This window comes from Sarcophilus harrisii, chromosome 4 (genome assembly GCF_902635505.1).
Source record: "Sarcophilus harrisii chromosome 4, mSarHar1.11, whole genome shotgun sequence".
Lineage (NCBI taxonomy): Eukaryota > Metazoa > Chordata > Mammalia > Dasyuromorphia > Dasyuridae > Sarcophilus > Sarcophilus harrisii.
In genome coordinates, this window is record NC_045429.1 from 329,033,019 (window position 1) to 329,102,659 (window position 69,641).

The following is a 69,641-nucleotide window of genomic DNA, read 5'->3' on the forward strand; positions in this document are numbered from 1 at the left end:
TGGTGGGAGCTGGTAATAATGATAGTGGATGATGATGGTAGCTCACATTTATGTAATGCTTTAAGGTTTTCAAAGTGCTTTTCAATTTTTCCAATTATCCCATCTATTCCTTCACACAACTCTGGGAAGTAGGCACTATTTATTATCCCTATTTTATAGTTAAGGAAACAGGAAACTGAGGCAGAGTCACATAGTTAACGATGTCTGAAGCTGCATAGTAGTCTAGGTATACCCAGCTCCTATTGATTCAAATCAAAATAAAACATTTTTTAAGATACATCTTCCTGAGTTCAAATCCAGCCTCAGACATTTAGTAAGCTGTGTGACCTTGGTCAAGTTACTTAACTCTTTGTATGTCTCAGTTTCTTTATCTGTAAAATGAGTTGGAGAAGGAAATGGCAAAGCACTCCAGGATCTTTGCAAGAAAACCCCAAATTAAGATCTGAAAGAGTCAGAGGCAATTGAACCACCACAACAATATAAAGTAAAAAATGAAACAATCCATAAAGAGCTTATAGTTTACAATATCTATGCAAATAAATAGAGATGCAAAGTAATCTTAAAAGAGAAAGTGTTTATAAGTGGGAGGAATCAAAAGTTTGCTGTAGGGAATCATTCTTTAGTGTTCTTTGAAAGATTCCTTAAACCAGAGGAGAGGGTAAGAGGAAAAAGGGAGGGGAGAAGAGGAGGGTATTCCCAAAATAGGACATCATTTGTGCAAAGACATGGTAGCTGGAGGTAGAATATTACCAGGAATAGCTAGTAGGCTTGTTTGAGGCAGAAAAAAATAAGAAATTTGCATAGGATAAAACTGAAAAAGCAAGGAGGCTAGACTAGAGAACACTTTTAAATGTCAGGTGGAGGTTTTGGTGTTTTGTTTTGTTTTGTTTTGTTTTGATCCTAGAGGCAATTGGGAGCCACTGAAGATTTTAGAGAAGGGAAGGGATAAATGGTTAGATCTATGTGTAACATCTGTCGTCATGGTCACTAAGTGATACCACAGGTACTACAGAAGTGTAAGTAGCCTAATTCAGCTTATTTGCTGTATGTTGGTAAAGCAATTTACATTTGTTATCTCACTTGATCCTCCTCACAAACTTGGCAAATGTATTATTATACCCATTTTACAAATGAGGAAGTTGAAATAAACAAAGCTTAAGTGACTTACCCAGGATCACATACTAAGTAAATTTCTGAATCAAGCTTTGAACTCCAGTCTTTCTGAATCTAAACCCAACATTCTATCCACAGGCTCTACCCATCTATCTCTGGCCTTAGTACCATTACCTGCAGTGATCCTCAAACTTTTTAAATAGGGGGCCAGTTCACTGTCCCTTAGACTGTTGGAGGGCCAGAGTATAGTAAAAACAAAAACTTTGTTTTGTGGGCCTTTAAATAAAGAAATTTTATAGCCCTGGGTGAGGGCAATAATCGTCCTCAGCTGCCACATCTGGCCTGTGGGCCGTAGTTTGAGGACCCCTGCCTTAAAGTCTATAGGAAGTCAGTGTGGCATTATAGACTTTATATTTCAGTGATAGAGTATAATATCCAAGTTGCCTATCACAACACTCTCATTTAAGTCATTAAACAAGGGCTTCATTTCTCCCCAAAATCTTAGTTCTAATATCAATCAATAAACATTTAAAGATCTGCTTGATTCCAGGCAAGGTATAAAGGGCTAGGGATACAAAAAAGAGGCAAAAGATATCACCTGCCTTCAAGGAGCTTACAATCTAATGGAGAAGACAACAAGCAAAGCAAGCATGAAGGGTGGTCCCCATGTGGCTTCCTATCCAGGGTCCAAACCTCAAGTTCTCCTTTCTCTTATGACTCCTTGTTTTCTATGTCAGCATTTTGATTGAGAATATACTCTTATGGAAAAAGAAGAAATGAGAACTCTAAGATCTGAACACACATTCACAGATCTAATCACTAATCTAATCAAATCTATTTCCCTTATGAGAATTTTTCTGAGAACAGAGGTAGAGACAGTCACAAAGATAGAGACAGAGAAAAGGTCAGAACAGAGAGAGTCATAAAGAAACAGAGACAGAAATGAAATGCTGTTGTAGTGATATCTACCACATTTGTTTTAGGAATATCAAATTGGCAACTATGTGGGGGATAGATAAGGGAGAAAAATTATTATAAGGAAGCTATTGCAATAAGGTGATAAATGATTGGTAGCCGTGTATTTGGGGGGGGGGGGGAAGAGAAGACAATTGCAAGAGATAGTGTGGAATAGAATCAAGGAGATTTGGCAACTGGTTAGATAGGGTTGAATTGAAGAAGACACAAAAATTACAGACCTGGGTGACTAGAATATTGACAAGAATGGGCAAATTTGAAGGAAGGATGGGTTTTGGGGAAAATATAATGACTTGTGTTTTAAATATGTTACATTTAGTAATTTTACAAGGACATCTAGGGGACAGTATCTACCAGACAGTTGGTAATATGGTACTGAATTAAGGCTGTATAAGAATCTGTGACTCATCTGTGGAGAGAGATGGAGAGAGCAGGATAGACAGATAGATGCTGAAAGAGCAGGACAGAGACTTGGGAGAATGATAATCATTTAATAAAAGAAATCACAGAAGGCAATCCAGGAGAAAAGGTTGGTTAAAGTCATTGCATTCAACAGTGAAGAGGTCCCTGTCCACTTTGGAGGAAGCAGTTACAGTCAAGCTGCTTGGGGTTGTTCAGAAGCCAGATTACAAGAAGGTAAGGAGCGAGTGGAAGGTGAGGTATAGGCAACAATGTAAACAACCTTTACTGGAATTATAGGATCATAGATCTAGAACTGAGAAGGACCTCAGAATCCAGGAGTCTCATCCCCTTGTTTTACAGATGAGGAAAAAGAGGCCCAAAGAGGCTTATTAGCATTCCTAAGGTCACATAGGTACAAGGGGAGGGGCTGGCCTTGGCATGGAAGAAGGCCCTCACTTCCTTGTCAGAGAATGGAACAAAAGAAGAGACAATGAGAGAATAATGAAGACGGGATTTGAAGAATGGAATGATGGAGAAGACAGTGTGGATCAGAAGAAAGAGTACAACATTTGGAGTCAAAGAACCCTCTGAAGCTCTGAAATGTACTGTTTCTGAAACCCTGGATATGTCACTTCCTCAAGAAGCCTCAGTTTGCTCCTCTATTAAATGAAATCAATTGGATTAAATGACTACTGTGGTTCCTTTTAGGGCTGCTAGGTGGTGCAGGGGGTAGAGCATCCATCCTGGCGTCAGGAATATCCAGATTCAAATGTGGTCTCATACATACACTTATCAGCTGTGTAACTCTGGGCAAGTCACTTAATTCTTTGTGCCTCAATTTCCTCATCTGGAAAATGGGCTGGAAAAGGAAATGGCAAACCACTCCAATAGCCCTGCCAAGAAAACCCCAAATGGGATCATGAAGAATCAGATACAACCAAACAACCATATAATCCCTTCTGGCTCCAAACCTATGATACTATAAAGGATGATGTCCACCTCCCTCCATTTTCCCCCCTCAGAAGGAGATGAGGTCCTCTATTAAGAGGGAAAGGGAAAGAAATGATAGAAGTGTGGGGGAGGGAGGGTTGTAATCAGACACAATCAAGAAAAAATGAGAGGACAGTTGTGCTGTAAGGGTCTAGATGAGATTAAATAACATATACTCTATACACTGTCCCACATAATTGCTCAGAATCATAGCTGGCCCTTGTATTGATTAAAGTTGTAAAGTCTTTAAGTTGTTTTCCTTTACATAATTGTGGTCATTATTTAAATTGTTCTTCTGATACTGATTATTTTGCCTTGAATCAGTACATCTAAGTTTTCCTAAGTTTCTCTGAATTCTTCATTATCAGAGGTAATTTCATAAGACACAATTTTATCTCAATTCACATGCCAACATTGTTCAGTCATTCTCCCAGTCAATGGCCATTTTCTTTTCTTTATTACAAGTATTGTTATCACTATTTTTGTATGCATAGATCATAGATCTAGAATTGAAAAGCTCCACTTTTCGCTCTCATTTTACTAAGAAGGCTCAGGGAGGTTAAATAATATGTTCAATATCATATAGGACTGTTAGAGTAAGGATTTCAGTTCACATTCTTGGACTCCAGAGACAAACAAAAAAGGGAAAATAGCATGAGTCAATCTCTGGGATGTGGATGATATCTTCCAACCCAAGTCTACTGGAATTTATCTTGGATCACCATATTGCTGAGAAGAGCTAAGTCTATCGTAGATGATCATCATACAATCTTTTTACTATACCGTTCTATACTATTCTTCTCTTTGGAGCAGGTAGATAGGGCAGTGAATAGGGTGCTGGGACTGAGTAATTTTAACCTCAGATACTTAGTAACTGACTAAAGATTTATCTTCCTGAGTTCAAATCTGTGCTCAAACACTAGTCCTGGGCTTGTGGCCCTGGACAGATCACTTAATTTTGTTTGCCTCATCTATCAAATGAACTGGAAAAGGAAATGGAAAAACACTCCCGTGTCTTTGCTAAAAAAACAAAAAACAAAAAACCCTAAGAATTCACAAAGACTGAACAACAATAGGGACATCAAAATAGTAAACCATGCCCCATTGGCTCCCTGGCAACTAGATGAAAGATAATTCCAAGGCCTCTCCTTCACCTTGAGTGCTTTCTCTCTGTTAATTATTTCCTATTTATAATGGATACAGCTTGTTGTTTGCATGTTGTTTTCCCATTAGATAGTGAGTTCTTAAAGAGTAGATACCTTGTATCTCCAACACTTTATTGAGTGACTGACTCTACCCTGGAAAAGAGAGGTCACTTTGGCTACTTAGTGCCTTTTGCATTCATAGTGTATTTTTCTTTACCACACAGTAATCAGAAAGGAAACAGTTATAGATAATCTAATGGAGAGCATAAACACACTATTATGCAAGTAGATTATGCCAGGAAAAGAAGACTGTATATGGTCCTAAACAGGGTTCTCAATGGCTAGTCCCTAATCCTGTAAAGGAGGGCTTTTTATAGGAAGAAGGAGAGCACAACATTGCGAAGTGAAAGTGATATAAAAACAAAAGATACTCTTTTTTCTTTATTTGATCAAAAGAAAGAAAATTTTCTATCCTAGTTCTATTTGGGAATGTTTTTTGTTTTTATATATTTAAATCTTGTATATCAGATCCAGTCATATATTTAAATCTTAGATTTTTTATTTGAGATCTCTGTTGCAGTTATTTTTTCCAAATAGCTGCTATTTTTCCCCCCCTAATTCTAGCTACATTGATTTTATTCATGTGGTCTGGCCTTTTTCAAAGGACTTCTATGGTACATGAACAGGAAGGTAGAAAGCAATTGGTGGCAGTAATCCAGGAGTTTGGCAAGGAATAGCTGATGAGAAGGGTTCTAGGGCAGCTAATGGTATGTGGATTGAACTAGTCAAGGCCATGATGTCAAGGAAAGGACGAAGAGAACAAAAGAGGGAGGGATAGAAGGCCACCATGAGAATAAAGAATAACTTTAGGAGGGAAGATACAGTGAAGATAAAAATTAAGAGAATTTATAGGTGATTTCCTAGGCAGCTGAGGGGAATAAAAGATGAAGGTCATGGGAATTGAAGCTGTTGAACTATAAACTCTACATGTTCCAGGAGATGCCCTTTTTCTTGAAGTCCCCAAGAATGAAGATTGGGTTTGGGGTTAGAGAAGATGGACCTGTCTTGAATTCTTTGAGAAAAGACTAAGAGATGGGCAAAGTTGACATAAAAAGAAAATAGAAAATGTTCAAAAGATTGTGGGGGTAAAAACACATTAATGCAATTAGTGGAGCTGTGAATTGATTCAATTATTCTTGCAAGCAATTTTGGAACTTTGCCTCCAAAGTTACTAACATGCATTGTTCTAGAAATACCACAAGTAAGCCTCCTAGACCTAGAAATACTTAGGCTATATCACAAAAAGATCAAAGAAAAAGGACCCATATGCAAATACATTTATAGCAGTGAATTTGGGGTTTTGTTTGTTTTTGTTTATTTTGGTAGCTGAAAAGAACTAAAAACTATGGGAGTGACCTTCAGTTGAAAAAAATGGCTGAACAAATTATGGTGTATGAATATAATGGAATTTTATTGCTCTGATTTATCAGAGAAACTCATAGAAAAACTTATGGGAACTGATGGCAGAGTGAAATGAGCAAAACCAGAAGAACAATTTATATAATTAACAACATCATGAGACTTTGGAAGATTTAAGAATTCTGATCAATGAAATCACCAGTCATATTTCCAAAGGAACGAACGTGAAATATGCTACCCATTTCCTGAGAAAGTTGTGATATTTGAGATGCAGATTGAAACTTATTTTTTAACACAGCCAGTATGAGAATGTTTTGTTACATATATGTTGAAAGGGTTTGTTTTTCTTTTTTCTTTTTAGTAGGAAAGAAAAAATAGATCTTTCTTTTCCTCCCCATTTCCAAACCACATGTGAAATTATGTAAAATATTTCTGTAAAAGTAAAGTTGTGAAAGAAAACACAGATCACCCACCTTATGAAAATAAAAACCTTTTTAAAAATTTAAGTTAAAAGGAGAGACAGAGAGAGACACATACAGAGAGAGAGAGAGAGAATTTTTCAATCTGTATTCAGACATCACGAGTTTCTTTTCTGGGTATGGATAGGATTTTTCATCATAAGTCCTTCCAGTAGTTGTGGATGATTCAACATGCATTTTTATATCATTTTGAATTTCAAATTTTTTTCCTCCTTCTTCCTCCCTCCTCACCCTAGCAATCATTCTCATATAGGTTATATATGTAAGTTTATTTTTTTACATATTTCCATATGAGTCATGTTGTGAAAGAAAAAGCAGAACAAAAGGGGAAAATTCACAAGAAAGAAAAATACAAACAAAAAAAAAGTTTCCATAGATCTTTCTCTGGATGTGAATGGTATTTTCTTTTCTTTTCTTTCTTTCTTTTCTTTTCTTTTCTTTTTTTTTTTTTGCTGAGGCAATTGGAGTTAAGTCATTTACCTAGAGTCATACAGCTAGGAAGTATTAAGTGTCTGAGGCCAGATTTGGTATTTTCTATCCCAAGTCTATTGGAATTGTCTTGAATCACTGTATTGCTAAGAGGTAAGGTGATCATCATACAATCTTGCTATAACTGTTCTCCTGGCTCTGCTTACTTCACTCAGCCTCAGATCACACAAGTCTTTGCAGGCTTTTCTGAAATCAGCCTGCTCATCATTTCTTATAGAACAATAATATTCAATTACATTCACATACCATAACTTATTCATCCATTCTCTAATTGATGGGCTCATTTCCCATTCAATTTTAATTCCTTACCACTATAAAAACATTTTTGCATATGTGAGTCCTTTCCCCTCCTTTATGTTTTTTTTGGGGGAATACAGACCCAGTAGTGAGACTGTTGGATCAAAAAGTATGCAGTTTTACAGCCCTTTGGGCATAGCTCCAAATCTCCAAAATGGCTGCATCCTATTCACTACTCCACCAACAATGGATTAAGTGTTCCAGTTTTCCCACATCCCTCCAGCATTTATCATTTTTTCCTGGTTTAGCCAATGTGAGAGGTGTGAGGTGGTACCTCCCAGTAGTTTTAATTTTCATTTCTCTAATCAATTGCCATTCACAACATTTTTTCATATGATTATAGATGGCTTTAATTTCTTAATCTGAAAATTGTTTATTTATATTCTTTAGCCATTTATCAATGGGGAATGATTTACATTCTTATGAATTTGACTCATTTTTCTCTATATCAGAAACATTGGTTATTTAAAAAAAAAATTGTTTCCCATCTTTCTGCTTCCTTTCTAATCGTGGCTTCGTTGGTTTTGTTTGTGCAAAGTCTTTTAAAGATCTGACCCATAAACTGCTCCCTTTTTCTAATTTCCTCATCCTTTATGTCTAAATCATGAACCTATTTCTACCTTATCTTGGTATATAGGATGTGAGATGTTGATCTTAGCCTAGTTTCTGCCATACCAGGAAAAAAAAAAAGGTCTTTCATTGAAATAAATAAATAAATTTAAAGACAAAGAACTTCCAAATACTTGATAGCTATGAACAATGCAATGACCGGTCGGGATTCCAGTAGCACCTATGATGAAACGTGCTACCCACTTCTTGGGAGTGGTATTTGAATCAGGAGGCAGAGTACATTTTTAGAAACGACCAATAAGAGAATATTCGTTTGCATGTGGAAATTGAATTATGGTTAAAATAATAACCATTGAATATTTTTTAAAATAAGAACACTAAAAATGGTTTGACCTTTAGAGAACTAGCACAGGAGTTCGGTTAGGCGACACAAATAGAAGAAATTCATTAGGAAGAGATGGTATTCCTGGCACAGAGGGCGGGGCTGGCTGGAAGGCACGTTGTGGGTGGAGGAAGGGGGTACTTCAGGGGGTAGCGCCCAAGCTTACAGCAGGGAGTCTTGGGACTCTCCTAGGCGCCCGCGGACAGTTGCAACCAGCGACGCCAGCAGCAGTCATTAGGCCACATTCCCCAGAACGTACCGCCAGCAACGTAGAAGGCGGAGCTTCCCCGGGAAAAGGGCGGGGAGTGCGGCTCCGGAGGCGTCCCCAGGGCGGGGTGGAGAGGGGTAGCGAAGGTGGGGAGCGGGCGCCCGAGTTCAACGCCACCAGCTCCCAGCCCACTCAGCCAGCAGGGATTGCAACAAAGTATCCACCTCTCCGCGCGCCACGCACCGCCGCTTTAAATGCTGCTTCCGCCCAATGCGGGTCCCCCCGCGGGGCCCCCCATTGGCCGAGGGGTTAGGAGGGGTGCTTTTCATTGGCGGGGAGAGGACAATCGAGGCCCCACCCCTCCTCCCCACGCTCTCCGGGGAAGTGCGGCCGTCGGGACGTTCGGCCGCGGCGTGGCGCCCCTCCTCTCCGCGGCGCTCCCTCCGCCTCTCCCGCCCCATTCCCGCCCCCAATAGCCAATGCTGCTGAGCGGCGGCCCGCGGGGCAGATGCACGCGCTGGGACCCCGCTAGCTCGAGCAGCCGCTGCGCGCGCGGAAGGGAGAGCGGCGGACAGGAAGTGAGGGAGGGGACAGCGGGAGAAGGGGAGGGGCCCAAGGGTCGAGGCCGCTGCGGGGAGGCCGAGCGCGGGGCGGGGTGGCGCGCGCGCCCGGCTTGCCTCGCGCGCGCGCTCTGGGCTCCTCGCGCCGTGCCCCCCGCCCGGGAGAGGCGGGCTGGATCGTCCCGGGGCGGGGGGGAGGTTGGAGGGGGAGGGGCGGGGTGAGGTGAGCAGGAGGCGGTGACGAGGCAGCGAGGCCAGGAGGGAGGGGAAGGAAGGGGCCATGGCCGCCCGCTGAGGCGGCGGCGGCGGGGGGAGGGGCGGCTCGACCCCCGGCTCCGGGAGGCGAGGCGAGGGCGGACGGACGGATGGACATGGGTGCCCGGAGGAGTAGCAGCAGCAGCAGCAGCAGCCGCCGCCGTCGCCGCCGCCGGAGGACGCGGCCCTGAGAGGCCCCGGGGCCCCGGCACAGCCCCCCGGGCGGGGTGAGTGAGGGGGAGGGGAGGGGCCTGGGGTCCCGTGCCTCCGCCCCCTGACCCTTGACCCTCGCGCCCTATGACCCGCCGCCGGGCCCGCGTTCTCTTCCCCGCCCCTCCCCCAAGTCCCGGAAGCAGTGGGTGTTTCTCGGTGCCGGGTGTGGCGTGCCCTCACCCCCCCCCCCCCCCCCCCCCGCGCTTGCCCTGGGGTGGGGTTGGCCCCCGGGGGCGAGCAAGGGGCTGCTCTTTGTTTGAGAGGAAATACCAGGTTCCCTTGAGGGGCAAAGACAATAGTCACCCCGCAGCACCCCTTCCTGCGGGGCTGCCCTGGCCTGGGAAGTGGGGGGCGGGCTGGGGCTAGTTTCTTCCCAGAACTGGGTAGTGATGGGGCCGGTGTGTCCTGGGCTCCTCCCTCCCCCCATCCCCCAGGCTGTGTGATGCAGTATCAATGCAGCATCGGGGAGGCTTCGAGAAACTAGTCCCCCAAGTTCCCTGTTCTGCCTTTTAAAAAAAATCCCCGCCACAAGGCCGGGGGGCTCCCTGACACTCGGGAGGAGGGAAAGGGGAACCGGTGAGCGAGATTGTTTTCGGCCGTGCGATTGCTCGGATCGGGGACGAGGGCCGGGGACTCCCAAGCCTGAATGCTGAGTGTTAGACCTAGAGCTGGAAAGAATTTAAGAACAGCATTCCACCCTGCTCGCTTTACAGATCAGGAAAGGGAGACCCGAAGGTCAGTAGGTTAAGTCATTTGCCCAAGGTCACGAGTATGAAGCGGTGGAGCCCCAAGATTGGAACCCTGGTTCCCTGATTCAAAATCCATTGCTCTGGACTGTGCTGCAGAAATCCGGACTGTTGGGGCTCCTCTAATTTAGCCTTTTTATAAGGTTAGCTCCCTTCCTTTGGTTTTGGTTTTCTTTCATGAGGAGAGACCCAGGGTCCTGCCAGTTACTGTGACTTTGGGTGAGTTGTTTAACCATTCTGGGCTTCGATTTCTTAATTTGTAAAGTGAAATGGTTGGAGGAAGCAATCCCTAAAATACTTTCTTCTCTAAATTTCTGTGAGGATTCAGTGAAAGTCTAGGACTGGGGAGTTATCTGAAGGAGTGAGGCTCCAGGTTTCTGTGGCCACCATGCTAAAGCCGAGGTCACTGGGGATGAGATGGGTGGGAAGCGTTACATTTAGAAATCTATCATTTTCTGCCCCCCAACCCCCACTCATCTCTCCCCAACAGATTTAGGTAGAGTTGAAATTGCTTAAGGCCTCTGGAAGAACATTTTTAAACAAGGTGGAAGACCCAAAGATCAATAAATTTTGGGGAGAGAGGGCTCTTGGAAGTGGGAGGCAAGACCTAGTGGAGGTGCTCTGGACTTAAGCTGCCCTTCCTCCCCCACTCCTCAATGTGTACAGCTGTGTTGCCGCCTGCTGTGCTATGAGCAGTCAGAACGTCTTCTCCAAGAGAGTTTGCAAATGAAAATGGAGGAAATGTCTTTGTCTGGCCTGGATAACAGCAAGCTAGAGGTGAGGACTCTCCCACCTGTTTCTCTGTCATCTTTGTTCTCTGGGCATTTATATTTGATAGCAACAGCAAAGAGAAACAGTTCGGCATGGTGGTGCTGGGGAAAAGTCACCAAAGGATTTGGAGTCCAAAAAGGCTTGAGTTCAAATCCTTAGTTTGCCATTTTCCATCTGGGTGACCTTGGGCAGGTCACATCAATTTTCTATAAACTAAGCTGCTGCTGCTGTTGTTGTTGTTGTTGTTGTTGTTTTGGGGGGGGGGGAAAGGAAGTTGAATTAAATGATCTGGGGGGATAGACTAGAATCTCTGAAATCCCTTTCAACTCTCTACCTTAGGCTCCAGGAATTTGGGATGGGATAACAACTTCTTTGGGGAAAGCCTTAACTAAAAGCCTTGAGAACTAAGAAAAGAATGGGAATTCAAGATGGGGAATGGGCCTCTTATGCTTAGATATGAAGCAGTTGTGGGAGACATTAAGGAAGAAGGCTCAAGTGACAAGGGCCTCTGTAATCACTCTTTCTTTTGTGGGACTCAGGCCATCGCTCATGAGATTTATACAGACTTGGTGGAAGATGCTTGTTTGGGACTCTGCTTTGAGGTGCACCGAGCTGTCAAGTGTGGCTACTTCTTTTTGGATGACACAGACCCTGACAGCATGAAGGACTTTGGTGAGACTTGGATGGTGGAACATTATGAAATTCTATCTTAGAAGTATATTTTCTGATTCCATACCTTTGGGGAAAGTCATTTTCCCTGCTTTGTGGCTTTGCTGACTTGAGGATTTAGGGTGGAGGAAGGAGGCAGGTAAACAGTGTGGGGATGTGTTTATTCTTTGTCATGGTTCAGCCACAGTTTTCTGTCTGTGCTATCAACACTATGAGTTGCCTACCTTCCTTAATAGGAAGAGCAGATCCTTCCTTTCTCTCCCACTTCCATGTATCTATCCCTTCCTGTGATGTATGTCATAGCTTATGGGGGGTTGTATGTGAACTTGTGACTGATTACTGAAAGTGTCTAAAGGATCCTCCTTACTCTGATCTCTGTAACACTCACCTCCCCAGAGATTGTAGACCAGCCTGGAGTGGATATTTTTGGGCAAGTGTACAATCAGTGGAAGAACAAGGAATGTGTTTGCCCCAACTGCAGCCGCAGCATTGCTGCTTCCCGCTTTGCTCCCCACCTGGAGAAGTGTCTGGGCATGGGCCGGAATAGCAGTCGCATTGCCAACCGTAGGTCAGTGGGCCAGAGAAGGGGCGGGCCTTAGGGCAGCTCTTGGGTGGAAGGGAGGGGCATAAAGGTATCCCCATAACCACCTCTCATCTCCTCTGGGCAGGATCGCCAGTAGCAACAACATGAACAAGTCTGAGAGTGACCAGGAAGACAATGATGATATCAATGACAACGATTGGTTCTATGGCTCAGAGAAGAAAGGTAGTGTCAATATGCCTGTGGAAATCTTGGGATGGGAGGTAGTTCATACTTTTTGTAGTGGGGATAATGTAGACTTTTCCTTGTGGGGCTTTAGATTTGGAAACTTGAAGTAATCGCAGTCATCATCTTTTTCTCCTCACAGCAAAGAAGAGAAAATCAGACAAGGTGAGAAATGCACAGACAGAAGAATTGGAATGGGGTGTACCCAGAGTAGATATGCTTCCCTCTGCATCCTCAAGGAACCTTTGGTGTTTAAGCTACCAGTATTGTAGTTGACCTGGCAGTGGTAGCAAAGTAGGGCCTAGAGAGGAAGGGAATTGGGGGGTTTGCCTTTCCTGCTGTTTTGTTCCACTATACATTAACCCTTTTCTGTCTTTCCAGAACCCCAACTCCCCTCGAAGGTCCAAGTCATTAAAACACAAAAATGGTAAGTGGCTGTAGGGAACTGGGAGAGCTTCAGGCTGTAACTCTGGGGAGAAGTAGTCAGTGACCTGTCACCCGCACATCCTCTCTGGTTATTTACAGGCCTATCCACCTGTACCTCTACATCAACTCCCTCCTCTTTTTTTTTTTTTTCCTTCAGGGGAACTTAGCAGCAATTCAGATCCTTTTAAGGTAAGTAGGTTCATCCACTTTCTGATAGTTGCTCTGCATTTTTTCATCCTTGGGTGGAGTGAATTTTTCTCCATGTGGATTCACTTGAGCCAAGTTGGGAATGTGTTATTTATTGTTTTAAGGCAGATTGTCTGATGGTCTAATAGCCAGAAGCAGTGAGTGGTTTGGGGTCATCCTATCTGGTTTCCTCTCAAGTGCAGCTGAAAGGATTCACTTGAAAAACTGTGATTATAAAGCCTTGTAACTTGAGAGATGTCTATGCTCACTAGTGCCTCAGCAGTTCTCCCCGTCTTCCTTATGACTAACTTTCTCTAATCTTTTCACAGTACAGTAATTCTACTGGGATCAACTATGAAACCCTAGGTCCTGAGGAGCTTCGAACCCTGCTTACCACAGTGAGACCCTAGGAAGGGGAGGTATCTGGGTCTGGGAAGGTGTGAAGTGAGAGAAAAATTGTGGAAGAGGTCAACATAGTGGCGGGATGGCCCTCCCAGTGGTTCTTTCTGTCTAGCAGCCTCATCTGTTCTGATTTGAAAGTTGGAGTTGGAGTTGGGGTTGTGTCATTTTAAGATTTGGATTTAGAATTTAGGGAGGAGGAAATATTTAAAATGGTGTGTATTTGTCTTTTTGTCCTCACCTTAGCTTTGTGTTCCTCTTACAGCAATGTGGGGTGATCTCCGAACACACAAAGAAGATGTGCACAAGGTAAGCAAGGGGGAAGGGGTAATTTATGGGAAGTGTGGATCATTTCCTCATCTGTTCTCCAAAGAAGGCCAGGCTAAGTTATGGTATCTGTCTCCTAACCTATGAGATGGGTGGTAGGTTTCAAATATCCACAGGAATAAGTCCTTCTCCTTTGCTGTGGGATACCAGAGATACAATAGATAGCTCTGCCATTGTAGGTAAAACCTTACTATTCATACTTTATGGCACAATATAAGGACCAGAAATTTCTAAACAAATTCTCCTCCTTTATTGAGGGAGAAGAGGACATATTCAGGGGACCCAAAGAATATAAGTATGTGGGTTTGCTGGTCATGATTGAGCTGTCATGGACTTTTCTCTCACAGGTCCCTTCGCTGCCCTCAGCACACAGATGAGCAGAGACGGACTGTGCGTGTCTATTTCCTGGGCCCCTCAGCGTAAGCATTAACTCTACAGGGACATTGGAGTTAGGGTGGATGGTGAGCATTGGGGTTAGGGTGGATGGTGAGTGACCTTGGATGATGACCAGTGTCCCTAATATCTCTCACCTCCAGCCCTTTGCCCGAAGCAGAGGGCTCTGTAGAGAACGACAGCTTTGATGTGGCTGAGAGCCAGGCCCTGATGAGCCGGCTACAGTGGGATGGCTCCTCTGATCTCTCACCCTCTGACTCTGCTTCTTCCAAGACGAGTGAGAACCGGGTTGGGGAGTGGGAGAAACTGGTGGGGAGGCAGTAAAGAATTCTTCATTTCATGTGCCCAGCGCACTGTCAAAAAATAAAACTAAAGGGTCAAGTGTTGGTGTCCCAACCAGGGAGAAGGATAGAACTGTTTGCCATATGGATAAAATAACGGGGCAGTTTCAAGTAGCCTTCCCCAGATTCATTCTCTGTGCTTTCCTCCTCAGGCACTAATAACTCTGAATCAAGGAAGACCAAGAAAAAGAAACCCCACCTGAGTCTGGTGGGGGCAGCTCCAGGCCTCAGCTCCAACAAGAAGAAGAAGCCAAAGCCCCCTGCACCCCCAACGCCAAGTATCTATGATGACATCAACTGACCATAGAGGCTCAAGGGTGTTGCCTTGTCTGGGCCAATCCTCCCTTGTCCCCAATTCTGGTTGACGGGTGGCAGCCTTCAGCAAAAGCCAGGGATTTGGGGGTTGTGAAGTATGGGGGGAGAGGTCACACCAGCCTTGACCCTGGTTTGAACCACAGCATAATGGCAGAACCCTATTGACTGTGCACGACCCTCAGGCGTGCAGGACTCAGACCTGGACATGCTCTGCCTTGAACAAGTTTTTCAGGGGAGTGTTTTTCTATTTATTCTGTGATTTCCTGGATGTCCAGCTGGGATTGAAAGGAGAGGGGGCCAGACTTGGATACCATGTTAGGATGCATACACTGCCTGCCTTTCACTCCAGGGATTGAAATCCCTCGGAAGACGCATTGTGGATATCCAGGGGGTTGTGCATTGGGAACTGAGCCCCAGAGAGGCCCCAGTCTGCCTTCTGCAATGTGAATGGGTCTGGTGCTTGTGGCCGAGCGCTACTCTGCTGCCCGTTTTCAGAGTCCTGTCCAGTGACCCCTCTTCCTGGATTGGGTGGGTGGGCACAGAGTATTCCTGTCTTGGGGCAGTTCAGGCTGATCCTCCCTATCCACCTTTCTTCTCAGTATCTTAGGGCTGAGTGTCTTCTCAGTATCCCCAGCTGGGAGGTGCCCTTTTTGGAGAGCCAGGAGGAGCTGCCAGAAACCTTTGGCTTCAGGGAATGGGAAAGGAGAGGGGATGAAGGGAGAGCTGCTTATTATCAGAACTTTCCTTTTCCTCTTTCCTCAAATCCCAGAACCCTTAGGGGACAGGGCCCCAAAGTAAGTGGGAACGGTGCTGCTTTATTTGAAATGTTTTCTTACCTCATCCCCTGCCCTGGGAAAGGGCCCAGCTTCACCCTCAGGGTGGCCCCAAGTTCCTCCTGCTTATCCTTTTGTCCTGATAGGACTCCCCAGGTCCTTATTTGCTGCTTGCTGCCCTCTTTCACTCCTATGTGCTTTAGTTCATCTCTTGCCCTTTCTCCTTAGCTTTTCCCCCCTCAAGTTATTTATTCTGGATTTGTAGTCTGACATTCTAAGAAGAATCCTGATCTTATAGTGGGTGGGAAGAGGTTTTACCAGGAAAGCCCATAGGTTTTTACCAGAGGAAAAAGAGATGTGGTGTTAGACCAGATGTTGCCCATTACATCCTACAAAGTTGGGATGAAAGTACTCCCCTCTTTCTACCTTACCAACCAGACTAAACAGTCGGGGATGGGGGGGTGGGGAGGTTTGGGATTCATATCAATTTTGAAAGCTGGTGGGAAGAATACTAGTCTTGAAATGGACAATATGGGCACAGTTTTCTTTTCTTCCCAGCATGTGGGAATCCATCACTGATTTGGCCTACTAGAAACCACCATTGGATTAATAAATGTGGGTGTGTCCTGGATAGCTAGCATAAATAGCAGGTTGAGGACCATCCCCTGCCCCATTCTTAGCCACCATTTCCAACTTCTTGGCTGGGCCTGCTTACTGATTGGTTTTTAAGCCAAGAATTTTGTTTTGTTTTTTAAAGGAAGAAATAAAGCCAAACCAGAGTGTGAGCTAGAGTAGAGGCTGGGCCCAGGGCAATCCCTGCTTTTATTTTCCATATCCCTTTCTATAGGAGGGAACCCAGTACCCCTTAACCCTTCCAAATCATGTCTTGGAAGCAGGTTGGTATTGGAGGGGAAAGGACAAACTTGTGTTTGCTGGGGGTGGGGGTGAAGACATGGAACCTTCATTCTCCCTAGAGATGGCTGTAGTATCCAGGGTCCAGTAATGCTCCCTTTGCTATGCGGAGGCCCAGGTGGTTCCTATGTTTCCCTTCTCGTTTGAGGAGGACTGCTAAGAAACAATTTGGGAGATTTCCCAATGTTGACTTTGCCCAACTTTCTTCAGTTCACCTCAGGGCACAGCCCCACTCTCTACTGGGCTATATGAGATGAGCCTGACCCAGCTGGGATCTTTAGGGAACAATTTTTTCCCTTTGGGGAAAGAGGGCTTATTGCCCTTTAATTGTTGGGTTAGGAGTTTTCCAGGCTTCTCTCTCCCCTTTCTCTAGTAAACAGGCTATGTGGATTTTGCTTCCCATCCATCCCCCAGTTCCCAGGTAGATGTATTGTCCACCCTGTAGCCTATCATGTGTCTTAAGTATGTGTGTGGGGGTTCTGTCTTTTTTTTTTTTTTGTTTGTGGCCGGTGGCTTTTCTCCTTCCATGCATCACTCCTCTTCCTGCATGCCCAGGGGCCACCTGCCTGGCATTAATGCATGCTGGGGCCATTGGGAGGGAAGGGGGTGTTGCTGTCCTGTGGTTTTGAAATTTTATTTTTGCATATGTAATCCATCTTGTACAGGTAGCTAACTTTGTAAACGCTGTGTACTCCCCGTCCCCCATGGCTGCTGGTGTAAATAAATTGCATTTTCCTGTTGTTAATTATGCTTGTTCATCTTCCACAGTCACTTTGGGGGAAGAGATGGAGATTGACCTGCTTGTTAACCAAATGAAAGCTTAGAGGCAACTTCGAGTGACCAGGACTGGCCACAAAAGTAAAACTTTATTCAATCACAGGCAGTGGCCATCAAGTCAGGAGCCACAGGGGCATAAGTCTCCATGCCACAAGGGCAAAGTTTTTTTTAATCATAGAGGGCATGATAGTGCAGACATTTCTTCATGGTGTCCTGGCCTTGGATTTGAGGCAGTAGCAGTCCTATCCCTATCCCTATTCCTGTACTTCTTGATCCTAGGGTCTCACTTCTGACTCCCAGAGTTCTGTCTCAACTGTAAAGGGTTTTGTTTAAAAAAAAAAAAAAAAAAAAGGCAAGCAAAGTGCTCTAGAAAAGGGGAGAACCTTGGAAATTCCAGAACATGAGAACCATCCTACTATCACTACTCAGGGGCCAAGGGATTGAGAAGACGACCTGGTTCAGGGAGATACCTTGGCTCTGCCCACCCCCTTTTCACCCTCTTTTCTTGAAACAGACTAGATTTGGTCATCTTATAAAGTAACCATTGACTTGTCCATAGAAACAAGAGGCTTAATTTGGCTGATGACTAAGTAGAGGGGCCTTATTTGCCCCTGGCAGAAGCATGCTGTGGATACTGCTGTGCTCCCCTAGCTGGCTGCCCAATATAGAGAGCTGCCATGCAGGAAGCTGGACAGGCTAGAGGCTCCAGTGTGTGAAGAGTTGGTGGCACACAAATGAGATGGGGGTAGCTGGCAAGGGGCCCCCCTCTATATTCTAAGGTCACCTAAGAGCCTGTATCTCTGCCAAGTGAGACCATCAGCACAGAGCCCACCCAAGGGGAGGGCAATCACACTGGCAATCAGGGAATGTGTATCTGGGGGAAGGGGGAAAAGAGTCCTCATTTCTACCTGAGAGTTGTTAATGGGCAGGGGAAGGGGCATGGTCACCCTGCTTGGGGGTAGAGTTGAGGGCATGGAAGAGGCCATGTGCCTACCTCCCATGGAGGGCCCACATCCCTTTAACTAACCACCACTGGCCCTGAGTTCCTTGGCACCCAACTCTGGGCAGGGAAACAGGAAGGGGAAGGAAGACTGATATTCTTCCCGCCCCCACGGTGTCTTTATCGTCCATACATCCCAAAAACGAGGAAGCTGAAGAAGACAGTGACTCCTACCAAAGAAACAGTGGCAGGTGCTGTGAAGAACTGTCGATAGTTGATACGGAAGTACCAGACTACACCCAGCAGCACCACAAATACAGGCACCATGAGGCTGCCCACATTGACGCTGAGCCCCGGCGGCTCTGTGGTGGGAGAGGTGGGCAGTGTGGAGGGGCCAGAGGTTGCTGGCCCTGGGGGTGAGCGATGACAATGGATTACACAGTTGTCAGTGATGTTTAGGGAGCGCAGGGTTCGAGCTGGATCCTGCAGCAAGCGGCCTTGGTAAATCAGTTTCATCTGACTCTCCTGCCCAGGAAAGTATTTGCTATGAAAACAGGAGACAAAAATCAGAATGATGAACAGAGTTGGGAGACCAAAAAAAAGCAGGCAAATTTAGGGAAAGTAGCTTAATTGCACATTCCCAGAGACCTCTCAGGGGTGCTGGTCTGCCCCAGCCTTCCTACCTAAGGGCCAGGAACCCACCTTCCCTTGCTTACCTCTTCAGGGTGCCCACGGTGTCCTCAGGCCTGGCCACAGCCAGCTCCTCTGTGTCATTGAGAAATTTGAGCCGAACGTTGATGAGGTCAGTGTTAGGGAGAAGGTGGGTGCTACCCTCAGACCTCAGGGAAGCTTCTGGTCTGCTGCCCTCACCACTAGCAGCCCGAGTAGGTAGCCCCTGTATGTCAAGCAGGTGGTCGAGGCCTGGCTCAACCCCGCCCCCAGCACCAGGCTCACCTGCTGAGCCCCCCCCCCCTTCCTCCTCAGCTTTCTCCTCAGTACCCTCTTCCAGATGGGCGGGCTCAGCTGGTTCCGAGGTGCCCGGCCCTCCGACCAGGTGTTCCACATGACCAAGACGGAGCACAGAGGTGTCACCAGCCGCCACAATGGTGCCCAGGAGCTGACTACTGCCAGCATCTGCCACGTAGGTGGAGAGCCAGGCCAGTACGAGGGCCAGCACCAGCACCACCACACCCACCACCACTGTCACCTCATTGCCCACGCCTTCAATGAGGGTGGTATCAGGTGGTTCCATGGCTGGAATTCTCACTGGGTCTGAGCTGCAGGGGCACAAGGAGGAGAGTATTAGCTGGGGCCAGGAGAAGGCAACTGTGGTCTCCTGCTTTTGCCTTAGCTGTCCCCACTCAAAGGAAACTGGTTTCTGGTATACTTAAGGAGGGGAGAATCCCCTACGGCCAAGAATAAACCTGTCCTCCAGGGTGTACCCCAACCCCAGGAAATACACTCCCTTCTTGGGTCTGCACTAACTCCGAATCTCAGGGTCTCTCGCTAAAGAACACGGTTAACCGGAGGTAGGAAACAGGCTCGGGCCGCGCCAGGCTTTGAGATTAGGCAGACTCTGCGGCGCGAGTCCTTTTAGGAGCACAGAAGTTGCCACCTGAAGTTTCTCAGACTTGGCCTTCCCTTTTCCCTTTGCCCCCAAGGAACGGGTACACCGTCTCCCAAGGCGCTTCAGATATAGGGAAGTTGTCACGGTCTCAGCCCACAAGTGCGAGGGCGGACCAGACGCCCTGCGGCCGACGCCCCCACACCGGCCGTAGCCCGAGGGCATCCCCCCAACCCGTTCGGCGTTCGAAAACCCGGCCCAAGGGGCCTCCGGAGCTCGGCTCTCCCGAGGACCCCTAGCGCCCGGCCCCTCTGCCGTGCGGCAGGCTCCGGCTCAGCTCCCCACGGGCAGGCATCCCCGGCGGGGCGCGAGGCGGCCCGTTAGCTGGGGAGGACTCAGGCTCCCTCGCCCACCTCGATTCTCCACAGGCTCCAACACGACCCTCTGCCCCCTCAAAGGCTCTGCCCCGAGTCAGTCCCCTGGCTCGCTCCCGCGGGAATTGGGTTAGGCAGGGGAGGGGCCCGCTTCCAGGCCCCAAGACAGACCCGGCGTTTGCCTCCCAACCCAGAGGATGCTCCCGGGGCGGGGTCAGAGGTCACGCCCCACCGCCCCTCCCGCGAACTGGGGCGGGGCCAGGACCGGAGGGAGGGGCCGAGGGGTGGCCGCGGGGGGTCCTGGGAAACGAAGGGTACCGACTGAATTAGGGTACGGGACCGCCCGGCATCGGGGTAGGGAGGCCAGCCGGATGGCGGCTCCCCAAAGGCCCTCACCTAACTTGTCCAGGCGTCCTAGATGCGCCGGGACAGTCCCGGATCTCACCTGCCCGTCCGGGGGAGGTGGGGCGGGGGGGGGGCCCACCGGCAGCCCCTGATTCCTTTCAGGACCGGGTCTTCCGGCTCGCGCCGGAAGCTACTTGTACACGAGACGGGAAGTCCCACCTCCTCCCTCTTCCCGCTGCCGTTGCCGCGGACGGGAGACGCTATAACAAGGTCCATTTGAAAACCCGACTTCCGGGGAAGTTGCGGACGGCAGGGGGCGGCACGCTTCAGGGGGCGTGACCGGCAGCGAGAGACTGGGCGGCGACGAAGGTTCATGGGCTGAGAGCCGGCAGGAGCCGGCGGAGGCTGGCTGGTTCGGGGGCTCTTCCGCCCCGCTTCCGTTTTCTAATCCTCGCGTGGCCCTGAGAGGGGGAAGCGGCCTGCCCAGAGCCCTCAGCTGGCCTCGGACTCAAAGGAAGGAGCGCTGTCAGGACCCGACTAAAGAACAGCATCCCTTCCTTTTACCAGGGGGGAAACTGAGGCCCAAGTCGGTCCCAACACTGACTGAGACGCGAATCTCCCCGGGGGCGTGGATGTTGCGGCCGCGGCCTGTTCCGTTTCCTGCCGTCATCCCCCTTCCCTCAAAGCCCACCGCCCCCTGCACGGGGCCCGTTGGCGCATGGTCCCTGGGGACGCACCCGCGCCAGCCCAAGCCTCGGTGAGCGCTGCTGGCCGGCACTCACCGAGTCGCCTCCGAGAGCTAGGGAACGAGCAGAGCCGAAGAAGCGGGAATCCTGACACCGTCCTCGACTTTGGGAGGAGCCCTGAAACTCTCCTGACAGGAACCCACTCTGCGGGGCAGTTAAGTGGCTTCACTTAGATGGGCCCAGGACCACTCTCAGCTGGAACCTGAGTGGTCTCATTTAGCTGGAGATCTGGACCTGACATTTCTGTTGAGGAGCTGCAACCTCTATTGAGCTGAAGATGAGTCCAGGACCACTCCTACTTAGCTCCAATTTAAGTGCTCTTATTCAGTTGAAAATCTAGGCTTAGGTGCGGTGCCAACATTGATGTAATTTCCTTCCATCTACAGCTTCTGGTTTCCCTTGAAAGAGCAGTCTGGGGCTCATTTCTTTGCAGAGACCTGAAGTAGGAATCATGCCATGCCAAGGGACCTCTCTCCCTTTGGCACAGCTACCTATCAGGACCCTTGCCCACTGTGGAGAGACATTTTCTTCTCAATGATAAACCTTTTGTTATCTCTCTGCCAGGATTTCTCTGCTAGGACCTTTCTCTCTCTGCCAGGACTTTGCCACTCCGAAGTCAGTCTTCCTAGGAAAAGCTGGCTTCTCAGTGCCTATACAACTTCCTTTTTGCCATCCAAACTTTTTGGGTTTGTGAATTTTCACGTTGGACCTGTGTTGATCAAAGAGGGGTTCCCACAACTCTTTCCACTGACACTAACTGCATCATTTGGTACCCTAACCTCATCAAAGAAAGCTAGAGGGCACTTTGGGGCTCTGGCCCAGAAGGGGAAGAGGAGAAAATGGGCAGTGACTCCCATCAATTCATCCACTCTCTTTGAGGGGTTTCTGAATCCTAATCTCTCCAAAGAGACCCGGGTCCCAGGCTAAAGCATCTCTTGTACTGGTCCAGAATGGGATAGCAGCCTAGCCTGCTACTGGAAGCCACATGCTTTGACTGGGACCCAGGGGAACTGTAAGAGGCCAAGAAGCAGCAAAGGCATTTGTTTCTCAACTGCCTGTACCCACAAGGTTTCAGGGGGCAGGGAATACTCCAAGCGACTAACCCAAAGTAATGCCTTGTGATTTAAGAATCAAGCCCTGAGATTTCCACCTCTCACTTCTCACTGGCATACCAGTCCTGGTTCTGTCTTGACAAATGTTCAATTTTTAGGATCCTCCAGGCATTCTGGAAGGAGGGATTCTTGCTATCACAACATGCATACTTGTTTGTCATGTTATCTGCTCACCTTTAATAAAATCTGTTGAGCATCTTTCCCTTTAATTGTGGCTTTTTTTTCAGTAAGGGGTGAAAGAGAGATTTTCCATGGTGTCCTATTTGAGTAGTCCCATGAACTTAAAAAGGCTGAGAACCACTGCTCTCTAAGACCTCTTCCTCTAAGGGAGAAAGGTAGTACAGCCATAAAAAGGACCCAGATATGGATCACTTTCCCCAACTTAAGGTCACTGAATACTCCCCTCAATCCGAAGGAGCATGTAGTCCTTCAGGGCAGGGGGCAATGGAAGTTGGGATACAGCGAGTCGACATCGATTCCTGAGGTAGTTCCGGAGGGCATGTCTCGCCAGGTGCTGGAGCCGACGTGGCTGGTTTGCCATTTGGAAGGCTGAGTTGTAGAAAGCTTCATGCTCCTAAGCCAGGAGAGAAAGTTCATTCACAAAGCATTCTTGTCTCACAGTTCTAGTTGGGGACAGTCTAGGTTAGAGGAAGAGATGGGCACTGCTCACTCCCATTCCCAGAGGCTCCCGACGAAATGTATCTGAACAACAGATACAAAAGAGAACACTGGTACAGGAGAGGGACAGACAGGAGGTTTGTTTAGGCGTAGGACGAGTGTCTAGGATACTTCTTATAGGCAATTCTTCACACTTTTTATTTTTTTCTGACCAGGTTCTCCTTTTCCAATACACCTCCACATTTCCTTCCTATAAGTAAGCCTTAATGTGGTTAATACCACTTGCTAGCTCTTCTCCCTGCCTTTACTCAATGATGGTCAGCACTGTCCAGAGACCTATGTCTCCTCTCTTAGGAGTTGGGGTGGATGGGCTGTCTTTGGAGGTGAGGTCTCCATCTCTTCTCACAGGACAGACATACTGTTATGACATACCTGCCACAGCTCTGGGGATACAGCCTCAATCCAGTTTTCACTAGGTGGGACACAAGGGTAGGCATTGAGCAGTACTTCCAGGGCTTGTGGAGATGAAGCACACAGCTTCAACATCTGTGGGAGGAGGGCAAGGGAAAGGACAGAACATTAGAAGGGAGTAGTGCCCATCTTCCCCTTACCCCAGACCCAGGTGAGTAAGGTCACATCTCCTGAAGCCTATTCCTACCTTATTTTAAGGACTAGGTGGGGAGGATGTAGGTTATGATTAGGTCTTTCCCCTTCCCTTTTCCATGCTTGTTTACTTTTCCACTAAAGCATATTCCCCAACTTTCTAGCTTCTAGCTACTTTCCCTATTCCTTATCCACTGGACAATTCAATATCTAACCCTTTATTTCCACCCTAAATTAGGCTTGTAATACGTAACTAGGAGTTAGGAAAAGCCTAAAAGCTAAGAAGCCATCATCAGGGCCAAGGCAGAAGAATGTCTAGAACACTACTCTTTTCTTTTGTCCTCCCCTTGACTAGTTTTCTTCTAGACAGTATCTGCCCCTAAAGGTCAAAATCTAGCCACACCCTTACACTCTACCCCTATCACCTGGACTCCCAGTCCAGGCCTTTGACCCCTTGTCCCCTTAACTTCCTTGTCCCTTTGTTTTCAATCACCTCTGGCCGGATAGGCTGAGCTCCATAGTCCAGCAGGGCAGAGATGAGGACCTCAGGCTTCCAGTCAGGGACATCCTCAGCTGCTTGTAGAACACAGTCCATGGGTGTGTGTCCAGCCCCATTGGGAGCATCAGCCTTTGCCCCATGATGCAGCAATAGTTCTGCCAGCCGCCCGCAACCATTGACGCAGGCATTGTGCAGTGGTGTGTGACGCTTCCGGCCGGCTGCCTGGGGATCTGCCCCCGCCTCCAGGAGCCGCTGGACCACCCCCTCGTGCTGTCGTCCTGGCCCTTCGGCCCCAGCACAGGCCGAGTTGAGGGCAGTCTCACCTTGGCCTGTACGTAAGGCCACATCAGCCCCATGCTGCAGGTACAAGGCTACATGTTCTTCCAAGCCCCGACCAGCAGCCACATGCAGTGGTGTGACCTTACTTTCTCTTGAGGCCAAGTTCACAGATGCTCCCATTTCTAGCAGTAATTGAGCACATCTGAGGATATGATGGTGAAAACCAGGATCATCTCCCTACCCGAGGTGCTAAGTCCCTTGGACTCATCTAACTAGTCTTAGAATTACAAAGTATGGTAGACATAGAAGCTCATCAGCATCCTTTCATGCAGGGATTCCCTTAGCCTCCAAGTCTGCTTTAGACATCCCTATTTCAGAAAGTTTCCCTAATTCTCCTTAGCCAGCATTCCCGCCCCATCCTATAATTATCTATGGGTATCTCTTGCCTTTTATTCTGCAAGGCACTGGGATATGTATACAAAGATAAAGACATGGTCCCTGCCCACATGGAGTCTTTTAATCTAGTAGGGAATTGAAATTAAAAAAACAAACAAACCCATAAGACTATGAATAACTATCCAACTATTTTATGCCAAGTGACATCTCGGCCCCCAAAGGAACCTACCGTAAAGACTCAGGGGTAGTACAGAGGTGAAGGGGGGCCATGCCTTCTTCTGATAGCACATTAGCATTGGCTCCAAAGTCAAGCAGCAACCTTACACAGTCTGGCTGGGCTTGGGCACAGGCCTTATGCAAGGCTGTCTGCCCCCCGATTCGAGCATCCGGATCAGCACCCTGGAGGATCAGGTGGCGGACACAGTTGGTGTAGCCTCGGGCTGCCAGAATTTGTAATGGGGTCGTCTGCTTAGTCCTTGGGGTCAGCACCCAGAGGCCTGGGGGAGGAGGAGGCAAGAGATATATTTTATTAAATAGGGTGATGAGCAAAAAAGACAAAACTGGGAGGGGCAGAAAAGAGTATGAGAACAGGACTATAAAGTGTACAGGGCAGAACATCTACCAAGATGGCTAGGAAAATCCTCTAGATACTGGAGGAAACACGGGATATTAGTCAAGATGTTACAGGTTTTGTTGTTCCTCTACCAAAAAAAAAAGTGTAGACAAATAAGCTGAACAGATATTTCTTAAGAACTTTAATACTTTTCTCCCAATGGAGAATATAATCCATCTTAGTGTCAATGCTACCAGTGGGTATGGGACGGCATCTAAAATTCTCACTCAGTGTCATTCTTTTCATTTTCTTCTTTCCACCCACTTAAGTACCTTCTTAAAGTCCCTTACCCAGTTCAGCTGACCATGCCAGCTGGTCACTGACAGTTTCCACAATCACGTTGGCTGTTGCTTCATCCTGGAATAGGGCCTGGATCCTTTGTAGATCACCCACAAACAGGGCATTATGGACAGCTGGATCACGGCAATAGCAGGGAGTCCGGGTAAGTTGGGTCCGGGTGCTCGGGGGGCACCTTCGGTTATAGCGCTGCCAGGCAGCTGCCCGGCGCCGATCTTCCCATTCTAGCCATTCTTGCTGCAGGCGAAGTGAGCGCAAAGTAGAAGAAGTGAAAGGGAAAGTCTCCCTTGCCATGCTGTAGTGAGCCCAGTTTATGAGAGTGGGTGGCCAGGCAATACTGCGCTCACACTACGTTATCATCTCTGCTCTGAGATGCACCCCTCCTCCCCCTCCCCCCCCCCCTTGCCAAAGCTGTTTGTTCAGGAGCAGCTGTGGCTATAAATAGGCTTCCCTAGCAATCTGATCAACAGGTTTTATGCAGTGTCATGGTCCCAGTAGAAATAAACTTGGGCCTGAGCCCCCTCCAGAGGCCATGCTGTCTTATTAACATGTTTACTTCCATGCTACTTCCACGTACAGAAGGTCCCAGCTGAGGCTACCCTCTGGATCCCAGTGGCAAGGTCCACACTGAGAAAACCAAATTTGGGTGGAGGAAAAAGAAACCAAGTGGTCTGATCTTTCTAGTCAGAAGAGGCTCCATCAATTATTTGATGACAACATGAGAACAAAAAGGAGATGGAATCAGTCACCAAGGTTAGCAAAGGAGACATGCCTCCAGCCTCCTCACAGGACAAGAGTATAAAACATGGGAAATTTCCTTCATTACAGGGACTTAAAAGGGGAGGGCCAGCAGTTAGCCACTGCCCACCCTCATCTCCTTCCCTTCCATTCTCCTTCTAGCCTAGGCAATAAGCCAGGGGACAAATAATAGTCTGAAAAGGTCCAAAGAACAGTCCATTCTTTTCCCTCAGTCAAACTCCTAGCCCCCACAAATTGGCGAGTTTGATTTCCTCCTTTGGGAGCTCCCATGTGCCTGGAAAGTTATAGGAAGGTAGAAAACTGTTTAAAGTAGAGCAGACCCCAAAGAGATACTAAAGAAGGGAAAGGGACCTGTATGTGCCAAAATATTTGTGGCAGCCCTGTTAGTAGTGGCTAGAAACTGGAAAATGAATGGATGCCCATCAATTGGACAATGGCTGAATAAATTGTGGTATATGAATGTTATGGAATATTATTGTTCTGTAAGAAATGACCAGCAGGATGAATACAGAGGGGCTTGGAGAGACTTACATGAACTGATGCTAAGTGAAATGAGCAGAACCAGGAGATCATTATATACTTCAACAATGATACTGTATGAGGATGTATTCCGATGGAAGTGGATTTCTTCAAGAAAGAGAAGATCTAACTCAGTTTCAATTGATCAAGGATGGACAGAAGCAGCTACACCCAAAGAAAGAACACTGGGAAATGAATGTAAACTGTTTGCATTTATATTTTTCTTCCTGGGTTATTTCTACCTTCTGGATCCAATTCTCCCTGTGCAACAAGAGAACTGTTTGGTTCTGCATACATATATTGTATCTAGAATATACTGTAACCTATTTAACATGTATAGGACTGCTTACCATCTAGGGGAGAGAGTGGAGGGAGAGAGGGGAAAAATCGGAACAGAAGTGAGTACAAGGGATAATGTTGTAAAAAATTACCCTGGCATGGGTTCTGCCAATAAAAAGTTATTATAATAAAAAAATAAATAAAGTAGAGCAGACACTGGTTGACCACTTATTGGGGGAAGAGTTCATAGTGGGTTCTCGCTTAATTTGAACTTTCTATCTTTCCAACACCAAGATTCAAGAAAGTGATATAGCAAATTCATCTCTCCCCATGGGGATGGCAACTTTACTTAAGACACCTCTAGAGGGGGGAATGATGCCAAGAAACAGCATCTGTGTCAGTAGAGGGACTAGCAATCCAGCTTCTGTCAGTTCTCCTAAGGTGAGGGAGGCATCATTCACAGTTATCCCAAGATATAGCAGAAGCCTGATATAACCCAAGGGCACTTGAACTTGTTGGATGCCCAGTTATTTGAGTGCCTCCTCCCTTCTAACACACTATGCTGTGCTCTTTTACAGGGGATTAAAAGCTTCTATTTGTTTCAAAGCTATCCAGAACTCTCTGCCTTCAGGGCTTTCCTGGTTAAAGCTGTGTTTGATATTACAGCTGTCCATCCTTCCCACGCCTAACACCATGTCCCCTTCCCTGCTTAATAAGGGGATTTGAGCCCTACTTTGGTTTAAACACCTGAACACTAGAAGTTGTTTTGGCTCTATCTCTTACTATTTTCTTAAACCAGCCCAAGTGATCTCCCCTGCTTTGGTTTTACCTGTTCCACAAAAGTAGGGGGAAGATAGTTAAGGAAGTAGATAGGTAAGGAATCCTTTCCCCCTCTTCTTCCCGCTCCTCTGATATGCTTTGGGCAGGAATAAGATCATGACCAGAAAGTACTTGGAGAGCATCAGAGAATGTCACTTATGTAGACCCAGATATGATTAACCCTACTGGAACTCCTTATTGTATAATTAAGCTGCCAACTGCCTAATTGCAGCAGCTAGTAACCCACAGTGGAATTCCCATGTTTGGAGATCAGCAAAGTGGGGTGGGATCAAGGAGCCAAGGTAGGTAGTATATACTTCTTTCCTCTCTGGCTTTCCTGAACTTGACACCTTCCACTTCCTTGATTAGCATAGAGCACTAACATGAAGGATACCCTCAGCACAACACTCACTGAGTATCTTTGTCCAGCTCTCATGGAGTAGGAATTTTTAATATCTCCCATATTTCTATGAACATACAGGGGCTGCTTCATTCAACATTTATTGAGCATAGAATCTGTGCAAGGAGCCATGTGAGATACAAATGTCACAGTCACTATTTTCCACAAATTGACACTAGAATTGAAAGGCCTGAATACATAACATTAGTAACCACAGTGACAAGTAGAATGTGCTTAAGTGCCTGAGAAAAAGTGTTATGGATTTGAATCCTGAATCTGTTTATTACTATGACTCAGACAAGTTCCTTCAACTCCATCAGCTTCAGTTTCTTCCTTTTACAATAAGACTATTTATAAAGTCCTTTCCAGTTTTCAATTCTATAGCTATTTTTTCATCTTTGTCCTTTAGAGTTCAAAAGAGAAAGGCCTGTGAGCTGGAAGAGCCTGAGGGAGTTTCATGGAGACAAGACTAATCTGGGCCCTGAAAGCTTAGGTGGGAGTCTGACAGAGCTGGGATTGGGGCAGGAGTAAGGACATCCCAGACAGATTTGGTAGAGAAAAAAGTAGTTAGGTATATACGCATCTGATGCATATGTGGTAAAATATTCAGTAATAAAGATACAGCAGGGCCAGTCCATAGTGCCAACTATGGCACAAGGGTCAGTCCCTCAGGATGCCCTACTGTCTTTGCATTGACTGCTCTTCAGGCCTGAAATATCTATCTTCTTTAACTCTGACTCCTAAAATGTCCCACTTCCTTGAACACCATCAAGGACCAACTTTTATAAGAAGCCTTTCTTAATATCTCCAACTGCCAGTGTCCTCCCTCCCAAACAATCTTACATTTTCTTTTATTTATTAACTTTATATTTATTCTACATAGACATACACACACATATACATATGTACACTTTGTGGTATCCCATCTTAAGTATGTAAGATCCCTGTGATAAGAGTTGTTTCATTCTTTATGGCTTAGTGTCTTAAGACTTGGAACTTAAGAAATGCTGATTGACTGATTGACTGATTGCCTCCTCCATCCCCTACAGCCTCTCCATTTCTCTCTTTAGCCTCATAATGGATATACATTTTAGAAAATGGAAGGTTATATTTTAGAGAGAAACCCCAGCCTTGGACCAAGTGGTCCTTGAAAGCAAGTTGGCAATTTAAACCTAACCCCAGAAGGCCATAACCTTTTGGTTTCTCTCCTTTTCTGGCAATAAGCAAAGATATTAAGCCAATCTTCTTTTTCCCATTGGCATTTTAGGGTGGAACAAATATAAAAAGCTATGCCCCATCCTCTCCTTGATCAGTCCTTGTTTTGAGAATAAATCACTGAAATTATTACAGAAGGAAACTAAGCTAATTTTATGGTGTCACCCTTCTATGAATGACTCTGTCAAGTCAGAGTGCTCAGTCCTCCCTCAAAACATTATGGCATCCAGGATCAAGATGGATAGGATATACAAGGACATACAAAAGCCAAAAAGGCTAAAGTCATAAGAGAATTAGCAGAAGAGCATATAGCCCAAAGTCCAAGGAGAGTGAGTACCACACTTTATTTTAAAATATGGCACAATGCCCTAATTCTTTGATCCTAAACCTGGAAGCCTCTTGCAGAAGTTAAACTGTGTAACTTCAGTAAAAACCTTGTTTTAGGGATAAATAAATAATTCAGGCCTAAGTGAAGTAGTCTCTTAGGGGCAGGATGAGAATAGCTGAAGACAAAGTTCTGAGGGAAAAATGAACTGATAATTTAACTCCAGGTGAGGAGGTAATGGAGGCAAACAGCAGGTCTAAGCTCAGATTTGGGGAATTATGTCCCTGTTTACTCCTGGTCTTCAATTGTCCAAAGAGTGAAAATCAAAACTGTGAGAACCAGGAAACTTGTCTATGATCAAAACTGATGCTTTTCTGGGACCCTTACTATCTCCACAGACAGAATCTGTTAACAAAGATGCTCTGACTTAAAAGATGAGAAGGCTCTCACAAACAGGCAGGGAAGGGGCAGCTGATATGCTCACACGGTTATCTGCTACAGCCCTGCCTCCACCCACTGTCTCACAAGTGAAATGAGTCCATGCCTGACTTGCAGTAAACAAGGCAATGCTAGGTCCTTGTGGTCCTGCCTCACCAGCCACTGTCCTCAGAGAAGAAGTCCTCAGGCAACTCCCCTAGGAGTCCATCCAGATCATCTGCACAGCACAAAAAGCAAGGGTGAGAGGAGTTAGCTCAGTTCCAGATGTAAACAGATAGTAAGGGCTCAAGTCTTTGATTACTTGGCCTCATTCTCTGATAACCAGTGGGGAAATGTACATAATTGTCCTTTTAAGGTACTAGAAGGTGGCACCCCAAGACATGGCAGTTACTGAACTTTAGATGTACCCAGCTTCTTATGGAAGTACCTCTCTCCCCATACCCCCAGTCCTGGAACAATTCTATCCCTCTATGGAGGTTTCCTTTTTCTGTGGGCTTCAAGAAAATAATGTATGCTGAGTACTGCCAACTTTAAAGCACTCCCACCCCCACATACAGACCAAACACATTCTTACGGTCTTTTTACAAAGCTTTTATAAAGCACTCTTCTAATAACAGCAGGGGCAGATGATATTACCACCACCCCCATTTTACAACTGGGGAAAGTGAAGATATGAAAGGCTAAATAACATGTCCAAGGTCACAAAGAGTTCCCTTCACCAGAAAAAGATCATTGCCTTAAGCACACTAATAATTACTTACAATGACCCTCTCCTCCCTGCCCCCCCAATTATGGGGTGCTATCCTCTTCACAGTCAGGCTCAACCAAAAGGACAAAACCAGCAATAGTCAAGAACCTAGCTGGGTCATTCTTTACAAAAGAGCAGCAGTCTAAGTGGCTCTGCTTCCAGACAGAGGCTGACTTTCTTACCTGCTTCAGGAAGCTCTTCTCTCGAGGCTGGCTCCATGCTGCTTGTCCTAAGCTTCTCTCTGGGCTTCTCATCACAATGAAGAGCATGAAAGGAGCTCTCAGGACCAGGAGGCTGAGACAGAGAGTCTGACTGGAGAGGGCTAGAAAGCTGAAAATGTCCCAAAAAACTGAATAAAGTATCTTTCAGTCTTCATCAGGGTGGGGAAAGGGTAATCGGGGGGTACAGTTGCCCAAACCCCAAAGCTGTAAGCTCAAGCAAATACAATTAGGTTTTGATTATATTGCTAATAGAAACAAGCTATTGCAGGAATTACTACTCCAAACATCCAATAATCCAAAAAGCTATTTGCTTTTCTGGAATTATTACCAAAAAGTTATCAAACTGTGCATACCCTTTGACCCAGCAGTGCTACTACTGGGCTTATACCAAGGAGATACTAAAGAAGGGAAAGGGACCTGTATGTGCCAAAATGTTTGTGACAGCCCTTTTTGTAGTGGCTAGAAACTGGAAAATGAATGAATGCCCATCAATTGGAGAATGGTTGGGTAAATTGTGGTATATGAATGTTATGGAATATTATTGTTCTGTAAGAAATGACCAGTAGGATGAATACAGAGAGGCCTGGAGAGACTTACATGAACTGATGCTAAATGAAATGAGCAGAACCAAGAGATCATTATATACGTCAACAATGATACTATATAAAGATGTAATCTGATGGAAGTGGATTTCTTTGACAAAGAGACGTAATTCAGTTTCAATTGCTCAATGATGGATAGAAGCAGCTACAACCAAAGAAAAAACACTGGGAAATGAATGTAAATTGTTTGCATTTTTGTTTTTCTTCCCGGGTTATTTTTAACCTTCTGAATCCAATTCTCCCTGTGCAACAAGAAAACTGTTTGGTTCTGCACACATACATTGTATCTAGGATATACTACAACATATTCAACATATATAGGACTGCTTGCCATCTAGGGGAGGGGGTGGAGGGAGGGAGGAAAAAATCGGAACAGAAGTGAGTGCAAGGGATAATGTTGTAAAAAAAAAAAATTACCCTGGCACAGGTTCTGCCAATAAAAAAAGTTATTATAATAAAAAAAATAAAATAAAGTTTAGACACTTAAAAAAAAAAAAAAAAAGCTATTTGCTTCATGTTGAAATGTCTATGAATTTTGACTATCAAAAACTACCAACTCTGGGGTGGATATTAAAAGTTATCTGAATGTGACCACACACTGATGCACACTTCAAGAGAAACTGGTTTAGGATTAATAAGTAGCCATGGAAATTCCATCATCAGATAGGTTTACTTGCCTTTTTAGCGAATACATTTTTTAAGATAGTATGAAGGGACTAGGGAAAGAGGATCATGCTTAATGCCCCAGAGAATCCAAGGCACCATGCTCTCAGCTCAGCCCCAGTAGCACAATGTCTTGGATCTAAAGTGTCTCCATTTTCAACCTCAAAGTCCCCTGAGTCCCATACCTTTCCCCATTCTAAGACTGCAATGGCAAAAAAAGAGGAGTTATAACACATTAGACTAGCTGGCCTATTGCCTGGTTGTGAAAGTTCTGTGGCTCACAACAACTTTTTCCACACTGGGATCCTCAATTCTTGATTAAGTTTACAGTGATTTTCATTACTTCAAACTCTGAAATCTTCAATAAGATAGCCCCTCTGGGGAGCAGAGATACTAAGAAAACAGGTTAGGAGACAAAATGGAAGGAAGTAGAAAGAAAGAAAGGGAAAAAAGTAGTTTCCCTTTGTTTTCTCCCAACTTCCCAGCTTTGAAGGTCCTCTTACCTTGGAAAGGGGTTGAGAGCTCCTGGGGATTCTCCCATCTCCTGAATCTGGGCTGTAAATCTGGACCAGGTTGTTGGGTGTTACATTGAGGTAGTGATTGCGGAGTGAGGGGGAGAATACTCCGATCTGGGAAACATGGGAAGGAGAAGGTCACAGTCCAATAGGTACTCAAGGGTAAATCTCCTGAGTAGTACTAAGCTGGATGTAAGATCCTGACGGCCTGCACCAAAGTCAAACAGAAATCTCTATAATTTGACCCAAGACCCCTATCCCTGCCTCACCCTAGTTCTAAAGAGAAAGAACCAATGCTAAAGGAGCAGGAGCTAGCCCAGTAGAAATAGGCCATCATATGAAATAATAGATGGATGTAAAGCACTCTATTAACTCTTATGACATCCTATTTCAGTAAGTGGCCCAAAGCTGCAGGACAAGTGCTGAAAGTGTGGCCACAGAACTGTCATAGGCTTGCGTGGGTTCAAGAAAATGCAGCCAGCTAAGCCATGTGGTTATGTGGGAGTCATAGCCTTGGGACAGAATACCATACGTGAAGCACTTTTCAAGTTTTAAAGCACTACATCAATGAACTCTTGTGATTTGGGAAGATTTCCCCAAGCCAGCTTAGTTTAAAATAAATGGTCCTTATTGCTCTGCTTCCTTTACCTGCTTCAGCAGTAGGACAGATCCAGTCTTCAGTTCATTCTGTCTCTCCTCCAACAGCAGCCGGTGCACTGTACCTTGCATCTCTCCTGCAACAGACCAGAGGCAGACAAAATAAGTCACCCAGACTCAGACCTAGACCCAGACGTAGCTATAGCTATAGCCGTAGGCGTAGTCTGGTACCTCTTCCTCCACTTTTTGCTACCCTCCTAGGACAATGTGACAATGAATGGAATAGCACCACACAGAGTAATATATTGTTTTAGGTGTCAAATTTTAAGAGAGATGGAGAAACTAGAGTTTATCTAGATGTTGTTAACCAAAACAATCTTAACATAAATGATCATTTGACTTAATGGGATATTTATAGTAGGAATTCTTGTGGTAAAACAGGCATATATGACCCTTTCTCAGGGACCCATACTAACTCACTATGTGAATAGCTCTGGACTCATGTCCCCTATGATGAGCAAACTGGAACATGAGAAATGCAATCTCAGACTATTCAACAAAAACTCCTCTCTCCAACCTTATATCAAATTTCCCATGTGCTTCCCTAATTTGTTCTCCCACTCTACTTTATTAATTTGTTTAATCATCTAATTTACCTTTTCTTTTTTTCTTATATTATCACCTTCTTCTCCAGTTTACTTATTCATGGTCTTATTTTCTTATCTTTTTTGTTTCTCCTTGTCTTTAATCCTGCTTCCCTCACATCCCAGAAATAGAATTCAGAGTAGTAATTGAGCCTAGAGATTGTATGATTTCAAATTTTCTTTAATTTCCCCCCAATTTTCCCTCTCCCAATTCAATTTCCAATCTACTTCACTAATCCCAAACCCCTCCAAGCCAACTACACTTTTTCCTTCTCATTATTTGGGCAAAAGTCCTTGTCTCTTCTCCTACATTCTTATTTGGATGAGGGTCCAAACAGCAGAGAGGATGCCATGGATAAATGCTTCAGGGGCAGTCACTACAGGAGGGATGAAAGATGCTGAAGAACTAAATTCTCAAAACAGAAAGAGATACAATCCCATTGAAGAGAAAGGATGGAATTTGTCTGAAGAGGTTATATATCAATGTACAGGGAATTTACAAACCAACTTAAATATTTTTTTAAAAATGTACAGAATATAGAAGCAAGGCCAGGTAACAGGATGAATATAGAATCATAGCACAGTGCTTTAAGAATGCCTGGTGGACCTAAAACTATATTATAAAGCAGCAGTCATCAAAACCATATGTACTGGCTAAGAAATAGAGTAGTTGATCAGTGGAATAGGTTAGGTTCACAGGACAAAATAGTCAATGACTATAACAATCCTAGTATTTGAAAAACTCAAAGACCCCAGCTTTGGGGATAAGATCTCATTATTATTAAAAAAGGGAAGCAATAGGGGCAGCTAGGTGGCGCAGTGGATACAGCACCAGCCCTAAAGTCGGGAGGACCCGAGTTCATATTTGCCCTCAGACTCTTAACACTTCCTAGCTGTGTGTGACCCTGGGCAAGTCACTTAACCCCAATTGCCTCAGCCAAAAAAAAAAAAAAAAAAAAAAGGGGGGGGGGAAGCGACAAACTGAGAAAACATTTTTACAGTCAGAGGTTCTGATAAAGGCCTCATTTCTTTCTTTCTTTCTTTTTTTATTATAATAACTTTTTATTGACAGAACCCATGCCAGGGTAATTTTTTACAATGTTATCCCTTGCACTCACTTCTGTTCTGATTTTTCCCCTCTCTCCCTCCATCCCCTCCCCTAGATGGCAAGCAGTCCTATATATGTTAAATGTGTTGCAGTATATCCTGGATACAATATATGTGTGCAGAACTGAACAGTTCTCTTGTTGCACAGGGAGAATTGGATTCAACCCAGAAAGAAAAAACAAAAATGCAAACAGTTTACATTCATTTCCCAGTGTTCTTTCTTTGAGTGTAGCTGCTTCTGTCCATCATTGATTAATTGAAACTGAGTTAGGTCTCTTTGTCAAAGAAATCCGCTTCCATCAGGATACATCTTCATACAGTATCGTTGTTGACGTATATAATGATCTCTTGGTTCTGCTCATTTCACTTAGCATCAGTTCATGTAAGTCTCTCCAGGCCTCTCTGTATTCATCCTGCTGGTCATTTCTTACCAAACAATAATATTCCATAACATTCATATACCACAATTTACCCAACCATTCTTCAATTGATGGGCATCCATTCATTTTCCAGTTTCTAGTCACTACAAACAGGGCTGTCACAAACATTTTGGCACATACAGGTCCCTTTCCCTTCTTTAGTATCTCTTTGGGATACAAGCCCAGTAGTAGCACTGCTCGATCAAAGGGTATACACATTTTGATAACTTTTTGGACATAATTCCAGATTGCTCTCCAGAATGGTTGGATTCATTCACAACTCCACCAACAATTTATCAGTGTCCCAGTTTTCCCGCATCCCTTCCAACATTCATCATTATTTTTTCCTGTCATCTTAGCCAATCTGACAGGTGTGTAGTGGTATCTCAGAATTGTCTTAATTTGCATTTCTCTGATCAATAGTGATTTGGAACACTCTTTCATATGAGTGATAATAGTTTCAATTTCATCATTTGAAAATTGTCTGTTCATATCCTTTGACCATTTATCAATTGGAGAATGGCTTGATTTCTTATAAATTAGAGTCAATTCTCTATATATTTTGGAAATGAAGCCTTTATCAGAACCTTTAACTGTGAAGATGTTTTCCCAGTTTGTTGCTTCCCTTCTAATCTTGTTTGCATTAGTTTTGTTTGTACAAAAGCTTTTTAATTTGATGTAATCAAAATTTTCTATTTTGTGATCAGTAATGGTCTCTAGTTCATCTTTGGTCGCAAATTTCTTCCTCCTCCTCCTCAAGTCTGAGAGATAAACTATCCTATGTTCCTCTAATTTATTTATAATCTCGTTCTTTATGTAAAGGCCTCATTTCTAAAATATATAAATAATTTACTCAAATTTATAAGAATTTAAACCATTCTCCAACTGATAAATGGTCAAGGATATCAACAATTTTCAGATGAAGAAACTGAAACCATTTCTAATCATATGAAAAGGAACTCTAAATCACTATTGATCAGAGAAATGCAAATTAAGATAATTCTGAGATATCACTCCACACCTCTCAGATTGGCTAAGATGACTGGAAAAGATAATGACGAATGTTGGAGGGGATGTAGAAAAACTAGGACACTGATGTATAATGGAGTTGTGAATGCATCCAACCATTCTGGAGAGGAATTCGGAACTGTGCTCAAAAAGTTATCAAATTGTGCATACCCTTTGACCCAGCAATGTTTCTACTGGGCTTATATCCCAAAGAGATCTTAAAGAAGGAAAGGGACCCACATGTGCAAAAATGTTTGTGGCAGTCCTCTGGAAATTGAGTGGATTCTCATTAACTGGAGAATTTACTAAATAAGTTATGGAATATGAATGTTATGGAATATTATTGTTCTGTAAGAAATGACCAGCAGGAAGATTTCAGAGAGGACTAGAGAGACTTACATGAATTGATGCTAAGCGAAATGAGCAGAACCAGAAGATCATTATACATGGCAGCAAGAAGATTATACAATAATCAATTCTGATGGATGTGGCTGTTTTCAACAATGAGGTGATTCAGGTCAATTCCAATGGTCTTGTAATGAAGAGAGTTATAAGCATCTAGAGAGAGGGCTGTGGGAATTAAGTGTGAATCACCTAGCCATTACCAAAAGGGCTGCCATAAACATTTTTGTACATTAGGGTTCCTTTCCCTTCTTTAAAATCTCTTTGGGATATAAGCCCAGTTCCCTCATCTGGAGAAACTGGAACCTAGAAACTCTGGAAACTGAGAGTGAATGCCCATCAATTGGAGTATTTTCACTCTTTTTGTTGCCAAACGTTTACTTGCATTTTGTTTTCTTTCTTATTTTTTTCCTTTTTGATCTGATTTTTCTTGTGCAGCAAGAAAACTGTATAAATATGTAAAATTATATGTTAACTCCAATAAATGTAAACATGTTTAACATATATTGGATTACTTGCCATCTAGGGGAGGGGATGGGGGGAAGGAGGGGAAAATTTGGAACACAAGGCTATGCAAGGGTCAATGTTGAAAAACTATCCATGCATATGTTTTGAAAATAAAAAGCTTTAATAAAAAATTTAAAAAAAAAATAATGCCTGGTGACTAAAAATGTATAACATATACTGAAGTGCTTGCCTTCTCAATGGGGGAGGAATTTGGTGGGAGGGATAGGGAGAGAGGGAAGGGAGAGAAGTTGGAAAAATTAATATTAAAATGTACTTAACATGTGACTAAGGAAAAATAAAATACACAAAAAAATTTAAAATTAAAATCTAAAAATAAATAAATAAAAAAAATAATGCTTGGAATGTCCCGATTTGAGGTTAGAGAGAGAAGCTGGAAACAAAAAAGGACTTTTTAAAAGTCAAATTGGGGAGAAAAGAAGAATCCTGGAAGGAATAGCATTGTTGCTTAGAGCAGATGGGATGATACGTGACAATGGAAAGAAGGCAAAGTTGTCTTGTGAAAGATCACAGAAAACAGGAGCAGTACCACAAGGTTTGAGAATGGCAAATGTTCCATTTTTCAGAAGAGAAAAGGACAGAGTCTGAAAAATATAGGACAAGTGAGCTTGACTTTGATTTCAGGAAAATTCTAGCACAGAGCATGAAAAAGATGGTGAGCAAAAATCTAGAAAAAAAAATGGCGATTACAAAGACCTAGTCTGGCTTCATTAAAAACAGGTTATGATTTACATGACTGCACAAATATAACCTATATCAGAATGTTTATGTCTCACGGAAGGGGGAGGGAAGAGTCAGAAGGATAGAATTTGGGACTCTAGATTTAAAAACAACAGTAGCAAATATTAAAATTTGTTTATAAATGTAATGGGGATGGGGAAGAAACATAGATTTTAAGGTAGGTAAAAATGCCAGACTAACTTTTTCATTTTTTGAGGATCATAAAATTAGCAGATGAGGGGAAATGCTACAGCCATGGTTTGTCTAAATTTTAACAAAGCATTTGATGAGGTATAGTATCACATACTACTTTTGTGGAGAATACAGATAAGATGTTAATATATTAGAGAGATTTGATGGTCTCACTGAAAGACTAGTTGCTAATGGTTCAAAGTTGGTGTGGTGAGAGGTCTCCAATGGAGCATCCCAGGAATTTGTGTTTGACAACTGTGCTCTTTTAACATTTTTATCAATGACTTAAGATAAAAGTAGATATGGTATGCTCCTCAAATCTGAAATAATCCAAAGCTGGGAGAAATTTCTAATATACTAGATGACAGTCAGGATCCAACAGGATCTCCTCAGGTTAGAGATTTAGGGCTGAATCTAATAAGATGAAATTTAAAAAGGATTAATGTAAAGTCTTACACTTGGGTACAAAATAATCAACCTCAATTATAACAACTTTATCTTTTTTCCCAACTAGACTTAATTTTACCAAAAATAAATTAAAACTAATTGCTAAGACCTCTCTTTTTAAAAAAAAATATCTTCTAAAAGGGAAAGGAAAGTAAGTTTTTTTCACAATATACCTTGAGCCCATCTTTTCTAGCATACTGCCCTCATTTATCATCTCTTTCTCTTTAACTTTCAATCTGTAATGGTTCCTCCCCTATTGCCTACAAACAAGGGTAAGTTTCCTCAACCCTTAAAAAATATTTCAGTCATCCTATGTATTTCCTCCCCTTTTCAGCCAAACTTCTTGGAAAATTTTATCTAACTGCTGTCCTCACTTCCTTTCTTCAACTGTTCTTAATCCCCTATCTTGAGTCTGACCTCATGAAACAGAAACTGCTTTCGTTCACAAATTACTAATAATCTCTCAATCATCAAACTTTAATGTTACCTTCTCAGTTCTTATCTTCTTAAATCACTTCTTCCTAAAGCACTAGATACTGTTAACCACTTCATTTCCTCCTTGATAATTTCTCTTTGGATTTTTGTGGCATTGCTTCTCCTAGGTTTTCTTCTAACTATAAGACTAGATAGTCCTTTGTCAAGCTGACATTCCTATTATGCTTCCCAACTGTGGGTATATCCTTAGGTGTTATGGGCCAGAATTCTGTACTTGAAACAAGGATTCTTACAAGGTGCTAACTCAGTGGAATTGATAGGATAATGATTATCTAGTTTGGCAGGGTGATCAATAGTTCTCTAGTTCAGTACATGTACTTAATACTTAATATAGTTCTACAAGATTGACATCTGTTCTACAAGATTCACACCCATGATAATGTAATTAGAATAGAGCATACAAGCTGGGACAAACTCAGCCAGACAGATTCATTCCATCTCACACCACCGTGGTGGCAGACCTGTCCTCCTTCTCTTCTCCTTCACTTCTGTACTGAAACCAAGACTCCAGAAGGCCTTTAAGAAAGCTAGTCTGGGCCCAGGCAAGGAAACTAGACTTTGAAGGAGATAATAAAGGATTTGTACTTTAACACCTGGCTATTCTTTTTTTTTTTTTTTTTTTTTTTTTTTTTTAATTTAATAGCCTTTTATTTACAGGATATATACATGGGTAACTTTACAGCATTAACAATTGCCAAACCTCTTGTTCCAATTTTTCACCTCTTACCCCCCACCCCCCCCTAGATGGCAGGATGACCAGTAGATGTTAAATATATTAAAATATAACTTAGATACACAATAAGTATACATGACCAAAACATTATTTTGCTGTACAAAAAGAATCCGACTCTGAATTATTGTACAATTAGCTTGTGAAGGAAATCAAAAATGCATGTGTGCATAAATATAGGGATTGGGAATTTAATGTAATGGTTTTTAGTCATCTCCCAGAGTTATTTTTCTGGGCATAGCTAGTTCAGTTCATTACTGCTCCATTAGAAATGATTTGGTTGATCTCGTTGCTGAGGATGGCCTGATCCATCAGAACTGGTCATCATCTAGTATTGTTGTTGAAGTATATAATGATCTCCTGGTCCTGCTCATTTCACTCAGCATCAGTTCGTGTAAGTCTCTCCAGGCCTTTCTGAAATCATCCTGTTGGTCATTTCTTACAGAACAGTAATATTCCATAATTTTCATATACCACAATTTATTCAGCCATTCTCCAACTGATGGACATCCATTCAGTTTCCAGTTTCTAGCCACTACAAAAAGGGCTGAACACCTGGCTATTCTTAATCTGCTGAAAGAAAGGCTGCTTCAAGACCTCCAGAAAACCAACCAGAACACTACACCAAGGTTCTGCCTTGAGCCTTCTTCTCTTTTCTACTTTATCTCATTTGGTTATTTTATTAGCTACCAGACAATCAGCTACCACCTTTAAGTAGAAGATTCATATATAGCCAGCCTTGGTTTCTCTCATGAATACCAGTTCTATACCATGGTCTCTTTCCAACTGGATGCCTCATGCACACTTCCATTGCAACATGTCCAGAGCAAGCATTCAGTATTTTCATTTTTATAATCAAACATAAACTCCTGTTTTGACATGTAAATTGCTTAAGTACATAACCACTTCCTACTTAAAAGTCTTAAGCTTCGTTTCTCTTCTCCCTTTATTTTGAATCTCCTCCCTGTTCCACACTACATGCATCTTCCTGTCTGCCTATCCCTCATGCTTCTTTGTTTCTCACCCATGCCTCTCTTCAAATCCTTGATTCCCTTTCTAGACTAAACTCAAATACTCTCTTCTCACACAATCTGTTCTAATTTACTCATACCCAAAACTGCTTTACATTTGTTTTATATGAATTATATATGTATCTATAATCTCCCCCATTATAATGTAAATTCCTTAAGGGCAGGGACTGTTTTAACTTTGTCTCTGTATTTCATGGGTTTAACACAATATCTGAAATACTACAGTTTATACACAATGCCTCTTGATTGATTTCCAAAATTTATTGCAAGAAATGATTATTTCTCTTGTATTAATAACCAATTATAGAATTAGTACCAAGGTTTTTCCCACTTTTCTACTTCTTCATTCTGTAGGTACTTCAAGTAGTCCTTTTAGGTACAGGATTGATAATGACAGAGAAAACTCATATCTGTTCAAAAGGTTAGGGAATTTGAATTTAAGAGAATTGATGGATTCTGGCCCATTGTGCTTTACTCAAGACAGATCTGAGAAAATGTGGATTCTCCCTTTTGTTTAGATCGAAGCTTCTTAAAATGTGGATCATGAATGGCATTGTATAAGTGAATGGGGGGGTCATAAAATTATGATGTTATCAGGAAATATTTGACTTGCATACCTATTTTATATACCTTATATACCTGGAGATCATGTAAAGATTTTTTCAGTCAAAAGGAGCCACAAGCAGAAAACATTTAAGAAGCCTTGATTTAGATTTACCCTCCATGGGTCATGAGTATAGATAAGTTTCTTTGACCAAGAAAAAAGTAATTCTCATCTCATCTAATTAGATTAGAATCAGCCTACCTCTCATTATAATATTCATCCTTCTCATTTATTGCTAACCAATCAAAGTTGATTGCCCTCCTTAGGAACACCTATTCTTCCAAGGGCATATAAACATTGAATGGGTTTCATGAGGAATCAATCACTGACCTCTTTTATTAATTATATACTAAACCAAGGAAACTAAGTAATTATACTCTGTAATCAATACTAACCAAGTTTGGTCCTGAGGAAAGGAAGAGAAAATTCATCCAGTGACAGGGAAGATACACTATTAGATTTCCTTGATAGCTTGGTTAGTTTTGCTAAACTTTTTATTCCTTGTTATAAGGATAGTTCCCTGGGTAGGGGAAGGAAGATGGACATTCCAACATGGTGACATAAAAATCATAGATATCAATAGCCTCTTCTTAAAAGTAAATCTTTACCATAATAAGGAAACCCAAAATACCTAAATCAGCAAAGACATGGACTTATTTGCCAAGCAGAAAGATAATGAAGCTAATGACAGTATCATATCAGAAAGAAGCAGCAGAGAGAAAAAACAATTTAAAATCAGTTTGGTGAGAGAATTAAGTTGTCCCAAGGGCAATGCAGGATGAAACTGAAGGAGAACAATAAGAAAAGATGAAAAGGATCTGTAAAGGGTTTTTTTTTTTTGTGCTGAGGCAATTGGGATTAAGTGATTTGCCCAGGGTCACACAGCCAGGAAGTGTTGAGTGTCTGAGGTCACATTTGACCTCATGACTTCAGGGCTAGTGCTCTATCCGTCTAGTTGCCCCTTGTAAAGGTTTTTATAATGGAGGTGGAGCCAAGAAGGCAAAGAAAAAAGGCAGCAAATTGCCTGAATTCTCCCCCAAATCCTTCCAAACACCTTTAAATGATGATATGAAATTAATTCTTGAAGCAGTACAACTCACAAAAGGATGGGGTGAAAAAATTTTCCAGCCAAGGACAATTTAGGTCAGCAGGATACCTGGCTGAAAATGGAACACAATTCAACACAGTCCAGGCCCTAACAAAGCAGGAATAGGCCTAGGGAACCACTAACTCAGCAGTTGCAGCTCCCACTTCCAGAGCTCCCAGTGGGATCCCTGTGGATCCCACCAGTCCACAGACAAGGTGATTGAACAATTGATCAGAAGATCAAAAGGAAGGGTCCCTTTCCTGGCACTGGGGGCAGGACTTGCTTTTCCCATACTCATATTTGGGTGGCAGTCCCAGGGCAAGGAGGAGCACTAACATACCAGAGATTGCAGCTCTTGTCACAGTTCCAGGGCAGAAAAGAGTGCTTATAGTCACTCACAGACTACAATGCAGGCCAGGAGAATAGTAAATGCACTTCCTCTTAGATTATTCCACCTTGGAAAAACTGAAAACTTACAGATCCCAAGAGTATCTCTGAAAACAGTTGTACAAAATCCTTGAAGCTCGGGACAGTGAGCCCTGCACTCTGGAAACAGACCCCCCACTTTAACAAAGAGTTAAAAATAATAAAAAAAAAAAAATAACAAAATTTTGAACCACAGAAAGATACTATGGTGACAAGGAAGATAAAAACACACTCAGAAGAAGATAACAAAGTCAAAGCTACAATATCCAAAGCCTCCAAGAAAAATATGAATTGGTCTCAGGCTATGGAAGAACTCAGAAAGGATTCTGAAAATCAAGTAAGAGAGGCAAAGGAAAAACTGGGAAGAGAAATGAGAGTGATGCAAGAAAATCATGAAAAACAAGCCAAAATTGGTAAAGGGGAAACACACACACACACACACACACACACACACACACCATCTACCTGAAGAAAACAACACCTTAAAAACCAGAATAGCCTACATAATAAGAGCTCCAAAAAGCCAACAAGGACAATAATATTTTGAAAAGCAGAAAACCAAATGATAAAAAAGGCAAAAAATTCATTGAAGAAAAACACTCCTTAAAAAGTAATTAACCAAATGGAAAGAAGGTACAAGAGCTCATTTAAAGAAAATAATTCCTTAAAATTTGGAATTAAGCAAATGAAAACTAATAACTTTATGAGAAGTCAAGAAATAAAACAAAGCCAAAAGAATGAAAAAATAAAGAAAACATGAAATATCTTGCTGGAGAAACACAACTGATCTGGAAAATAGGTTCCAGGAGAGATACTTTTAAAATTATTGGGCTACCTGAAAGTCATGATCAAAAAAAATAGCTTAGACATCATCTTTCCAAAATTAGCAAGAAAAACTGCCCTGATATTCTAGAACCACAGGGTAAAATAGAAATTGAAAGACTAACAAATATGTATAGAAAGATTGTACATATTGAACCTATATATCAGATTTTGGGGAAAGAGGAGGGAAGGAGAAAAATTTGGAATACAAAAGTCTTACAAAAATGAATGTTGAACTGGGACATTGATGCATTGTTGGTGGAGTTGTGAACGAATCCAACCATTTTAGAGAGTAGTTTGGAACTATGCTCAAAAAGTTATCAAACTGTGCATACCCTTTGATCCAGCAGTGTTACTACTGGGATTATATCCCAAAGAGATTATAAAGAAGGGAAAGGGACCTGTATGTGCACGAATGTTTGTGGCAGCCCTTTTTGTAGTGGCTAAAAACTGGAAACTGAATGGATGTCCATCAGTTGGAGAATGGTTGAATAAATTGTGGTATATGAAAATTATGGAATAATACTGTTCTGTAAGAAATGACCAACAGGATAATTTCAGAAAGGCCTGGAGAGACTTACATGAACTGATGCTGAGTGAAATGAGCAGGACCAGGAGATCATTATATACTTCAACAACAATACTATATGATGACCAGTTCTGATGGATCAGGCCATCCTCAGCAACGAGATCAACTAAATCTGAACCAGCTATGCCCAGAAAAAGAACTCTGGGAGATGACTAAAAACCATTACATTGAATTCCCAATCCCTATATTTATGCACACCTGCATTTTTGATTTCCTTCACAAGCTAATTGTACAATAATTCAGAGTCTGATTCTTTTTGTACAGCAAAATAATGTTTTGGTCGTGTATACTTATTGTGTATCTAAGTTATATTTTAATATATTTAACATCTACTGGTCATCCTGCTATTTAGGGGAGGGGGTGGGGGGGGGTAAGAGGTGAAAAATTGGAACAAGAGCTTTGGCAATTGTTAATGCTGTAAAGTTACCCATGTATATATCCTGTAAATAAAAGGCTATTAAATTAAAAAAATAAATAAATAAATTAAAAAAAAAAAAAAAAAAAAAGATACAGACCCAATAGTGGTAGTGAAGAGTTTTGAAGCCTTTTGCACATAGTTCCAAATTGCTCTTCAGAATGGCTGGATTAGTTCACAATCTTATCAATAATGCATTAATGTTCCAGTTTTCCAAATATCTCCAATATTTTTCATTTTTTTCCTGTCATCTCAGCCAATCTGATAGGTGTAGAGTAGAACTCAAACTTTTAAAAACAATTGTTAAAAATTGTTTTTACATATAATTGGGGAAAAATAAAATACTAAATAAAAATTTTAAAAGATTTTTATAATAAATTCTTTTTACTATAAAGAAAACATAATTGAGAAAATATCAATAATCATTTATGCTCATCCTGCCAAGCCACTGCCACTGATCCACCTTCTACCTCTAACCTGGTTCTCCAACTCCTTCAATGAGTGATCACTCCAGATGTCCCACACAGACTCTAGATCATTACCTTGTTCTCTAGCAGGCCAGCTTTCTACCAGACTGCTGCATTCATACCCTCACTATATCCATCTCTTACTCAGAGACCATACTCCAGGGAATACTTCTGGAAAGAGTATGTCAACTGGTTGTTTAACCAGTCAACTGGTTCACTGTTGACTAAACACTTCTCCCTAGCCCTATATGTGTTTTCTTATGCTGTTAGAATATAAGTTCGTTAAAGATAAGGAATGTCTCGGTATTTTTTATTTGTATTTGCAGTGCTTAGCAAAGTACTTGTAAACAGTTTTACATTCATTTATACCCATATGCCTACTTTTTCATCTCTACAAATGTCTGTGAGAAGGATGTATACATGTAACAAGGACATCCCTGATAAAAACATGGGAAGGGAACTGACAAGCTTTTACAAACGGTATTCTATAACAGATTCTATCTTTACATTCACAAAATTGATTAAAAGGAGCAAAGAATATATAATACCACAGCACTGAGTGTTTGTCCACAATAAAAGAAATTTTATTTGGCTTAACAAAGTACTACTTTTTTTTTTTTTTTTTTTTTGGCTGAGGTAATTGGGATTAAGTAACTTGACCAGGGTCATAGAGCTTGGACATGTTAAGTGTCTGAGGCCAAATTTGAACTCAGGTCTTCCTGACTTCAGGGCTGGTGCTTTAATCACTGTGCCACCTAGATGCCCCAACAAAGTACTATTCTTAAAGGCTTTCTTCCAACAACGTCTCATGCTGACTGCTTCAATTTTCAGAATACAGAAGAACCTTCTGTATTTTTTTAAATAAAAATAAAAAAAAATCATGCCAAGAGTTCAGCATAACCATCCACAGAAGAAAAATCAATTGGATGAAGAATGCTTCTTGTCTAGCTTGTGTTTTGCAGTTGGAAGGATAGCCTGTTAAAGCTGGTCCATGAATACACATTCATTGGATAGATACTGCAGATGAACAATGAACTGGGCCTAGCACTGAATAGGAGGTAGTGAGAGGACCAAATTAGTGTTTTAAATGAGCCTAAGATCTCTTCCAAAATAATCAATCTTTAAAAATAAAAACATAGTCTTAATATAAATAGTTTTATGGTGATGGTAAGTGGTTGTAAATTGTAAAATACTGTCATCGCCAAGTAATAAATTGCAATCCATCTAACTCACAAAAGAAGATTTATGGTAGGTATAAATAGGATGCATTACCTCACCCAAGTTGAAATGCAGACCAAAAAAAAGCAAATTAAAAGATATCATAGATATGTTGAGACCACACAAAAAAATCAACTCAATTAAATAGTATGAACAAGGATAACAGACAGATAAGATACTGATATCTATATAATATTAAGATCCCCCAAACAATCTTGATTTATTGTATAAACCTCCTAAGGAGGTTTTCCAGGAGGACACGGACAAAAGTTGCCCAGGATGAGAACACATGAGAGGTTATGATTTGTATCTTTAGAAGTATCCACATTGATAAGATCACATCTCCATTTAAATAGAATCATTGATCTAGCACCAGGAGGGGCCTTAAAGTCCATTTTGTCTACCCCTTCTTCTATTTTATCCATGAGGATCCTGAAGTGCAAGAAGGTAAGTGATCTAAGGTGAGGACGATAGAGACAGGAGTGGGCAATGAACCCAAGGCCTGTCTTCAGAGTCAGGGCTCTTCCTATTGTACCATGGAATGTTTTGCTTGGAGAAAAGGTGCATTTGGTGCTGGAGGTAAAAGGAATAATATAAAAACAACCTTCAGATATATGTGACTTCTAGAAAAAAGAATATATTCTGTATAGCAGATAATATGAATCAGTGAGTGGAGGCCATAGATAGACAGGCAGCATGGTTCAACATGGAAGAATAACATTTTAAAAATTAGATATTGAGCAATGTAATAAGATTGCTTTGTCATACAGTAAGTTCTCTGATGTGACAAGTATTCTAAGCAGAGGATAAACTGGTCAGATATGCTAATAAAACCATTCATTTCTACAATCTCTTCCAGTTCCTAGCTTCTAATATTCTGGTATATCTCTAAAGGACTAAGGATCATCAACTGCTCTGGATTCTGAGATCGAAGAAGATCCTTCCCAGAAACCAGGTAGGCCCCAAGGCCCTGCTCCTTACCTGTAGGATCTCTGAATACCACACTGGCATCTACTGTATTTCGGCTCAGGGATTTGATCATCACAGCCATAGTGGGCACTTTGTTCCTGGGAAGTTGCTTCAAAGCGGCCTATTTAAAGGGACCAAAATATCATAAGAGGTTGTTGGTGGGGAGCAGGGAGCTACAGGTTGGAGATGCCATTTATACCAAGCCAAGTAAAATCACTTTCTATGCTAAGGATTATCTAAACGGAACACTCAACTCTGCATCCCCACACTGCCTAGAAACTGATTAATCTTCCACTTCTCTACTTCTTTTAATATTTATATATTCTATTAGATACATTAGATATATTCTATTAGATACACAGAGGTAGACTACCAAATGTACCCTATGTACCTCACCCTTGAAAGATGACTTGCTCTTACTGTTCCACTAAACCCACTCTAGGACCTAGATATACCCCAGAGATGAGCAATGACTAAAGCTCTTTCTAGTCAAGGATATATATATGGGTGGATGGAACCACCATATGAGGAATAGGTTTGGAGAAAGCAAAGAAAAGCCTTTCTCCTCATGAGTAGGTGGGGGAAGAAGTGAGATAGAATAGCTTCCCTCTTACCTTCCGCAATACCATGACAATACTGTATGTGTGCAGGAAGCAGGCAGGGTCTTGGTCATCTAGTCCCAGTTCAGCTTTCATAGTCAGCCAGGGGCCACGCTCAAAATCCTCCCCTGAAGGCTGGGAGCTAAGTACTTCCTGGCGCAAGAGTGGGAAGAGGCACCTGGGTGAATGAGTTTCCATCCCACTATAGTTCCTTTGGGAAATGGGTGGCAGAAAGTATAGATCTCTTTTCTAGACAAAACACAATCTCTTATCCATGCCAAAGTTTAGAGATGAAATACTTTCACTAACAGTCCAGGAAAATGCTGTTATATCCTCTTGGAGGTCTTGATTTTAAAGATGCAAAATTTTTAAATATTTTGTGTAGATCTGCCCAGAAACAGCTTTGGATGCAATGGGGATTCAGCTGAAAAATGAAATGACACATGCTCCTTTCCTTACCTAGCTCTAAATTTAGTGGCCCTCTGTAAGGCCTCTATAAGGCTGATTAAAGCCCCAAAGCAACTCATAAATGCTTTGACCTTTGATTATTATTTACTGTGACAGTTGGGAAAAAAAAAGGCTCAATAGATGAGGATGGTGGTACTAAATAAAAGTATTTTAAAACATCAAAACCAAAGACAAAAAGCCTTCAAATGAAAAGATAACTACCTAGAGTCAGTGTTTGGGATGGATGACTGAGTCATAAAACCAGGGATCTGGCTACAGGGAACTCATCAAAAATTTATAAGTGGATGACACATTAGAGACCATCTAGTTCAAATCTGCTCCTATTACAACCCTATACCTCATTTTACACATAAGAAAACTGAGGTGCAGAAGTGTTAATTATTTACCTACTGTTCACCACACTTTATTGGAAGAAAAGTTCTAGTCACCCAATCAGTCATTCTCTATAATTTAACAAAATAACTATGTCTTACCCCTAACCTTGTGGGATGAAGATATTAGAGCCCTTATTTTCTAGATGCAGAAATTCCAGTCTGGGGAAGGAGAGTAAGTGTAAATCTGTGCTATCAAATAGAATCTAGCTGATCTATGAGACTAGGTCCCTATCCAATGGGGTCTTTTGTGGCTGTCTTCTCTTTGATCCTATAATATCATTGAAGTCCAAGCTATTAAATTGTTAAGAGCCCATTCCGAAACGCTTAACAGGGATGCTTCTTCCCATATGATCATTCCACTGAATGGTGAAATCTAATTCTGATTTGAGCAAAAGAGCAATAGCCACTGACCAAATTACCTCTGTCCGGAATTTAGCTAGTGCACCATGGGCTGGAATCTGAGGAGTTGAAATCATGATCTCCTCCAGATTTTTTCCACTGTGCTAAAAGAAAGGAGAATGTAGTTTGAATGAGAAAACTCAGAAGCTGTTATTAGTACAATTTTGCATATGAGTTACATAATGTGTCCAAGAAAACTATAAGGAACAATTATTATATTTTTCATATTTCAGTAATCTCATGAACAGTCTTACATTCCTCTGGAGATCTTTAAAGGAATATGAAGAAGTTGCAACTGGCTCAAAGAGCCGAAGAGGCTATTTGTTAGGGCCAGTTAATTACAGGACCCCTCCCATCCTGAGATTCTAGAAGAATAGAACAGTATCATCATATTCCATTCTTCAAACTAGCTGATTAGCCTAAAAATTTTGTCCTAGGGTGGTCCAGAAGCAAAAAGAAGTCACTAGCTCCCAATTAAACGTTTGGGCTCTACTCAGACATTCCTCAAAATACAAGTTTATTAAGAGTTGGTCTGACTTGTTTAGAAATCAAATTCTCATAGCAGGGGTCTCTGTTGCCCCTAGAACAGCCCATATAGCATCTCAACTGATCCAGGGTCCTAAATCTGATGTGATTGCCAAGTCCTTGCAGACATAACTCCATTCTTCCTTACTGCTAACTTGCATCTCTTCTGCTAGGAGGATTAAGCACCTTTTCCTACTTTGTTTTGCCACTTTGCACTATAAGCACCATTTTTATTCCCCTTTTTTCCTAGTGGTGGGGAATACTACTTCTTCTTTTTTTTTTTTCCAATATATATATTTTTTATTTAATAGCCTTTTATTTACAGGTAACTTTACAGAATTGACAATTGCCAAACCTCTTGTTCCAATTTTTCCCCTCCTTCCCCCCACCCCCTCCCCCAGATGGCAGGATGACCAGTAGATGTTAAATATATTAAAATATAAATTAGATACACAATATATATGACCAAACTGCTATTTTGCTGTAAAAAAAGAATAGGACTCTGAAATGTTGTACAATTAGCCTGTGAAGGAAATCCAAAATGCAGGTGGGCAAAAATATAGGGATTGGGAATTCAATGTAATGGTCAAAACAATATTTTTTGGACATAAAATAATGTGGGAATTTGTTTTGCTTGATTACATGTATTTATTGTATAGATTTTGTTGGGAATACTACTTCTTGACCAAACAGATAAAATGTTGCCAGACACATTGTTGCTAAATCCCTCTATCCCCTCTTCCTGGAAATTCAAGTTAGCTAAATGAATATCATTTACCTGGTGAGGCAAGAGTCCAGCTGGTCCAGGAAAGCGGCGTGTTTTGGCTCGGGTGGGTAAATGGGCAGGCATCCCGGGTGTCCGATTGGTAGCAGTAACTAGTTGTACAAGGTGATTTGTGACTATAGGAGTCTGAAGAATCCCTGAGGCTGCCAGGGAAGAACAGGGGGTGGATGGGGTGGAGAAAAGAGACCCCACAGAAGAGACCTGCCTTCGGGACTCTAAGGGTCTCTGAATAGAGTTAGGCACTGGCACAAGAGAAGAGTTTGGATTGGGAACAGTTGGCCCTAGAATTCTAGATTTTCTACTTTCCCAGGAAGTTGGAGATTGAAATGATTGAGATGTTAAGGAACTATTTTGAAAATTGTTCTGAGCATAACAGTTAGCACTTTGGAGAGGCTGAGGCACATGGAGATGCCTGCCCCTAGGACCAGTTTGCCAGGGGATGGGTTGAGTGGGAATTCGTGAACCAGATGGGAAAGTATGTCTGCTGGAAGCACCAGGTCTCATAATGAACTTTGGAGTCTCATGGCAAGTGGTGGGATCTGAAAGTAGGGGCTCAGGCAGTCTGGTGACAATTGACCCTTGACAACAAGATCCTCCCAGCTCAGACAACCGGGGCCTTTTAACTTGCACAGGGTCCTCCTTCTGCTTGGGAAACAGGCTTTTCATAGGCCCACTTGCATCCCTTTGCCTCAGCTCCATGCATGATTGCAAACTGAACTCATTCTGTTTACTTGTCACAGTGGTACCTGGCCCTGGGTGTTGCTTTCCAAGAGAGAAAAGTGCATGAGGTTCTGTGGTTACTCCTCCTGAGGTCACGCTACTTTGATCTTTAGTTCCTCCAGCTAAACTGGGAGAAGGGGAATATCTCAGGCATGTTGATGTCTTAGAAGGAGAATCCCCTCCTGCCGTGGACACACTAGGGGAAGAGAGTCTGAGACCCTGGGCTGACAGGCTCGAAGCCCCTGGAGGAAGAGTGGAACAGGACGTCAGTTGCCCCAAGGTCAGTGCCTGCTTGGCAGCTTTGGGCTCGGAATACATAGGTTTCAGGCATCCTGGATTTACAGAAAGCGAACTGGAGAACTGGTTTTCAGTGTCCACTACAGCTGACAAGAAATCCTGCCAATAAGACCAGAGGAACCAGGTTTTAGCAACTGGGATAGCTGCTTGAATTAAAAAGAGAATCTTGCACACATTCTTCCAGATACATGCACTAATACATGAAAGAAGCCATGAGAAAACAAAAGTGTTATCGTTTCCTCTCATTTTGTCCTTTAGGCCTAATTTTATACCAACCTGGATTGAACTTTATGCCTTTTTCAATGCATGATGTTAAAACAGGAAGGATAACAATCTACTTGGAAGGATATCTTAATACAATTTAACAGTTACTGAGCTGAATAAAACAAGGGGCCACATAGTTTCATAAAAATCTAGTCCTTATCCAAGAAACTGAAAGCATCTTAGAAATATCAACTGATTATCCTTGTTGTTGGGAAGCAACTAAAGGTGTAGGCTACAGATCATTTCTGTCAACACAACTAGGAATGGATCTCTTGTTCCAAGCCCATGTCCATGCTCTATCCTCCCACTGACAATATGGTCCTCACCAGTTCCACACCGGTACATAGTCCTTTGAAGATATCCTACATGTTCTGAAATGTAGGGAGGTTAGTAGCTACTTTTTCTAGCAGACTAATTCATATGAAGCTTCTAGTTGGTAAATGAAGCAAGGCTGACACTTTCAAGCTCAAAAGATCTGTTCTCTAGAATCAATCAAAACTGCTGACTTTAATCAGCAGGAAGCTGGCTAGGAGGTCCAGAAGAGGATTATTTCCTGCCTAGTATATTATCATAACAGCCAGTGAACCCTAGAAGGACTTAGTTTAAGGGTTAGAACTGGCAATCAAAAGAATAACAATTATGATAAAGCCCAAATGATGCCTAATGTTTATGGATTCCTTGCCTTCCTAAAAGCACCTTCCTAGGCATAAGGTCATTCATGGGAGGAGGGGGAAAGACTTGTCTTCCCATTTTCACTGATAGAGATGAATCCTATAGAGCATAGATGCTACCTCCTCCCAATCCAATCTTGAGGCTCCAGAGCTGTTCCCTTGTTGTAACTGAAGGCTCTGCTGTCACCTGGCAAGACTAAAAAGGGTTAGTTCAACAGTCTTTATTTTTTTAGCCTGTGATCACACCTCTCCAAAGCTGAGAGACAAGGCAAGAGCAAACCTTCTGTTCAAGAAAACCTGACAGTTCTGAATTTCATAATCGAGAAAACAAAAAACTTGGAGTTTCCATGCCATAAAGACACCAGTTCTGAAGAGGTGACCAGGTGCTTAATAAATGCTTACTGATCGATTGCCCTACTTTGTGGCTCCATGTCCTCCTCCCTCAAAAGAAGGGATTCTTTAGTTTAGCCTAGTGAGTAGGGGGCATCTTTAGCATTGCTTTCCTCACACAAATTTTATCACAAAGCCATATAAAACTATACACATCAAAGCATTTTGATGAGGAGGAAATGGGGGGAGGAAGGAAAAAGCGTATATTATATTACGTGTTATTAGGACAACAATTGATGCTTGAGACCATTGCCCATTCCTTGAAGAATAAGCTATGTTTATATTAGTGGTTATATATTTAGATAGTTATTACTGAATCAGCCCAACACAGCAGATAGAAGCTTGGTAGTCTGACACATATCCTAGCTGTATGTATGTCTAGCACAGTGCCTGGCACCTAGTAAATGCTCCCCAAATGCCTGTTACTCTGCTTGTGTGATCTTGGCTAAGTCACTTAACCTCTCTAACAAAGGCAGCTCTAAGACTACAAGTTAGAGCTAAGTTTCTGGTCTGAATTGGGAGATGAGATCATAGTTCAGTACCAAGAAAACAACAATGAAAAAAATTAAACATCTAGACCTCAGTATCAAAAAGATTTGAGTTTCATTCCTGGGCTGTACCTGAATCATTACATGACCTTGAATAAGTAAGTTCACTCCTTGGGGTTTCATAAGCTAATAAAAAACTACACTCTTAGAATTTGAAAGCTGAGAGAGTTAGAAATCATATAGTACATTTACAGACCAAAAAACTGAGATCTAGAGAGATATAAGTAGTTTGCCCAGGATAAGACAACAAAGCCAGGACCAGAAACCAGATCTTTTGACTTTTTTCTAATGCTAACCCCCTTCCATTCTTTTCTCTCCTTCCCTTTCTTCACTCTCAAAAAGACTGCATCTCCCCATCTTTCCCAAACAAGAAATATAAAGGCTATTTAGTCATGGGCCATATTCCACTACTGATCAATAAAGGAGCTATAACCTATTGTTTCCAACCTGAGCCAGCCAGCCCTTCACTGATAGTTTGATGCCCTCTAATCCCACCGCAATCTGGCTTGGTGGTTCCTAATATTGTTAATAAATTTAGTACAGACATTGGTCTGGACACTTCACTTTGCAATTCCTGAATTCATGAGATCTATGGTAGAAATCACATCATGTTGCCTCTCAAAAAGCTTATAAAATGCTCCTTCCCTATCTCAAATACATCATAACAATATACTTAAATGGAAAGTCATTCTGAGATTTCAAGTAACAAACCACATTTTGAGGGGCTTATTTTCAAGATGCATAATTAGGAGTTTAGCTTTTTTTTATTTTCCAGTCTCTCAAAGACTAAGAAAATCTACCATAAAAATCAACTGAAAGGACTGGAGTCAGGTGGATACGTTCTAGGCCAAAATGTTTACAGCTTAAGTGAGAAATTTCTCTCTCATCTCAGATCACAAATGCATCCTCACCTCATCTTCAAATTCATCTTCCACAGCAAATAGGTTCTGCAAACTATAAGCCTGAAAAGAAAATAAAGCAATTTGGGGGAAGAGATTGAGAGGGAGAAGTATCTGAGAAAGTTACTACTTACAAGTACATTCTGCCCTCATCATTTCTCTTCCCACTTCTAATGACCTAACAAAACTGTCAGGACTGATTTTTTAAAAAAATTGTTGTGTTATTTTGCTGGAATTTTAGAAGGAAGGGGAACAAAAGACAGGCGGCATTCCCTCATTGCAACCCCCACCCCTAGTTCGGATCGACCTAGAGACAAAACTGGGACCAAGAGCCTTTAGATGCCCAGTGTTGTCCAGGGCGGCCCTAGAGCCACCACTTAAATGAGAGATGGGGGGTCGGAATCGCAACCTAGTCTCAGCCAGAGGGCTCAGCAATTACCCACTTTTAAAGGCTCAAACAACCAGACCCCCCAACTTGGGCCTGGGGGAGATTGAAACGTAAGGTTCCCCAGTTGGGCTTTTAATAGAACTGGGGCTGATTGGGGAAGGATGGGGTACCACAGAAAGGGTCTTCCTGCCCATGCAAGGTCCCAGCGGCGAGGGCTGGGAAGGGGCTGGGAAGAGGAAAGAGGCGGACGAGAATCCCTCGCAGGAGACCATCCAAGGGCTTGGCTCGGATGCGCAGCCAACAGGTAGCGCAGGGGAAGCTTCCCCCCTCCCTCCACAGCAGCGCGAGCTCCTCCGGGGGCGGGGCCACGAGGGGGAAGAAGCGCCGAGCCCAGCGGGAGGGCGGGAGGCGCACAGGTACCGTACCACGTGGGGACTGGGGGAGAAGGGGAAAGGCCGGGGAGACTCCGCGGGCCAGAGTGATTACCGGAGAGACTGCGGGCGGGCTCCCCTTCATCCTCCGCCATGTGCTAGGGCCCGGGCCCGGCGCAGGGAGGGACGGGAGCAAGCGGGCCCGGGCCCGGCGCAGGGAGGGACGGGAGCAAGCGGGCCCGGGCTCCGGGCCAGGCAATCGGGCCGAGCTCCTACTGTGCGGGGCGCCGGGCCGGGAATCCGCAGCCAGCCACCAGCTGGAGAAAGGCAACTTCTGGGGCCTGCATTCGAAACGGCCGCCACTCGCCTGCGTCACCGACGTCTTAAAGGAGTGGTTGGGGAGGTGAGGGGGCGGGACCATCTGATTTTTCACCGGAGGACGTAAATCCCTCTCTTCTTTCCGAATTTAAAGGCAAAGCCAAGAGTTCGGCGCCGCCCGCCAGCGGCTCCTGCTGGAGGGACTACTTGCCCCTCGGTTCTAGATTTAGAGATGAGCAAATCGTCCTTCCGTTTTTGTTTTGTTTTGTTTTGTTTTGTTTTATTTTGTTGTTTTGTTTTGTTTTGTTTGTTTTTTAATGACCAAACCGTTATTTTGCTGTGCAAAAAGAATCAGACTCTGAAATATTGTACAATTAGCTTGTGAAGGAAATAAAAAATGCAGGTGGGCATAAATATAGGGATTGGGAATTCAATGTAATGGTTTTTAGTCATCTCCCAGAGTTCTTTCTCTGGGCATAGCTGGTTCAGTTCATTACTGCTCCATTGGAAATGATTTGGTTGATCTCGTTGCTGAGGATGGCCTGGTCCATCAGAACTGGTCATCATCTAGTATTGTTGTTGAAGTATATAATGATCTCCTGGTCCTGCTCATTTCACTCAGCATCAGTTCGTGTAAGTCTCTCCAGGCCTTTCTGAAATCATCCTGTTGGTCATTTCTTACAGAACAGTAATATTCCATAATATTCATATACCACAATTTATTCAGCCATTCTCCAACTGATGGACATCCATTCAGTTTCCAGTTTAGCCACTACAAAAAGGGCTGCCACAAACATTCGTGCACATACAGGTCCCTTTCCCTTCTTTATAATCTCTTTGGGGTATAATCCCAGTAGTGACACTGCTGGATCAAAGGGTATGCACAGTTTGATAACTTTTTGCCTGCTCCCGTTTTTACCGAAGAGGAAACTGCTCGAGAGAAGTACTTGTTCAAGTGACATTCTTCAGGGTCACTTAAATACTGAGTTAGCAACACCAGGTTCCGGGACATCAGAGAGGTCCCTGGTCCTCGGTCCACCCCAATCCCCACCCGAACTTTGCCTCGAGTCTGTCTGGACCTTTCCTCTGCACTTGCTCGCTTTGCCTTTACCCAGCTTGGTCCCGCAAGCGATGCAGAGTCCAAACCGGCTCTTTGGGAGGCGGAGGAGCCTGACTATCCTATCGGGACCTAACACCACAAAACCCGTAGCTGAAAAACGGACACTAGAGGGCGACCATCACCCAGCCCAGTGGGGAGAACGGGTCTAGAAAAAAGGGGTGCGGGAATAGGAACAGCGAACCCCCCAGTTTCCGCAGGAGTCTCATCAGAAACACTGTGTCTCGAGAATTCAAGATCAAAACTTCGTTTGCTACATAACATCAGGGATGGATGGAAAATTTCTACTTTCCCCTACCCTTTCCTCCTTCGTTTTATTATCCGAGACCAAGCAGAGAGGCAGCAAAGGCTCTTGATGAGGGGAAAAAATGACTGAAGATTGCTTAACGAACTATGCTGTACTCTTGTGTTTTATAATAGGGATGCCCTAGACCTATTGTACAAGAAGCCCGTAAGTTATGGTAGCATCATTTCTGGACCTTCCCAGCGAGTTCCGATCCCTCCTGCTTATCAATCTGAGTGGAATAATAATAAGCATTTATATAATGCTGTTTTGTTCATCGGTCTTGTCCTATTTTCTGTTGGTCGAAATACTGAAGTGGTTGGCCATTTTCTTCTCCAGCTCATTTTACAGATCAGGAAACAGGTAAACAGGGTGGAATGACTTGCTCAGGGTCTCACAGCTGGGACTCTTCTGAGGCTGGATTAGAAGGCAGGTCTTCCTGACGCCAAGTGTAGCACTTTATCCACTGGATGAAAGCAAAATTCATAGAGAACAGAATTCAGTAATTTTATTGTCTTTCATTTGCCCCTTCCTCTATGAGAACTCTAATACTAATAACTAAATGAAACACATTTATTAAGTACTTACTAAGCTAGGAACTTATTTCCCAACCTGGGGGGAAGAAAAGGCATCCCCGGACAAAAAATTTCTGGGTTTTAGTTCTTTCCTCTGGATTTGACTTGGCAGCTGTCTGGTACTGGCCTGGCCACAGAAAATCCTAATTGCCATGAAATGTCCAAGTGATCATTTCACATGATTCCCACCAGAACCAAGACTAGGGCTGAGTGACAAGACTTTGATGGGGTTGCTCCCATTTCAATTCAGATCAATATATGTTTATTAAGCACCTACTACATGTCAAATCTTGTGTTAGGTGCTGGGAAAACAAAGAAATAACTGAAATAATCTACTCAAGAAGCTTACATTGTACATAGAAAAAAATATATCCATAGAAATTAAATATATATTCAAAGTCATTTTTAGGTAGGTAGCAACTGGGTGTGTGTGTGTGTGGGGTGAGAATAGGAGAGACTTCCTGTGAGAGATGGCAATTGAATTAAGCTTTGAAGAAAATGAAGGATTCTAAGGGGTGTGCAGTGTAAGAAGACAGTGTATTCTGGGAATGGGGGACAGCCTGTGCAAAGGTACAATGGGAAATAGATATGGGAAATAACAAGAAGCAAGGACATCTTAGATGAAACAGAGTTTATAAATGAGAATAATATGTAAAAAGCCACAAAAGTGCCAGATTAATAAGGATTTTTAAAACCCAGCAGAAAAGTTTATTTTATTTTATAGAAAGAGGGAGCCATTGAAGTTTCTTGAGCAGAGGAAACATCACCAGACCTGCGTGATCTAGGAATAAGAGCCTTGGCAGTCTCTGGAGAATATACTGTGGAGGGGAGAGACAAGGAGAATGATTACACTCTCTTCACCAATATCCTAACTGCCAAATAAAGTAACAGAGACCACACTCTGGAGGAATTTCAGCTCTTTCTCTTCCCCTGCCAGCTTAGTGGAACCCTCTTACTTTCAAGCCTCTTTAATTTTGAAAAGATGAACCATGATCAGATCAACTCTGTCATTGTTCCTGGATGGGATGTAATAATCTACTCCCAAGATAGGATGTGTTAATCTTTTCTCCTGTAAATCTACTTATCAACCCAATAACTTTCAGACAAATGGGCCAATGTATCACCTCCTAGACTATTGTTCTTCTATCTTCCCCATTAGGAAATAATTTCTCTGAGGGCATGGATTATATTTTCCTTCTTTTTCTTTTTTGATATTTCTAGCCTCGGTGATTAGGAGCAGTAGATAGAGTACAGGCTTGAAGTTAGGAAGATACCATGTCCAGTCTTGGACACTTACTAGCTTTGTGACCCTGGGCAAGTCACTAAACCCTATTTGACTCAATTTCCTCATCTGTAAAATGAACTTGAGAAAGAAATGGAAAACCCCTGTAGTATCTTTGCCAAGTAAACCCCAAATAGGGTCATGAAGAGTCAGATATGACTCAAACAACTCAACAACAACATCCTCAATGCTTGGCAACTAGAAGTACTTTGTCATTGCCGAGACATTTCAGTCGTGCCTGACTCTGACCTTATTTTGGTAGATTCTTTATAAATATTTGCTGAACGACTGATTGATGGGCCTCTAGGAAATCAGTTAAGATCATTGGAGATCATTCAGGAAAAAAATTTAGAATTATGCTAACAATTTCACTAATATAATTTTCCTAGAAATATTTATACAAGGCATAAAGCACTAGTGAGGTCAAAGGTATAGGAAAAGTTCTGATACATACAAAAATTTTTGTAGCAGTAAAGAACAAACTTGGGAAGAAAATGGAAATAGTATGGGGATAATTCAGTCCCTATTATTACTCAACTGAACTAATAATGAATGAAAAAAGTATTTAAACCATACTAAAGCACTTCTGGGGCAACTAGGTAGCAGAGTGAATAGAGAACTAGGCCTGGAGTCAGGAAGACAATTCAAATCCAGCCTCAGATACTTACTAGCACTGTGACCCTAGGCAAGTCATTTAATCTTCTATGCCTCAGATTCTCATCTGTAAAATGAGCTGGAGAAGGAAATGACAAACTATCCCAGTATTTTTGCCAAGACTCCAAATGAGGTCACAGAGTTGGTCAAAACTGAAACAACTGAACAACAAGAAGTTAAATTCAGTGTAGATTAGTGAGGGAAGGCCTTAGGAGTTGGGAGAATCTGCAAAGACTTCATTTAGAAAGTTATCCATAAACTCTTTTGGAAGAAGAGAGGAATTGTAAGATGCAGAGTTGAGGAAGGAGTACATTCTAGGCATGAAGGACAACCAGTGCAAATGGAGATAGGAGATAAAGTGTTTTGTATAAGAACTGGACTATGTGGAATTTTCAACACAGATTAGAACCTTCAGTTCGAGGGCTTGCTAACCTTTTTCAAGGCTGCTCATCCACCTTTGGTGATCACCTGCACTCTATCATCTATTATCTATTATATCATCTATTATCATCTATTATCACCAGTGGCTCTAAGAGGCTGTAGCATGTGCAGTGGCCACACCATGGTAAAAGTGTGCCATCAGAAAAGCTGAAGTTGATGGTAACTGCCTGGCCTCAAATCCATCAGTGAGTTAGGGGGATGTCTATCTCAGGCATATGAAGGCTTTGGTGGAATGGATGGATGAGAACAATTCGTTCCAACAGCCACAGAGGCCTCTGAAGCAGGCACTTTGGAGCACTTAGAGCTTATTTATGCATCAAAGACCACAAGGTCATCCATTGCAGACCAGGTCATACCATTCCTCTTGACTTTTGTTTTGTCACTGGACTTTGATGAATCAGGAAAAAAGAGTGAGATTGCCAACTTTGTGGAACTCTTGTCTCAGTTAAATACATTTTTGTGATGTCATTGGTCCTCTTTAAAAAGAAAGGACAAGCAACAATAATATAAGGAAAAAGAGAAGGCAGTTTGTTTGGATAACAAAGTGTAGAAGGGGGAGTAACATATATTAAACTTGGAAAAACAGGTGGGAAGCCAGATTATAAAGGACCTTAAAGGCTAAACAGAAGAGTTTATATTTGATACTAAAGACAACAGGCAACCATTGAAATTTATTGAGTAAGGGAATGATATAATCAGGTCTGTGCTTATGGAAAATCACTTTGGCGGTTATGCAATGTTGAAAGGAACTTGAAGCAGGGAAACCAATTAAAAGACCATTGCAATAATTTAGGTGAGAGGTGATGAAAATCTGACCTAAGTTGGTGGGTAGGGAATAAGGAAAAAGTAGAAATTTTAGATTTTAAAAAATTTTAGGGCTATGGCAGAAAACAGGTGGGAAGAGACATCTGAGTTTAGGATTGAGGAGATACCCTCTTGCAAAATAATTCTGTCCTTTCAATTCAATGGTCTTTTGAATGGGAAATTCTAAACTCTCCAAAGGCACTAAAGTGTCAGGATATTTGAACCAAAATGAAAAGGAGATGGGTACTCAAATTAAAAAGGAATGGCAGTGAATTCTAATACTCAACCTAGGATAAGACAGTAAACATACAAGTGCTTGGCTCTTTGCTATCTAACATTTTGGTGCATTGGATAGAGCATCTGGCTTGAAATCAGGAAGACCTGAGGTTAAATCCATCCTTGGACATTTACTAACTGTATGATTACAGACAAGTCACTTGAGCTTTGTCTGCTTTGGTTTCTTCATCTTTTAAATGAGAATTGTAATAGTACTTCCCTCTTAGGGTTGTTATGAAGGTCAAGTAAGACAATATTTGTAAAAGGCTTTATATGATATGTGATATGCAAATGGTAATGATGATGATGAAGATGGCACAAGCTAGGACAGATAGCTAACATGCTAAATGATGACTCATTTTGACTCAATTATGACTTCATTTCTCTTTCTTTTTTTGATTTTGGAGTCCTTATATAAGTTTGACTATTCCCCACACACACTTTTAATATTTTATTTTTCTAAAGATATGTAAGGATAGTTTTCAACATTCATTTTTGTAAAACTTTGTGCTCCAAATTTTTTTCCCTCCTTTCCTTACCTTAACTCCCCAAATCAGCAAGCAATCTAATATAGGTTAAATATGTGCAATCCTTTTAAGCATATTTCCATATTTGTAATATTGTACAAGAAAAATTAAATGAAAAGGAGAAAAAACACAAAAAAGGGGGAAAAAAGTAAGCAAACAAACAGCAACAACAATAACAAAAAGGGAAATATTATGCTCTGATCCACATTCAGTCTCCATAGTTCTCTCTTTAGATACAGATGGCATTTCCCTCCCCAACTCTATTGGAACACAGTCATAATTTCAAAAGACCTTTGCAGACTAAAATATTTAACAAAATCTGATAAAATGAAATTTAATAGGATATGACACTCATGACCCTGTCCTCTTTACATGGGGCTCTTGGATTGTGTGATTTATGTTCAACCCTCTTTAAACCTACAGAGGGACAATAGATCATTATATTAATCATCCAGCAATTAAATCCAGTATTTGAGTTGTCTGACCTATGATGCTTTTCTTGAGCCATTAGGTCAGTGATTTTGTCAACTCTCTCTGGTACATAGGCAGAAGAGTCTTCCTAAGAAGCTGCAGAATTCCTATTAGCCACCAAATAGTACTCAGCCTGCAAATGCCTAGTTTTTTCTTTCCTTGCCAAGTCCTTGCTTTCCTGGAAATGCTAATCAGTCTAGATTAACCCTCAATTGCTAAATCCAAAATTAACATAATATTGCTCAAAATAATGTTATAATTTATGCTTGTGTATCTAAGTCTTAAGCCTCTATCCCATCTGGGCTATTTTCTTCCCAGGCTTCTACATCTTCCAGATTCAGAAACTAAACAAACTTAGAATGTAGAAATAACATAGCTTATTATATATAAAATAAATTTAAAAGAAAATAGATCAAACAATACTGTAAAGAGGCTTCTGTTTCTCTCTTCTCTTTCTTCTTTTTCTTTTCTTTATTTACTTATTTTCTGTCTGTCTTTCTTTCTCTCTTATTCCTGATCTTAGGGAAAAATAATCATTCGAAAACAAAAGAGTAAGTAATCTCTACTCTCTAGGAGCTTACATTCTATTGGGGGAAATAGCATGTACAAGTATATATAGCATAATGTCATGGAATAAATGCAATGTAGTTAAATACACGATAAGAAGGGCAATTTCAGTGGAGAGGTAGAAAGAAACAGCTTTATGTAGAAGATGATACTTGAGATGGAAAGGATGGGGGAGGGAAAGTGGAGGATTGTATGAAGTAGAAGTGTAAAGGGAGGGAATTATATAATTACAGGGGATGGCCAGTGCCATGGTCTGGATCCTGGAGATAGGGCTAGTTTGACTGAACCATAGAGAGTAATAAGCTGTGGTAAAGAGATTAAGTTTATTTTGCTTAGCCCCAAGAGGACAAAACTAGGAACAAAAAACACAGAAGTTGAAAAGAGGCATATTTAAGCTTCATTTAAGTATAAATTCCCTAACAATTGGAGAGGAATGAGATGCCTCACAAAGAATTGAACTCTCCCTCATTTAGGATTTTCAGACAAAGGCTGAAATGATCATTCATCATATATATTGTACAGGGGATTTTTGTTAGATGATCTCTGAGATTCTTTCAAACTTTGCATGTCTGTGGTACTAATATGTGGGGAAATGAGGGTGTGAAAGGAGTCAATGTTTATCTCACATCTGCTTTGGTTTTTAATGTTTACCTCTATGTATTTTGAATATATCTATATCCATACATATTGTTTGTACTTTTGGCGTGTAAGCTCCTTGAGGGCAAAAACAGTTTCACTTCTTCTTTTTTTTTTTTTAAATCTTTAAGGCCTAGACACCCCACAGTCTTTTGATAGATACTTACTTGATTGATTAATATTTTGATATACAAAAATAGCCTGTTATAGTTGAACAGGATCTTAGGGATTTTTTTTTACTCCAGGCTTTTCATATTAAAAATAAGGAAAATGAGGCTTAGAGAAATCAAAATATTTGCCTATAATCAATAGCAGATAAGTGATAGAGAAAAGACCAGAATCATGTCATTGGTACCATATTTTAAGTAACCAAGCTAAGATTATATATTCTACCTAATATGAACTAGTTAGCATTGCTCTGGCACATTGTCACAAATTTTGCCCCCAAAAATGACCAGCTTGTTCAAAAATAAGGGTGCTATAGAGGCAAAGTGGTATCGTAGAAGAGGCACTCAACTTGATACCAAGACACAGATTCAAATCTTAGTTTTGAATACTAGCTGTGTGTGACCGTGGCCATCACTGAGTCTGTTTCCTTTTCTTAAAATAGGAATAATAATATATGTTTTGCCAGTTTCATAGGATTCATTCATTCACACAATCATTTCGGTAGCATCTTTAAATGTCTGCTATATGCCAACCACCATGTTAAGTACACAGTTATTGTGAAGAAAGAGCTATGCAAACCTTAAAGAGCTCAGCAAATTATTGCAAAGGCAACTAGCCAGGAAAGTGTGAATGAATCAGTTCAATCCATCCCCACTATTGGAAATATTACAACTTAGGATAGATAGATAGACAGACAAACAGATAGCTAGGTGATGAATAGTTGAATAAAACATTAAGGACTTGCTATAAGCTAAGTACTGTGCTAAGTGCCAAGCAAGCAAACAAGCAAGATAGTCCATCCTCAAGGAGCTTGCATTTTAAAGGGAGAAGACAAAAAAGACCTGCTAAAAAGAGGAGGGGATAGTACCCATATGGTAGCAGAGATGGATGGTCAGGAAGGCCCAGTTTGTGGCAGGATAAATCAAAAAACTCAGCTATTCCTTCCAGGATACCCAGAGTCAAAGTCCAATATTGTAATGGGAAGGAGGTGAGGATTATGGGTGGTATCATCTTCATGTAATAATATAATTTATACATGATGTTATAGCACTTACCTATGTATATACCAAGCTTTTGTTTGTATCCATGCATCTGTTTGGTATTTGGCATATAGTTAAAGTGGTGGCAGTTTGTATTTGTTTAATATATTTTCACATGCTTTTGTTGAGAGTAGAACTTTTTTCTATTTTAGTTATATAAATGTGTGTGTGTATTGATGTATATGTATATACATACCTGTACTGGTATGTTTCATTGAGTCAATTTATATCTACAGGGAGAGTATATTTAGATGTGTCTTAGTGGTATGTGACTTAATTTATAGGTTCAATGCTGTATAGTGACATTTCACATATGTTCATATGCTGCATATGAAGTTATACAGATTTTTGGTGGAATATGTGGAGTGTGTTTTTATGCAATATATGGTTTTGTGCACTAGTGAGGAATAGTAGATGGAGAGATAATTTGGGAATCAGGGGACTGTGCAGCAGTGGGGATAGAGAGAGAACTAATCTGGAAATCTGAAGACCTCTGAAGATCTCTGAAACACAGATTGTGTGGCCCTGGGCAACTCACCTCCACTTTATGTTCTGGCAACTCTTTAAGTTGCAGAACCATGCTGATTTGCTTTGATAGAATTGTCTTGCCAATGAAAGCACCTACCCAGTTCAAGACACACAAACACACTTTATGGGAGCTGGAACTAGCTGAATTTATGAGGAGACAAATTAATTTGCTGGAGGGCTGGTAGCGAGGTTAGTGTTACCCTTCCAGTAGTTGCATCAGAACGGATCGCTCATCCCCCCAGAGGAAGAAGGACACAAAGGAAGAAGTCTTTGGGGAGTAATCACTTGTCCCCTTTCCCCCATGGGTGGATCCCTGGGGCACTTACAGTCTTACATATGCTAGTTATATCCTGGTAGCATATGTATCTATCTGTGCAGTTGGGTATATGATTATGTTGTGTTTATCCTCACGTGCATAGTCAAATCCCATTGTAAAGCACCTGACTATTGAGCATGGATTTACTTCAATCCAATTATGTCAAATTACATCTATGTATATAGTAACATGCATTTCCCCATCTCTCACACACAGGAAGCCTATAGAACAAATGCTGCCTTTGTCCCTGACACTCGCTATGAACAGATTTTACTCAAGTTGTTGATGTGTAGTTGTGAGTGTGTGCCCACAGAGACACTGCTCCCCAATCCCCGACTGAGAAATGAATCACCCTGATAAGTAAATGAGTCATTCATGAACACTTCTGATTCCCGGGGCCAGGCCGGCAGGCAGAAATCCAACGTCAGCAGCCGACTCCGTCAGCTCAGCCCAGCAGCCCATGGAATCGCTACCCCACGCATTGCAGATGTTGCTGAAGAAACTGACACAGGGAGAATAAAGGCACTAAACAATCCTCCCCCCCAGCACCACTTTCAGCTCCTCCCTCTGCCTTGCATCCCATTCATCTCTCTAGTCCCTTGATCCAAGGAGGCATCAATGCATGAGTCATCTCCCTCAGCCCACTGAAAGATGGAGACATCCAACTTGTCTCTCTCAGCTCTTTTCTCCCCCAGGAGAAGGGGAGGGGGGGAGGGAGCTCTAACAAAGTCTCCATTGCATCCAGGAAGTTGGGAGGAGGAAGGGGAATGGCAAACATGGTTGACTGAGTCCTTGTAGACTTCATACTGTGATTAAAATTGGGAGCTGAATTGTGGAGAGAAAGGGCAGCAATCTAGCTTGGAGCTAGTCAAGGGATAGGGACTGAGTTAGGGGGCAAGTTGGTGCAAGCTAGGCCTTTAGTAGGAGGTATTTGGGCTTATAAAGCAGATGGGCATTGGGGTTGAGTAGCTCTGCCAAGGAGGGAGTTATAGATTCTCCCCTACCCTATTCATGGTTGCTGGATAATGGAAGAATGGACAAGCTGGAAGCTTCCTAAAACAACTTTCCTTAGTCTTGCAGTAAACTGAGGGAGCTATGACACATAGCTCCTGATTATGATAGCTCTTATTCATATAGCACTTTGTGGAAACTCCTTGAGGACAGGACTGAAGTTCAGATGGCACAGGGGATAAAGCACTAGACTAGGAGTCAAAAAGGCCTTCATTCAAATCCCTTCTCAGACACTTAGTAGCTGTATGACCCTGAGTGACATTTAAAACAAAACAAAACCAAAAAACTCAACCCTTTCCATGCCTGTTTTCTTGTCTGTAAAGTGAGGGGATTAGATTTGTTGGCCTTTTAGATTTTTTCCATCTCTAGACTTGTGATCCTCTGTTTTTGTCTTTCATTGTATCCTTAGTACTTAGATAAGTCTCTGCTACATAGTTAACACTCAACAAATGCTGAAACAAAAATGCTGTGCTTTCTTCACATGAACACAAGTAGATGTTATTCCAATATTTCTGATATTTTGTGGCCCCTTGTGTTTTCCTGGCATAGATACAAGAGTGGTTTGCTATTTCCTTCTCCAGCTCATTTTATAGATGAGGAAACTGAGGCAAACAAGAGTGGTCCAGGGTCACACAGTAAGTATCTGAGGCTGGATTTGAACTCATGAAGATGAATTTTTCAGATTCCAGGCCTGGCACTCTCTCTATTGAACCAAATAGCAGATAGAACAAATATTATTACTATCCTCATTTTACAGCTGAGGAAATATTCAGAGACTAACTTTCTATAAAGATTGCACAGCTAGAAAGTGTTGGATTTGGGATATGAACTCAGTTCTCCTGGTTCTAGGTCCAAAGCTCTTTTCATGGTACTTCACTGCCTCAATCAAGTGCCCCTCAGGTGCTTTCTCTCTTATCTTCTGACTGTAGATGAGCATTTGCTACCTTTTCTCCTTGGAGAAAATGAATTATCCTGGGAAAGAGACTAAATCAATGGAGGACTAGCTTAAGGCCTTTGTCTCCACCATTTCTCTAGCCTGTAATAACCTTCCCTTGCCCTTCTATATTTTCAAATCCTACTTTTCTTTAGGGCTCAGTTTAAGTCTTACCTTAAAGACTGTGATGCCTGTGTTTTAAATATCCCCCCCCCCAAAAAAGACCCCCCATTGCATCATTATTTGTGCTTTAAACAATTTTTTACATCACTATCACTGCCCAATAATTCTTTTCCCAGTAAAGATGTATAGTCAGATTCAGTGAATAATGAATGCTCTCAAGTAGTTATATGTATTTAAAATCATTTTTTTGCAATTATAATTATGTAAAGTATAGTCATTGGTTCCACCCCAATGGAAATATGTAATGTGAATATGACTAATGAGTTCATTTTAGGGGATTCATAACTTGAACTAATTGGGATCTCCTTTGTGGTTAAGCAGTGGTATAGTGGATAGAATTCTAGACTTGAAATCGGGAAAACCTGAATTCTAATCCTGAAACAGATGCTTGGTATCTTAGTTTCCTCATCTGTATAATGAAGAGGCTGGACTAGATGACTTTCATAGTTTCTTCCATGTGAGATAATATTTGGAGAGGCCTTGACACAGTATTTGGTACATATGAGTTATTTATAAATACTTATTCCTTTCTTCCAGCTCTAAATCTGTGATTCTGTATAATCCATGCCCTGGCCATGCCAGATTTATCTCAGACCTCTCCCTACCATGGCTCTGCTAAGGGTCAGGAAACATATTTTGCCATCCAATCTTTTGAAGTCTGCAGAGAATTGCTTGAGTGCTTGTAATGATATATCCTTACTCTGAACATTTTCACCATTTATAATCAGCACATCAATTCAGCTAAATATTTGTTAAATTATACTGTGCTAGGTGCTACAAGAGCACTTATAAATAGTAAGAAGATAAGAAACTTCACAAATGCTGGTGGTAGGAAATAATACATTATTGGTATATCAGATTGGTTCAAGTAAAGGAGGTACATAAGGGTCCATGAATGCTTGGGTGAGGATGGAGAATATGGATACTTTTCAATTTTATAATGCAGCTAGAACTAAGTTAAAATGGGGAAGGTATATGGGGAGGGTATACTGATATTTCTGGTCTTCAGTTGCTATTGTATTTTGTCATTCTTTCATAGGACAATTATATTTCTTGCTCTATGAGTTCTTTGAGGACAGGCCCTGTGGTTTTTATCCTCCTTTGGATCCCAGCACTTAGCACAATGGTTGGTTTATGATAAGTGCTTTATCAATGAATATTGACTGATTTTTATAATTGTTGACTTTTTTGTGTGTATCTATATGGTTTTCTTCTTATCCACTGCTATTTCTATCAGGATTCTAAAATACTTGGAGCAGAATTCTCCAGTATTATTCCTAAGACCATTTAAGTGGTAGTATATTTCCTTAATGGTCTTTCTACCAAGGGGTGGAATGTCTTAGGAACATCTACTAAAAATTGAAAGTCCCCGACATGTAGTCTAAGCTAGTTTTCTAAGCCAATAAAGTTGTCCTAGAAATTTATTTGACTCAGGGAACTTAGTTTGAAGTGTTAAAATAGCTTTTCTAGTGACCTGATACATAAAAAAAAAAATAGCAAAAGAAGAGTAAGAGGTCCTGTCTTGATGATCTCCTTATTGCCATTCTAATCAATATACTTGAAGAATTATGTCTCAATATATAGTGTAGAGGAGGGGAAAGGTATCAAACTGAAGCAAAAGTATACTTTTAAAGCCTATCTCTTCCATGCCCCTGTCAAGTAAAGTTCATTTGTAAATTGTTATTTGTTCTACAAGTATTTTATTTCATTCC

The 69,641-nt window shown here is 42.2% G+C and overlaps 4 protein-coding genes across 10 annotated transcripts; 1 reads left to right on the forward strand and 3 right to left on the reverse strand.

The window, feature by feature from the left end:
• The first annotated feature begins 9,372 nt into the window (after positions 1 to 9,372).
• ATXN7L3 (ataxin 7 like 3) lies at positions 9,373 to 17,266 on the forward strand. 3 transcript variants are annotated; one of them, XM_031966030.1, is made up of 14 exons: positions 9,373 to 9,511; positions 10,211 to 10,462; positions 10,910 to 11,020; positions 11,554 to 11,686; positions 12,080 to 12,251; positions 12,352 to 12,449; positions 12,592 to 12,614; positions 12,831 to 12,876; positions 13,033 to 13,064; positions 13,391 to 13,459; positions 13,726 to 13,769; positions 14,135 to 14,206; positions 14,324 to 14,457; positions 14,674 to 17,266. In XM_031966030.1, the coding sequence occupies exons 3-14, from the start codon at positions 10,970 to 10,972 to the stop codon at positions 14,820 to 14,822; spliced, it is 1,023 nt and encodes a 340-aa protein (XP_031821890.1). In that variant the 5' UTR covers positions 9,373 to 9,511; positions 10,211 to 10,462; positions 10,910 to 10,969; the 3' UTR covers positions 14,823 to 17,266. The 3 variants fall into 3 exon arrangements, with proteins under 3 accessions (XP_031821890.1, XP_031821889.1, XP_031821891.1); XM_031966029.1 differs by lacking the exon at positions 10,211 to 10,462; XM_031966031.1 differs by lacking the exon at positions 9,373 to 9,511 and having other exon boundaries at positions 10,099 to 10,386.
• Positions 17,267 to 17,356: 90 nt separating this feature from the next.
• Positions 17,357 to 21,402, reverse strand: TMUB2 (transmembrane and ubiquitin like domain containing 2). Of its 3 annotated transcripts, none has more exons than XM_031966027.1 (3): positions 20,622 to 21,402; positions 18,955 to 19,515; positions 17,357 to 18,782 (listed from the first exon to the last, which is right to left on the reverse strand). In XM_031966027.1, the coding sequence occupies exons 1-3, from the start codon at positions 20,894 to 20,896 to the stop codon at positions 18,419 to 18,421; spliced, it is 1,200 nt and encodes a 399-aa protein (XP_031821887.1). In that variant the 5' UTR covers positions 20,897 to 21,402; the 3' UTR covers positions 17,357 to 18,418. The 3 variants fall into 3 exon arrangements, with proteins under 3 accessions (XP_031821887.1, XP_031821888.1, XP_003768427.1); XM_031966028.1 differs by having other exon boundaries at positions 20,573 to 20,689; XM_003768379.4 differs by lacking the exon at positions 20,622 to 21,402 and adding an exon at positions 20,216 to 20,566.
• A 1,127-nt stretch (positions 21,403 to 22,529) lies between these two features.
• On the reverse strand, positions 22,530 to 26,078 carry ASB16 (ankyrin repeat and SOCS box containing 16). Its single transcript, XM_003768378.4, has 5 exons — positions 25,678 to 26,078; positions 25,004 to 25,271; positions 24,094 to 24,580; positions 23,430 to 23,543; positions 22,530 to 22,953 (listed from the first exon to the last, which is right to left on the reverse strand). Exons 1-5 carry the CDS (start codon positions 25,976 to 25,978, stop codon positions 22,768 to 22,770), a joined length of 1,356 nt encoding a protein of 451 aa, XP_003768426.1. The 5' UTR covers positions 25,979 to 26,078; the 3' UTR covers positions 22,530 to 22,767.
• Positions 26,079 to 27,406: 1,328 nt separating this feature from the next.
• Positions 27,407 to 56,234, reverse strand: HROB (homologous recombination factor with OB-fold). Of its 3 annotated transcripts, XM_031966034.1 has the most exons (11): positions 55,914 to 56,234; positions 55,052 to 55,102; positions 51,997 to 52,366; positions 51,245 to 51,393; positions 49,962 to 50,045; positions 48,716 to 48,853; positions 48,114 to 48,222; positions 33,836 to 33,921; positions 33,176 to 33,301; positions 31,369 to 31,516; positions 27,408 to 30,655 (listed from the first exon to the last, which is right to left on the reverse strand). In XM_031966034.1, the coding sequence occupies exons 1-11, from the start codon at positions 56,217 to 56,219 to the stop codon at positions 30,591 to 30,593; spliced, it is 1,632 nt and encodes a 543-aa protein (XP_031821894.1). In that variant the 5' UTR covers positions 56,220 to 56,234; the 3' UTR covers positions 27,408 to 30,590. The 3 variants fall into 3 exon arrangements, with proteins under 3 accessions (XP_031821892.1, XP_031821894.1, XP_023358212.2); XM_023502444.2 differs by having other exon boundaries at positions 51,245 to 52,366; XM_031966032.1 differs by lacking the exon at positions 33,176 to 33,301 and having other exon boundaries at positions 27,407 to 30,655; positions 51,245 to 52,366.
• Positions 56,235 to 69,641: the final 13,407 nt, after the last annotated feature.

What these genes read in the sequence shown, in the direction of transcription:
- ATXN7L3 (XM_031966030.1), top strand. Translation starts at nt 10,970, where the DNA reads ATGAAAATGGAGGAAATGTCTTTGTCTGGCCTGGATAACAGCAAGCTA. An exon ending in TGGATAACAGCAAGCTAGAG is followed by an intron (nt 11,021 to 11,553) that starts GTGAGGACTCTC and finishes TGTGGGACTCAG; the next exon opens with GCCATCGCTCATGAGATTTA. An exon ending in GTCATTAAAACACAAAAATG is followed by an intron (nt 12,877 to 13,032) that starts GTAAGTGGCTGT and finishes TTTTTCCTTCAG; the next exon opens with GGGAACTTAGCAGCAATTCA.
- ASB16 (XM_003768378.4), bottom strand. Translation starts at nt 25,978, where the DNA reads ATGGCAAGGGAGACTTTCCCTTTCACTTCTTCTACTTTGCGCTCACTT. An exon ending in CTCAGCCTATCCGGCCAGAG is followed by an intron (nt 23,544 to 24,093) that starts GTGATTGAAAAC and finishes CTCCTCCCACAG; the next exon opens with ATGTTGAAGCTGTGTGCTTC. An exon ending in TATCCCCAGAGCTGTGGCAG is followed by an intron (nt 22,954 to 23,429) that starts GTATGTCATAAC and finishes CTCCTGGCTTAG; the next exon opens with GAGCATGAAGCTTTCTACAA.
- TMUB2 (XM_031966027.1), bottom strand. Translation starts at nt 20,896, where the DNA reads ATGAACCTTCGTCGCCGCCCAGTCTCTCGCTGCCGGTCACGCCCCCTG. An exon ending in CACCTCCCCCGGACGGGCAG is followed by an intron (nt 19,516 to 20,621) that starts GTGAGATCCGGG and finishes GTGCCCCTGCAG; the next exon opens with CTCAGACCCAGTGAGAATTC. An exon ending in ACCGTGGGCACCCTGAAGAG is followed by an intron (nt 18,783 to 18,954) that starts GTAAGCAAGGGA and finishes CTGTTTTCATAG; the next exon opens with CAAATACTTTCCTGGGCAGG.
- HROB (XM_023502444.2), bottom strand. Translation starts at nt 56,219, where the DNA reads ATGGTCCCGCCCCCTCACCTCCCCAACCACTCCTTTAAGACGTCGGTG. An exon ending in GGTATTCAGAGATCCTACAG is followed by an intron (nt 33,922 to 48,113) that starts GTAAGGAGCAGG and finishes GGTCTGTTGCAG; the next exon opens with GAGAGATGCAAGGTACAGTG. An exon ending in GCTCTCAACCCCTTTCCAAG is followed by an intron (nt 31,517 to 33,175) that starts GTAAGAGGACCT and finishes GGACATTTTCAG; the next exon opens with CTTTCTAGCCCTCTCCAGTC.